Raw genomic sequence first — 72,089 nt, forward strand, 5'->3', positions numbered from 1 at the left:
CAAAATCATTTACCCTCATAATTATATCCTCCTAATATGTGTTTTCATATTTCTGTATATTCCAAATATAGAAATTATATTTCATTTCTAATCAGAGGCAGATGATGCCTTCAGTACCGAGAAGCCAACATAGATCCTGGAAATAATCACAAATGCCAGCACACACGTGGTGTCTCCTTGGTGGTGTCAGATGTGCAGCTCTAGCAAAGAGCATTCATGGAAATAGCTGAAAAATAGAAGGCAGGTAGGTGGGGGACCAGATACCAGCTTCTAAAATCATAATGGAATGAAACCACAAGGGGCAGTTGTCCAATGAATTGAGAAATACAATTCAACTGGATATGGCAGAACAGGGTGACCTGGTACAAATCTTGGCCAACCAGCCAATTGGTAAATAATAGAAAAACATCTTTTATCAATTTCAGGTTAATTTTCCTCCTCACTGTCCTCATCTAAATCCTACCCATTGTTCAAATTCCAGTTTAAGTCTCATTTTATTTAATAGTAATATGGGTGATAACGAAAATAGTATTAACATACATGTTCTTATTTCATCTTTGCAACAACTCTTTAAGGAAGTGGATCCTCAGAAATGTTAAGAAATTTGGCAAGCTATTTGTCCAAAGTAGTATTGATGAGTTTAGGACTTGTGGAGAAAACGGCTCTTATGCAAGATCCATGTGAAACTTTGTAGGAGGTTTTTGGCTAGGTAAGTCTCAAGTTGGAGGGGCAAAGCACGACTATACATAAAAATGTGGAAATCTTTAGCAATTAATATGATAGCTTATAACAAGAGAACAGATGAGATCACACAGAGAGAGTCTCTGGAATAAGGGAGGGTGTCTGAGGTCTGAGGGATCTTAGGACAAAACTCAGGAAGACACCGGTATTTAAAAGGTGAATGAAAGCACAGCAAGCAGCATAAAGAAACTAAGAAGGAGCAGCTAGAGGGGGGAAAAATCAGTAGAGTTTGGTGTCACAGAAGAAAAGAGAGGACTGAATTTCAAAAAGGGATTGGTTAGAAGAGTCAAAGTCTACAGAAAGGTCAAGTTAAAAGAAACTTGTACTACCAGGTGGGGAAAGAAATTTGAACATACTCATACTGTGATGGGAAGGAGCCAGTGAAGAGGAAGAGACTGAAACAGAGAAGAAAATGGGGCGCTATGAATGGATCAAACTCCCTGAGGAGATGGGAGAGGCTGGTATCCAAACCACAGGTAAAGAATTTAGTTTTAAAGTTGAGAAGAGAAAAATCCTTCCTGTTAGAGTGAGTGAGGCAGGAACTATGCGGGAGGCTTCAGGACAGTATGGCTACAGAGAGGTATAAGAGAAGGAACTGAGCAAACAGCAGCCTTCCTTCCCCCACACCATAATAGAAAATTTCTTCATATGGCTTTTGGTATCCTCTTGAAAGCCCTCAGAAACATCTGAGATCCAACATCTTTCCTAGTATTCACTTTTCTCACACATGTTCACACACATTTTCTCATCATTCATCAGAGCATTCCATTTCAGGATGCTGAGGAAACAAAAATATCTTACAGCAGTCTGAGCTAGGTGAAGTACATAGTCCCAGAGAGACATGAGTATGGGACTTTAATCATATCCTCTGTATCCATGTCTGTGGGCAATTATTTAAAGTCATTTTGTTTTTGACAAGTTGTCTTACCCATTATCTTTATGTTTTTAAAATTTGTAACACAAATAATAATGTATAGTCAATTAACAGTTTATGCTATTTTAAGGTAAATTTTGAATAAATAACTCAGGAACTCTCTCTTAAAAAATACTTGTAACTGTCAATTGGAGTATATATATTAGGACAACTTAAATTTATACTCTGACATTACAGTCCTCAAATTTGGCCCAAATAAACTCACTACTTATATTAACTTTGCTTCAGTTTCTTCCTTTTAGGTTGACCAGGCTAAGTTCTGAAATGTCTTCTCCTTTTCACGGAATCAGGTCATGCATCCTAGTAGTGGCCTCCTGTTTTTTGATAGCTCCCTGTCTTCCCAGAACATCTTGGTCTGTCTTCCCTTCCTGCCTTATCCACTCAGCCATGGTAGTGGTGCTTTTTCTAGTGTCCCTGGTTAGCCTTCACCAGTGGTTTGAATCTTGTAATCCCTCTAACAGCTGCCAGCCTCTCACTTCACTCAGGTACAGGGTATACAACTGAGCCTGGTTCCCACTGTTGGCCCAACAAGGGCATCTACTCCACCAGCTTGTACCCTATTCATTTCCCTGAACTGGGAGTCTTGCAACTTTATTCTCTTCCATCTACACCTACATCCCCCTACTCTTCCAGTCCCCCAACACCACCCAGAAGGTCTTTGAGCTCCTTTAACCCACCTTCCCTTTCAGAGCAGAAGAGAGTGTGTGTGTGTGTGTGTGTGTGTGTGTGTGTGTTTGGGGGTCCATTCCACTCCGAGTGTGCAAATAGCCACTCTATCATCTCCAAAAAACCTGCCCTACCCTCTCCTTCTCTGGGGGCACTGCAGTTCCCAGCTCAGCCACATGGCGATTCTCCATTCAGGACGTGCCTTCCCAAAGGAAGCTGGTCCCAGCCGGCCTTGCGGCACGACTCGGCTTTTCTCTGTGATGTGTCGCAGAGTCGCCGGTAGGGTTCGGTGTGGCGAGGCGAGACCTGCTTCTCTCTTTGTGAGAACAAGGGAGTGAGGGGGGAAGGAGGCCGAGGAGGAGGCAAGGACTGAGCAAAGACTAAAGTAAGACTGAAAGGGGAGGTGAGGGGCGGACTGGTTGGTGGCAGCAGCCTGTACCGGAAGCGCCGGCGGCAGCCGAGGCGACACACCGTGAGGCAGCTGCTTTACTAGGCCGCAGCCGCCATGGCGATGAATTTTGGGGACCATGCCAGCGGTTTCCGCCACAATGATGTGATCAGGTTCATCAATAATGAAGTCCTCAGGAACGGCGGCGGCCCAGCCTTTTACGTGGCCTTCCGCTCGCGGCCATGGAACGAGGTAGAGGACCGGCTTCGGGCCATTGTGGCCGACCCGCGGGTGCCGCGCGCCATCAAGAGGGCCTGCACCTGGAGCGCATTGGCTTTGAGCGTGCGAGTGGCCGCGAGGCAGCGGGAGCAGCTGCTGTACCAGGTTCGGCGGCTGCAAGGGCATGTGGAGGAGCGCCAGGCGACCTCCTGGGCTCTAACTTCCCAGCTGCAGCAGCTGCGCCTGGAGCATGAGGAGGCGGCAACACAGCTGCACCTCACGCAGGCTGCCCTGCAGCAGGCGCTGAATGAGCGTGATGGGTTATGCGGGAGGCTGCGCGAAGTTGAGAGATCCATGCAGGTCTATCCGATGCCGCAGGATTTTGTACCTGGTCCAGAAGCCGGCCAGTATGGGCCTGTGGCCGGGCCTTTAAATGCAGAACAGAGTGAGGCGGTGGCCACAGAGGCACTGGGAATGCCACATTCGGAAGCCCAGATAGCAGCCCCAACAGCTATGTTTTACATGCCTGAACCCCAGAGTGGCTGGGTCCAGGGCATGCAACCCCTTCTGCCAATGCAGGTGCCTCATCCAGTCCCATTCCATGTGCCTTCACCAATGGGACTGCCATACTCAACACCTCTACCACCTCCGGTAGTAATGGAATCAGCAGCAGCAGTTGCACCACAGATGCCTCCTGTGGGGATCTATCCACCTGGTCTTTGGGCCACAGTGGGGTCCCAGGAGGAGACTGCCCCTCTGTGGGACCAGAGGTGCCATGGCCAGGATGGATATCCTGAGAATTTCCAGGGGGTATATCACCCAGGGGATAACAGAAGCTGCAGCCAAAAGGAAGGTTCTGAGTGTCCCCAAGGAATGACCTCCCAAGGGGACAGCAGCAGCCACAGCCTGAAGAAAGATCCAGTGATGCAGCAGGGCACAGCTCCTCCAGAGTTCAGCAACAGCCACAGCCTGAAGAAAGATCCAGTTGTGCCCAAGGAGATGATCTCCCTGGGGGACAGCAACAGCCACAGCATGAAGAAAGACCAAGTGATGCCCAAGGAGATTGTCCCCCTAGGGGACAGCAACAGCCACAGCCTGAAGAAAAATCCAGTTGTGCCCAAGGAGATGGTCCCCCTGGGGGATAACAACAGCCACAGCATGAAGAAAGATCCAGTGATGCCCCAGAAGATAGTACCCCTGGGAGATAGCAGCAGCCACCACCTGAAGAAAGATCCAGTGATGCCCCAGAAGATGGTCCCCCTGGAGGACAGCAACAGCCACAGTCTGAAGAAAGATCCAATGATGTGCCAGGAGATGGTCCCCCTGGGGGACAACAGTCATAGCCTGAAGAAAGATCCAGTGGTGCCCCAGGGCACAGCTCCCCTGATGTTTAGCAGGAGGCGCAGCCTGAAGAAAGAGCCAGTGATGCCCAAGGAGATGGTACCCCTGGGAGACAGCAACAGCCATAGCCTGAAGAAAGATCCAGTGGTGCCCCAGGGCACAGCTCCCCTGACGTTTAGCAGGAGACACAGCCTGAAGAAAGAGCCAGTGATGCCCAAGGAGATGGTCCCCCTGGGGGACAGCAACAGTCACAGCATGAAGAAAGATCCAGTGATGCCCCAGAAGATGGTCCCCCTGGGGGACAGCAATAGCCATAGCCTGAAGAAAGATCCAGTGGTGCCCCAGGGCACAGCTCCCCTGATCTTAAGCAGGAGACACAGCCTGAAGAAAGAGCCAGTGATGCTCAAGGAGATGGTCTCCCTGGGGGACAGTAACAACCAAAGCCTGAAGAAAGATCCAGTGGTGCCCCAGGGGACAGCCTCCCTGGGATTTAGCGGGAGCCACAGCCTGAAGAAAGACTTAGTGATGTCCAAGGAGATGGTCCCCCTGGGGGACAGCAACAACCATAGCCTGAAGAAAGATCCAGTGATGCCCAAGGAGATGGTCCCCCTAGGGGACAGCAACAGTCACAGCCTGAAGAAAGATCCAGTGGTGCACCAGGAGATGGTCCCCTTGGGGGACAGCAAGAGTCACAGCCTGAATAACGATATAGTGACACCCAAGGAGATGGTCCCCCTAGGGCACAGCGACAGCCATAGCCTGAAGAAAGATCTAGTGGTGCACGAGGAGATGTTCCCCCTGGGGGACAGCAACAGCCACAGCCTGAAGAAAGATCCAGTGGTGCACCAGGAGATGTTCCCCCTGGGGGACAGCAACAGCCACAGCCTGAAGAAAGATCCACTGATGCCCAAGGAGATGGTCCCCCTAGGGGACAGCAACAGTCACAGCCTGAAGAAAGATCCCGTGGTACACCAGGAGATGGTCCCCCTGGGGGACAGCAACAGCCACAGCCTGAAGAAACATCCAGTGATTCCCCAGGGCACAGCCTTGCTGAGGTTTAGCAAGAGCCACAGCCAGATGGAAGATCAGGAGAGGCCCCAGGCAACGCCTCTGGAGGATAGCAAGAGCCATGGTGTGAAAAGTAGCCCATGGAAACACCAGCCTCAGGGGCAGAAGGTCAAGCAACGAAAAAGGAAAAAGGCCTCAGAATCCCAGCAACAGAAGCCTGCCTCATGCTCCAGCCCAGTGAATTGGGCCTGCCCATGGTGTAATGCCTTGAATTTTCCACGGCACAAGGCCTGCTATAAATGCAAGAGAGTCCGTATGCCAGTTGAGAATGGCAGCACTGACCCAGCATAAACTCATTGATTTCAGGAAGGTAAGTAAGATAGAAGCACTCCAAAGAGAAATCAATTTCCCAGGACCCCATTCTGATAAAAAAAAAAAAGTAACTGATTTACTTAACAGAAAGTTTGAAACCAAAATTGTAGAGAAAATTAGATAAAATAATCCATTATTCTATTACCCAAATTAAGTACTTTTTATCATTGTGAGTATACATACATATAAATATGTATGTATTTATTTTCTTATTTTATTCATTTATTTGAATAAAGAGAGACTACTTCTGAGTATAACATTCAGTCTTTAATTAGGGGATTTCTCCTAATTGCAGTCAACTTTTTCAGGTGGTAGATTCTGGTTGGCTGATACTAATTGGTTGACACCCTGGAGAAGCTGAAGTTATAAAGCCTGTTTTAAATCAACCATTTTCTGGATTTTTTTTGTTTGTTTGTTTTTTGTTTTTTTTTTTTCCTTAACCTCCTTTTCCTGAAAATGCTATGTATTTGGCTGGGAGCAGCCATGTGATTTTAGAGTTACAGGCTATGTTGTATTTTAGAAACACCGCTTTTCCTTGCAAGTGCTATCATTCCTTTTGAAACTCCTGCAGTGTTGATTTTTGCTTCTTTTTGTTGTATTAGTTTTACAGTGAGGTCCTGTTTTTGTGTCTTAGCCCCACCAAAGTTGCTTGTTTCTGAAGAAGCTGAACCTGTGACATTAGAAGATCTGCCAAAGCCGAAAGAAGTAACACCTCAATTCTGATGGACCCACACCTCACTGAGACCCCAACTGGCTGCAGCCAAGAAGGGTGAAAGGAAGTCAGGGAAGAAGAGATAATTTGACACTCGTTAGGGGAAAAGGGAAGAAGAAAATCTTTTTTGTAGAGTTGAATTTTTTCATTGGTATGGGAATTAACTTAGAAAAGTTTGGGGAGTTGTAGTGTTAAATTCTATAGATGACAGCATCTTTGATGAATTCCACTTAATTCATTAAATGAAAGTTTAGGGAAAGAGTTTAGGGGGTTGTAGTGTTAAATTCTGTAGGTGATAGCAACTTTAATTAATTTCATTTAATTCATTAAAGAAATAGTTATTGTCTAATACATTTTGGGAGCTAGACTTATATGTTATTATCTGGTACACACAGCATAATCTTTTATTGTGAGTTTGGTTAGAAGATAGGAAAGAGCATAATTTGGCATACAAATCAGATCAGGGATGTCTTCTTTGCCTTGCATATAGCGTGACCTTGGATAAAACCAATTGAAGTAACATCCAGATCCATTTCTGTGGTTCTGGGGCCAATGCAAAAGAGACTCATGAAAAGTTTTTTGTTTTGTTTTTGTTTTTTATTTTTTTGAGAGATGAGGTCTCATTTTGTCGCCCAGGCTGGAGGGCAGTGGCATGATCATCATAGCTCACTGCAGCCTCAAACTCCTGGGCTCAAGTGATCCTCTGCTTCAGCCTCCCCAGTGGCTGTGAGCCACCATGCCCAGCCCTTACGAAAGGTCTTGAGTAACCAAACTGCTTGTCTCATTGGTCTCAGGTGAGATAAATGAGCAGTGACAAAGTTTGGGAAAGTGTCCTCACAGAAATGCAGGGAGAGCTTTTCTGATTTCCTCTGCTGACTTCTTCCTTTGAGAGGGATAGTTATTTTCCTGGTTGCCTACCAGCCTGCCTGAAAGACCTGGGGTGTCTTGAAGAAAAACAGTGCTTTGGGGAGTGTTCACTGCACATGCTAGCTTTCAGCCTCAGGCTGCCCCCATCCCAAGTCCCTTTTCAGTCAACAGTGGATGAAGAACAAAATGGATTCCAAGGACAAACATTGGGGGTACCAGGTTATGGATGGTGTTTCTCTTGGGAGGATAAATTGAGTTAAAAATAGAGTTAGAATGGGGCAAGCACTCTTGGGAACACCCCAGGACCCCCTCCTCTCCCTCTTTGGTGTGTTCTCTGCAGGCTTGCCCAAGGCAACTGCTGCAAGGCAAGGAAGGAGCCAGGGTGGAACCCAGGGGTGGTTGGTTAGATCTGCCTTCAGTCCAAGCTAAAGATGTCCTTGAGTTTCCCAATGAAATCCCACCCAGCTCACCAAAATCAATGTTTGTCAGGGACTTTCTGGTGCTAACTAGTAATAAAGAATGTTCATTTGACTGTTGTGCCTTCTGTGTAGTGTGTATCTCAGGGCAGGTTTGCTCAGAGGTGGCAGCTTAAATCCGCATCTGCCCTTCATCCCACTGAAGTGAAGAAAAGTTCAATCTCATTCACTATGGGAGGGCCCCTCCTCTTCTAAGGAGTTACCCAAGAATGGGGGCAAGGTGCTGTGTGGACTTAGACAATGAGTTCCCCCTACACTCATTGTCCAAGTCCACATAGTACCTTGAAGGTGGGCATTTCTGCTGCTCTGGGGCCAGTGGGAGATGGAAATGTCTGCTGATGGTGGAAGCCTTGATGCCTAGGGTCCAGCCTCCTTACATGCACCATGTAGCCATTCTCCTGTGGGTCCCTGCCTTCTTCTGGGGTCTTTGCATAGAGTAAGGGGTGCTTAGGTATCATGAGCAGAAATCTCCTTTTCTTTCTGTTTTCTAAGTCACTCTTCTGTCAGCATAATTCTGTCAAGATGTCCAGGATTAAAGAAAACCAAATACAGGCTGGAAGCATAAACCTCCCCTAAGATAAGGCAGGGGAAAGATCTGGACATCTTCTTGGAATGAGTATGGTGAGATAAGGGGTGAACAACAAAAATAATCTTACCATATCAGAAATTTTTCTCAGAGATGTGACAAACAGTAAGGACTTGGTTTACCTGGGACAAGAGTACAAAAAAAGAGGGGGGTTGTTGGGGAGCAAACACCTTAACTTTTGTTGGGGAGAGGGACAGATACTATAATATTTTGTATATCCTAATGGCCCCTGTATGTTTGGAAATATGGGTATGTGCAGGTCTTTTTTTTTTTTTCCTACTGGGTTTAAATTTAGAGCTGGTATGATAGAGGAGGAAGAGTAGAAATTGTAGTGGTGGAGGAAGAGGGGAAGGATTCCAGGTGCTGCCAGTAGTGATGGTCGGAGTGGGCCTGGTGTCGTGGCCTTGCAAGCACTTATGGGGGTGGTGGTGATAGATGAGGAACATGGGTATTGCTCTGAGCAAGGGAATGCAGGGGAAGTGGGAAGAGGCCTATTAGAATCTTTGAAGGCCTCAGAACAAGAGAAGCAATATTTCCTCTTACTGCTCACCCATTCCTTCACTTCTTCATACCCCGCTAGTGGAGCCTAGGCAGGAGCAGCATTGCCTTCACACTCCCATTTCCATTTCTACCCTTTAATATAAAAGCGGAATCAAAAGAAGCAGCTCGAATAAGGGCATGTCCTGTGGGACATCGGTTGGCAGGGTTGAATGTGGAAAATGCTTCTCCGCCCGCCTCGGACTCCCAAAGTGCCGGGATTACAGGTATGAGCCACCGTGGACAGCCTAAAAAGCACTTTTTAAGGGATCTTGGAGTTTTTCCTCAAATGGCTCAACCCTGCAAGCTGGACTGTTCCTGGCACCCCTACCATACAGCTACAGTCAATACTAGGGGTCTAAGTTCCCCTGGCCAGACTCCCCCCACCTTCCCCCTGGAAGAGGGGTGGGGCCAGCAGGGAATTCTGGGGGTGACACTCATGGTCCAGGAGCCTTCTGGTGCCCAGAGGGTAGAGTGGAAGTTCTGGGGGCGCTCAGCCCCGCTGTGTCCTGGACAGGCTGGTCCCCATGGAAGCTCAGAAGGAAAGAGTGCAAGAGCAGGTCAGGAAGGGAAACCAAGTCAGGAATGGGCCCCAGCCAAGGTTAGTGGTCCCCTCACTGCCCAACACCCAGCGGCGCTCTCAGCAGCACCCAGCAGCACTCTGTTTCTTGTGGCACTGCTTGCAGAAGAGACGGTTGTCCAGGGGATAAACAGCCTTTGTCCCTGGACTCCACAGACAGGAGGATCCTACAGTCCTCACACCTGTAGCAATTTTCATGGAAGTTTCTTCCCATGCACTTGATTTTGAAGGCATCTTTCCCATCCCAAGGAATGATGGGATTCTCACAGATGCTGCATACGGGGGAGAATTTCTTGTAGAAGTCGTCCAGGCAGTACACCTCGTTTTGGCTGCCCAGGGCAAAGCTCATCTTCGATGCACCGGGTGCAGGTCACACACATGAAGCGGGAGGGGTGGAAGGCCTGGCCCAGGGCCCTGATGATGTGCTCCCAGACCATCTCACCACACTTGCCGCACTTCTCCAGCGTGTCCTGGTAGCAGAGTTCACAGAGGGGTCGCCCATCCTGGTAGAAGCTCTGCCCAGCCAGCTGGCAGAGGCAGGTGTGCCACGTGAAGCACTGGGCATGGTACGGCCTCTTCATGGCCTCCACAGTCAGCTCCTAGGGGGACATGTTTTGTGGCAGAAGGCACAGATGTCTGTGGACAACTATCTCTCAACAGGCTCTGCTCGGGGAGGCGAAAGCTCTTCCTCCCCAGGCATGAGGGGACGGGGTCCAGGCTGGACTGAAGGTCCTTCTGCCGGGGCCTGTGGTCGGAGTGGGGACAGGGGCAGGTGCAGCTGCTCTAAGTCTGCAATGAGTGAGGCCCCCATTGGAACAGGAGTCTCTTCTTCAGAACGCAGGAGCACCGGAGGGGGCGGTGGTGGGGGTGGGACGAGGTCCAGGTCAGGAGGAGGGAGTGAGCATCCTTCATTGGAGAGCTGCAGAGGTGCAGCTGGCACTGTCGCTGCAGCCCTGCCAGGGGGTGCCCAGGGGCTGGGCTTCCCCTGTAAGCCAGCTCTGGGTGCCTTCATGGGAACAGGAGCCTCCCAGGGGAGGCCACACCAGGCCTCACAAACCATCTGCCTCCCTTCCTCAACCACAGCTACATCAAGGCACGGGAGTGCCATGGTGATAAAGACAGATGATGCCACACTCTTCTCAGGCTTTGAGGCTATGACTTCAGCTCCTGGTGAGGCTGGAATCCAATTCTCCTGGAAGGCCCAAAGGTCCGGAAGTTCAGGCCAGCTCCTCTTGTCAGCCCGCGCCCCGGTGGCTGTGATGCCGTACTCCCATCCATAGGATTCGACCACCTTGACTTGGTAACTGGAGTTTGCTTACTTGAACCACTGCCTCACGTGCTTCGATAAAGTAATGCATGAAACCACCAACTGAAATAAAACTTAAAAATTCACTAGAAAACAGTGTAGGCTCAGCATTTGACAGTCATAGAGTCTTCTCAGAGAAATTTCCTTATTTCTATTACCACCTAGAAGAAAGTGATACTCGTCATATTAGTTTGCTAGGGCTACCTTAACAAAGTACCACAGACTGGATGGCTTACACAACAGAAATTTAGCTTCACAGTTCTGAAGGCTAGAAGCCCGAAAGAAAGATATTGGCAGGGTTGGTTCTTTCTGAGGGCTATGGGGCAATAATCTGTTCTAGGCCTTTCTCCTGGGCATGTGGATAGCTGTCTTGTCCCTGTGTCTCTTCACATTGTATCCCCTCTGTGTGTGTCTGCCTTTGTCCAAATTTCTGCTGTTTATAAGAAGAGCAATCATATTGGATCAGGGGCCTCCCTAGTGAGCTCATTTCAACTAATTAAATAAGGTCACATTCAGAAGTACTGGAGTTTAGATATTCAACATATGAATTTTGGGGGGGGGGACACAATTCATAACACTAATAAATATAGTTTTTCTACTTAGACATCTGAATTTTAGAACAATTAAGACTATTAAAACTCTTGGAACTCTTGTGTAGTATAGGGGATAAACAGAATTTGAATCCTAGCACTGGCAATTGCTAGCTATGTGATATTAAGCAAGTTGCTTAGTCTTTCTCTGCCTCAATTTCCCCATCTATAAAATGGGAATAATTATACCTACTCAATAGGGGTGTTAATTAATATATGAAAACATGCTTAGCACGTACTAGTTTCAATTTATAAAACCATTTATATGATTATTCTTCATTACCCAGAAGTAACAGTGAAACCCAACTGATTGGCATTAAACAGGCAGTCTCTCTGAATAGTTAACACAAAATACATACATATGGACATATACAAATTTATAGCTACTCACTAATGAATGGCAAAGCTTGTTAATATCCATTATTTATTTTAAAAAAACAGTATTCATTTGGCAGAGAGGAACATAGTGCTAAAGAGTCTTGAGTTTCTGTTCTATCTAGGGAAATTAACTTCACTCATTATTTCTATGGTTTAACCAGTTAAGTGAGTCAGTTACAGATAAGTTGGTATACATATCACCCATTGAATATACCAAAAAACACTGCAAGATAAATCAGCTTTTTAGTTTTTATGGTAATTTCATCTCTTGGTGCTCCCTGTTTTATAAAAAAGAGAAAACATCCTTGATTTTGAAGGAAGTGAAAATGTAACTAGCAACACATTAATTTGATTCCAGCAGCTAAAATTTCAGTTGAATGCACTATAATTTCTTTATAATTATAAGAATTGTGGTGTGGCTAGGTTACCATGCCTTTTTTTCTGGCTGATCATCTTCCTATACTGTAATCATATTCTGAGAATCAGTCTGTAGCTAAAATAAGAGTGATTTTTATTGTTGATTTCATATAATTACTATGTGAGGGTAGTACATTGGAGCTTTTCATTATAAACACTATGGTAATTGATCATTCCAACTATTGGTTTGAATAACTTAAATGTAACCTGTAATTTCCACAACCTGAAATCAATAAGGTACATTTATTTTTAATTAAATGGATGCAAAAATAAAACCTAGGTAAAATGTGCAAATAAAAACAATAATTTAGTTTTAAGTACTGTATTGGTTATCTATTGCTGTGTAACAAATTACCAGAATTTAGCAGTTAAAGTAATGCACATTTATTATCTCATAGTTTCTGTGGGTCAGGAATCTGGGTACAGCTCAGCTGGGACCTCTGCTTTAGGGTCTCTCACAAAGCTGCACTAAAGACGTAAGCCAGCGCTGGGAGCTCATCTGAAGTCACCACTGTGAAAGGATCCATTTCCAAGCTCACCCATGTAGTTATTGGCAGGTGTGGTAGACAGAATAATGGTCACTGAAGATGTACGTGTCCTAATCCCTAGAAAACATGAATATATTATTTCACATGGCAAAGAAGAATTAAGATTGCTAATCAACTAACCTTAAAATAGGGAGATTATCCTGGATAATCTGTGTTGGTGCAATGTCATCATAAGGCGTATAAAAGGTGGAAGTGAGAGGCAGGAGAGCAGTCAGTGTGAGAGTGATGCGATATGAGAAAGATATTCATACACTTATGAATGTTCTGTACTCATTTTGATAGGGGCATTGAATTCTTAACTTACTTTGTGTCGACTGCAGGTCATATCCTGTGTTCAGTGAACCACATACCCTAATATTTTTCATTGCAGAATTAAATTGATCACAGATTCCATAGGAAAAGTAACTAAAGGACTTAAAACAAATTATAAAGATTATTACAAAATACAGAAATCTCTCCTAACCTCTTATCAGAGACACAGAAACAGAACTTTAAATTAAATAAGCTGATTCTTGAAAACCATGTACACAAAGGTCTTACATGTGTCTAAGGCCTTCAGCTCTTTTTCGTGGAGTTTATCATCACCCTGAATAGCTCAATATTTAGACATGTAGAAACAAGTCTCAACTGAGAAAAGCCACTTACTTCTCCCCTAATTTGTTATAAGTAAAAGATTGATTTTGAGCACTGAAAGTGAGGATTATGTAATGCGATTTCTCCTCAAAAATGACAACTTGACAATGATTCAAACTGGACATCCTTTTATCTTTATAAGAAAAACAGCATGAATATGTTGATTTAATTTCCTCATCATAATAACGAATTACATGACCAGCTAAAACACTGTTAAAGAATTCACATATTATCATATTCCACCCCTAGGAATACTTGAATGCTTTATAGAGCTACTTTGAGCTAAGATAATATTTAAAGAACCCACAAGCGTATTTTTATTTGGAAAAAAACTCACTCTATGGCCCTTTGTTATATTCCTCACTTTTCAAAGAAAGGTATGACATTCTTTCCTAGATTGAAATGAGTAACTCACCTTTTGTTTTTCCTACAGTTTGCTTTTACAGGTTAAATGCTTTATGTTTGATTAAAATAATTTATGAATGTGTTTATGTGTGCCTGTGTGTGCATAGGGTCTCTCATATGTGTAAAACGGAAGACAGACCAACTTTTCTGTGAAGCTTAAGGCCCTAGCTTCTCCTGGCCAGAGAAAAGGTGACCAAGTAACAAATGAATAGTTGCTGTGGCATTTTACAAATGCACATAACGTTCATTTTCTCTTCATCCTTGTTTGCACTTGTGATATTCTGTGATACATTATATGATCAAAATAGAACTAATACTGTCCACTAATAATGATGAGAAAGTGACTGAAGGAATATTTGAAAATATGATTGTCTTCTATAGCGTAACAGACAACATATGATGTTGCAGGATTTTTTTTTTTTTTTTTTTTTGAGGCAGAGTCTCGCTCCCTCACCCAGGCTGGAGTACAGTGAGGCGATCTCGACTCACTTCAAGCTCCGCCTCCCGGGTTCACACCATTCTCCTGCCTCAGCCTCCCGAGTAGCTGGGACTACAGGCGCCCGCCACCATGCTCGGCTAATTTTTTTTGTATTTTTAGTAGAGACGAGGTTTCACCGTGTTAGCCAGGATGGTCTTGATCTCCTGACCTCGTGATCCACCCGTCTTGGCCTCCTAAAGTGCTGGGATTATAGGAGTGAGCCACCGCACCTGGCCGGATTATCTCTTTTTACCTTAAAAAAATTATTTAAATGCAAATGTGCATGAAATTACCAAAATAAAAGCAATATATTGGGGCATTTGTGTTCACTTATTGCTACCATTTTCTGTTGCCTTTTGATATTTATAGCTGTGACTTTTAAACTGCACCAAACACATAGCTTCTGGAAATCATTAATTCATGTATTTGTATGTACACCGTTGTGGATAAATGTTTTATTTTGACGACCTAATATTTTAAGGATTAATGTTTCATGATGATTGGATGTTACACTAGGGTTTGGTGTGCCAAACTGTGCTATGATACATTAAAGGATCCCTTACTGCCTAGATACTATATAGTCACTTTCCCAGAAGCAGTGATAAAGGTGGTTAGAAATGTAAGAATGAACAATACTGTTGAGGACGTGATTAGTGGAACCAGTCATTTTATTTGGGATGCTTTTTTAGACTCTCTGTTTTGATAAGTGGCCTGCCAAAGCAAACAAATGACAACAAAGAGCCTGTTCACAGGGGAATTTGTAAATAAATGACAAAAATTCAGCAGTACTTTGGTAATTCAACTTTTTGGTGATTTACGTATTGTTTTTGTTGTTTTAATGATGAATAATCTAAAGACTATCATCTTATTAGGAGTGGTCCTAATGGGATTTTTCTTTGTAATCAACAAACTAGTCTGCCAAAGTGGGCAGTATTTGAAGTAAAAGGGCTGTTTGCCAGCCACCAAACAAATAGAACATCTGGATATCTGCAGCCATCTCAAATTTGCTCCCAGTAGATCAGTCTGAAGTTGAGGATTCAGGTTGCATTTAGCCAAAACCAAAATAAAAAGTGAAAAAATAATCTGCTATACCTTTAGTTTTTTATATGTGTGAAAAAAACTATACAGATATTTTGAAAATACTCATACTGAATTTTGTCCCTTTAAATCTCTTAGGGATCAGAGACATATTAGTATTCATGTGAGTACTTGACGTTTATCTTGGGGTTTGTTATACTTATTCCTTTAAAATACACATTTATACTACTATGAGTTTTAAGTTTGCTTGATGCCAAAACAGTGTCAACTAATATATATAATTTAAAATGTTTAATGTAAGGATTTGTAATCCTGTGGAGTTTTTACATTCTCCCTTAAAAAAAAAATTTAAGGACAATCCTAAAGTCACAAAATGATGTATAGTATATACAGTAATTATTTTTAAAATTATTTACTTCGAAGGTTGAAAAGGACCTTGAAGGTCATTGTATAGTAAAACATTCCGACACTTTAATCCAATTTGCGACATTCCTGCAAAGTGATTTTTTGGATTCCAAGTGAATACTTCACTCTTTCTTTTTACCCAGGAACTTACAACTTCCAGAGACAGCAAAACTTTTCCCTATATTTGGTAACCTTCACCAGGGTGAAAGCTGACATGTGGTAACTTTCACCCAACAGCTCCAATTTCTTCTTTGGGAGTTTAACATAAGGAATTTAAGTATTCATCCATTAGCTCTTCTTTTTCAGATTGAACATTTCTAGTTCCTTTACCTGTTCTTCATATAAAATGGTTTCAAATTCTTTCATCAGTTGACTGCTTTCATATAAACAAACTTTTAACGGCTCACAGAACTGAGTACTATACTCAGTTATGGTCTGTGAAAGATTGTCAGCTCCTTTATTTAAAATACTATAGTTGTAATTAACATAAACTATAACCCAGTATTAATTATAACCTAATTATAATTCAAATTTTAAGTGTGGACTCATTTTGAATTCATTTTAAGCTAAAATATTCAAGTCTTTTTCTTTTCTTTTTTTCACTTTTTCTTTTTTCCTTTTTTAAATATATGCATTGTTGCTAAGTCATGTCTTTCACTTGCTATATTTGTATAGTTGGCTTTTTGGATCCAAATACCAGACCTTATACTTATCCCTATTATAATTTATCTTGTTAGATTTCACTTGTCATTTACCAGTCTGTGATAACTCATAGGGATTCTGATTTTATCATTTAAGACATTTTCTCCCAGTATTAGTCTGTTTTCACACTGCTATAAAGATATTACCTGAGACTGAGTAATTTATAAAGAAAGGAAGTTTAATTGACCCATAGTTCCATATGGCTGGGGAGGCATCAGGAAACTTACAACCATGGAGGAAGGTGAAAGGGAAGCAAATCATGTCTTACATGGCAGCAGAAAAGAGAGAGGATACAGGGGAAACTGCTACTTTTAAAACACATCAGATCTCATGAGAACTCCCTTACTGTCACAAGAAGAGCATGGGGGAACTGCCCCCTTTATCCAATGACCTCCCACCAGGACCCTTCCTTGACATGTGGGGATTACAATTCGAGATGACATTTGGGTGGGGACACAAAGCCAAACCATCACCCCCCAACCCAGATTTGTGGTATCTACCAACTTGCTATTTATATCATTCATACTGGCATATCGCTAGAGATCTCCTTTTAAGTTAACATTACTCCATTTCAAGTTGACATTATCCCATTAAATAGCATTTTTTTGTTGTTTTAGTCATTCACATTCTAGTCATTCGAATAGTCATTACATCCTTTGTTTTAGTTATGTATACTATCATCTGGGTCACATTTCTCTATCCTGTTAAAATCTGATATCTAGGCTGCGCATGATGGCTTATGCCTGTAATCCCAACACTTTGGGAGGATGAGGCTGGTGGATCGCATGAGCTCAAGTGTTTGAGACCAGTGTGGGCAACATGATGAAACCCAGTCTCTACAAAAAAATAGAAAAAAATTAGCCAGGTGTGGTGGTGCATGCCTGTGGTCCCAACTATGTGGGAGGCTGAGGTGGGAGGATCACCTGAGCCCAGGGAGGTCAAGGCTGCAGTAAGCCATGATCATGCCACTGTACTCCAGCCTCGGAGACAGAGTGAGAACTTGTTTCAAAAAAATATCTGATACCTACAGGCACTATTTTGGGTTATATCCCTGGTCTACCAATTATTAACCCTTCTAGAAGAGAAAATGAAAATTAAAATGAGGATTGTTTTTTTCAAAATCTGTTAAGCCAGCACATAAGTTTTTCTGCAGGTGGTAGGACATGGTTCTGAAGGCATCAGAGTGGTGTTTCACCTGTTATTATACTACTTCCTGAAATAAAATAAACAGTTATTTATTTATTGATGGTCTACTTTATTTAGAATATTGTCATAGGAAAGTAGAGCACCAAAAATAAATATATGATCCTTTTCACTGAAACACTTACATTTTGTTTTATGCTCACAGACTGCCCTACTCCAATGTTGCCTAGTCACCCTAGAATTTGATGGCAGTGATCACAAAGGGGACTGACTGGGTAAGACATTATGAGTAGCATATTGTGAATACATCCTGTTAGAAATAAAAACCAAATCCTAAAATCCAAATATAATGTAGTGTTTTTCGAAATTTTTCTACCACAAAAGAAGTGAATTTTACATTATGGCTTTACAAACACACACACACACACAATGTATACATATGTAGATACATGTATATGTGTGTATGTATGCATATGTATATACAAGTTGAGTATCCCTTATTTAAAATGCTTGGAACGGAAGTGTTCAAATTTAAGACTGTCCCAGAGTTTGGAATATTTGCATTATACTTAAAGGTTCGGTATACCTGATCCAGAAATCTGAAATCTGAAATGCTCCAAAGAGCATTTCCTTTAAGTGTTACATGAGCACGCAAAAAGTTTTGGATTTGGGATTTTTAGACTCAGAGTGCTCAACCTGTAATTGTATCTGTATATGTGTGTACATAATACAGAAAACAAAATCAGATATTTCACAATAATGTTTTCCCCTTTGCCAAATTTTCTAAACCTGTTTATTCTATTTAAAATTTTTGTTTGTAATCACTACATTGCTTTTCTGATCTTCATTCTGTGACTGTTCTAAGGTGGAATCTCTAATGATTGTCAGTTTACCACATCATCCTTATACTTAATATAGGGAGACATATACTCAAAGGTAGCAGAGATATTTTCCCAGTCTAAGTACAATGAGGATTTGCAGCCCTCTGTATTATCTAGGTCACCATTTCCCCTGTGTGATCTATTATGATTCTTTTTGTAGAGTATGGCACTCTAGAAAAAAATATTTATTTGTCTAGTCTCCCTTGGAACAGGATAGATGTGGGTAGATGTTTGGAGACAAGAACGGAAGTGAACATTTATCAAGTGCCTATCATGTACCAGACATTGATTAAGGTGTTTTTAAAATTTGGTTAGTTTGACCTTCAAAAAATATGAGGATCAGAGACTAGAGTAATCTGCCCAAGGTCACCACACTCCTTTATCCAAGAAATCTGGACTGAGGTCCAAAGTCTTCCTGACTTCAAAACCCATGTATATTTATGACAATCAAAAATATCTCCAGATGTGATGCTTAATATTGAGTGTCAACTAGGTTGAATTGAAGAAGGCAAAGTGTTGTTCCTGGGTGTGTATGTGAGGGTGTTGACAAAGGAGATAAACATTTGAGTCAGTGGACTGGGAATGGCAGACTCACCCTCAATCTACGTGGGCACCATCTAATCAGCTGCCAGCATGGCTACAGTAAAGCAGGCAGGAGAAGATGGAAGAGCAGACTTGCTGAGTGTTCCAGCCTTCATCTTTCTCCCATGCTGGATGCTTCTGCCCTCAAATATCGGAATCCAAGTTCTTCAGCTTTTGGACTCTTAGACCTACACCAGTGGTGTGCCAGAGGCTCTCGGGCCTTAGGTCACAGACTGAAGTGTGCACTGTCGGCTTCCCTACTTTTGAGGTTTTGGGACTCAGACGGACTTCCTTGCTCCTCAGCTTGCAGGTGGCCTATTGTGGGACTTCACCTTGTGAGTGTGTGAGTCAATACTCCTTCATAAACTCGCTTTCATACATACATCTATCCTATTAGTTCTGTCCCTCTAGAGAACCCTGACGAATACACATGATAATGCCAAATATACTCGTAGCCCCACTGAGGAGTCAGGCAAGGTACACAATTACCCCATTAAAAACCACTGCTTCAGGTCATAAGCTTGTAAGTGGGGAGCTAGTATTCAAATTTGAAGGAAATTAAAAAATTTTACCCTCAGATATATTTTTTGACATATTTTGAAATGGCTACCAATTGGCCAGCGAACAGAAGTGGCCTTGGAAAGCTGTTTTCTGGTGGGAAAAATTTGTATTTGTAGAGCGTTTCCATTAATGAAGCCATACCTCTGCTTTCCACATCTTTCCTAGATCCGGGAAAGACTGAGAGTCTCACACCTTAAGAAACCTGAAAAGAAACATTTACTATCTATTCCCTTTGAGAGAGACTTCATCTTCATCTAGCCAAGCCTCTTCCTTTCTTCCTCCTATAACCTGCCTTGCCACTAAAATCTGTTTTTTGACATACTTTTAGTTTACACTCTTTCTGTAATTTCAAGATGGTATACAAGTTTCTGTTACTTATTGGAAAGTTGGATCTTCATTCTGAAGTCTCTCATGTCTACACATTAAATACATTTACATTTCTTTTCTCCTATTAACATGCCTCGTGCAAGTGTGAACCCCGAAAATCTGAGACAGGTCTCAGTTAATTTAGAAAGTTTATTTTACCAAGGTTAAAGACACGTGCCTGTGACACAGCCACAGGAGGTCTTGAGGACATGTGCCCAAGGAGGTCAGAACACAGTTTGTTTTTATGCATTTTAGGGAGACATGAGACATCGATCAACATATGTAAGATGAACATTGGTTCGGTCTGGAAAGGCAGGACAACTCAAAGCAAGGAGGAGGCTTCCAGGTCATAGGCAGATAACAGGTAAATGGTTGCATTCTTGTGAGTTTCTGACTAGCCTCTCCAAAGGAGGCAATCAGATATGCATTTATGGCAGTGAGCAGAGGGGTAACTTTGAATAGAATGGGAGGCAGGGTTGCCCTAAGCAGTTTCCAGCCTGACTTTTCTCTTTAGCTTAGTGATTTTGGAGCCCCAAGATATTTTTCTTTCACACAAGTGACTTTTAGTAAACTTTTGGGGGTCCAAGAGCCTATGGCCTCAAATACTAACTGAAGTATTTGATTCTAAATGCCATGATTTTCAACATTATGTGACACAGTAGAATGTGCCATATATAAGGCACAAAAAAATAAGGTAAGCAGAAAAAAAGGGTACCTGCTATGGGAACTTAGGTCTGGATGCCAAACTTGACCTAATTCACATGTTTTTAAATGGAAAACTCACCATAATTGGCTCCTTGTATTAGAGTTCCATAATACTAAGGGGAATGAATAAGTGTGAGGGCTCCAGGCCCTTTTCTGAAGTTAGTTAAAAGAACTTCCTGGTCAGGGACACACATGTGCAGGTGGTAGTAAGAACTGCAAGACATCAGGCCCTTTAGCATTTTCTCAAAATACTCAAAGCAATAGAAGTAATTCTGCAAAGCTCTGACATGAACCAAGATATGTGGATATATTCAAACTACCTTTTGTTGGCTCACTAAAGTGAAGGTACTAGAGGAGCAGAGTAGACATCTTCAAATTCATTTAAAAATGGTAGGAATCTGAGATTCTCATTACTGTGCTTAGTTCTCAGAGACAGTTATATTCTGAACCCCTTTCAGTTCAAGAGAAATATTAAGGAACAAAATGAAAACCAAAAGAAGGCAAATTTTGGACCCTGGAACTCTGCATCTAGGCACCTTCCACATGATTTACTGCTCATGGTGCAGAATACAAATAATGGCCATGCCAGCATGTGAAAGCTTAAAATACATTCTAATGAAGATCACATTGTGAACATTGCCAAGGCAGAATAAAATGCAATCAGGATTTAAATGTGTCTAAAATAATAGCTCCTTGGATTCAAGCACACTGATTAATGTCAGAGACACTTATGAAATGCTGTTGCCTGGTCATCAGTGTTATTTTTCTTGTGGAACATTTCGTACAAGAAGCAATAAATGAAGAGTAATAAACTAAGAAAAGAATACCTTATTCTATAAAATTAACATGACTCAGTGAAGTGCTTTAGTTACAGGTGATCTATGTTCCAAGATTGACATGTTATCAGCATAACTTACTTTGAAATATGCATACTACAAATATTTCTGAAATATTCACCTTTCACAGCAGATTCTCTTGCTTTCCTCATATCTGCATATAAATGTAAATTTTGTGCTTACAGTATAGTCAGCTTTTTTTTTTTAATTTGAGGAGCTGAAATTAGCTTTAAAGATAACTATCTTAAAGTATCTTAGCTTCAAAATGAATTTTAAAACTTCTTTTTCTTTTTGAAACTCTTTGTTTCCCTCCCTTCCCACTGGACACTCCTTTCACTGTGCTGCTTTATCTAATGTGCTAGCTTAGAAATTCCAGGGGCTAATCTTCAAATGAACCGGGCATAGAGACTCAACTATGGAATCCTCCCCTTCTACAGATTACCTCAAAGCAGTAAATCTATGACTCAGTCATTGTTGAAATGGCACCAGTTCGCACTCCAGCTGGACAATAACTCAAGACAGCCATTGGAATGAGACGTGTAGTCCCTGTATCCCTCACTCCTCAAGTATGTTTGTCATACCAAGTTTCTTTTCTTAAACTCCTTACCAAAGCTAAGATTTGAAATGGTCTTTTGGAGGCATGCACTTAGGCATTTCTCAACAGCTAGTGTTTAGTTAATAAAGCTGCTTTCCTTTCACCACACTTCACCTCTTGTGTGATTGGCTTCTCAGGAAGTGAGCAGCTGGACTTGCATTTGGTTATAATATCATTTGAGGAAGAAAATGTGCTTAAATCCTAAAAAGAACATCAGAGTAACCTGAAAGCATTTCCCACTTCAATTTTATAACTGAGATAGTAGTTAAACACATGTTTACAAAGGCTGACATGTTTAAAAGACTGGGTCATAAGAGTTAGTGATAAAAGTACATGGTAAATGCTCTCTATTATTCTTCTTTGTCTGAAAAACAAAACAACAATGAACATAAAGAAACAGGCTCACAGTGTGCATCTCTCATACCTCATACATGCTCTCTCTTTCTTGTGAGGATAAAGTTGTTACAGAGCACAATACTCATAAAAAAAAACCTAATGAAATTATCACCCATTGCTAAGAATGAATTAAAACTGATAGAATTGTTCACTGTTACTTTTTTCAAATAACACTTTGATTTAGTAAGGAAAAATGCTGGTCATTATAAAATTTCAGCATTGCAACGTAGCATTAACTATATATCTATCAACTATAGCTCTATCCCCACTATCACCATTACGTAGCACAGAGAGGAAGGGTTTGGGAATGGACACCTATATGCTAGTCCTGGTTTTATTTCTGTTTACATTTTTAGTCTCTTTCCATCATCTGTAACACGAGGTTTTGATAAAGACAAAATGAGGAATGTATGAAAAGCAAATGCATCATTGTTGGAGGAAGACAATTGGTAGATTCTATTTATAAAATTATTAGCACAAATGCTAGATTTGGCCTGTTATGGTAGAGTAGGAAAACTGTTTGACAACCAAGAAACCTGGATCCTAGTTGAGTACTGTCACTAGTTAACTATGTTACTGTAAACAAATTGTTTAGGTTATCTGTGACTCAATTTCTTCATTTTTAAAATGAAACATTAAATCAGATGATGTAGCACTGTAATTCTTTCCCCTCCAACAATTTACATTTCAGCGATGTTGCCTCATATGGAAAAAACAGATCTTGGCCGTAGCTACCTGGGAACTGCCTTATTATCATTCATTGTGAAATTATTACTAGAGTTTAAAAGAGTTGCTTAAGAATTAGTGCAACAGACTTAAAGTATAAACAATTCAGTATGATGCTCATTGGTAAAGAGCTAAGCATAGCAGTTCATGCAACATGGCATATTGAACTAATGCATATGCCTTTTTAAAACTTGCTACATAAATGAGCCGAAGATGTCCTCTGTATATTGGCCCCTACGTTGTTTATTTCTTCACAGCAGGCTGAGACTCGTTAGCTCAAATGCTCTCTGGCACCACACTCAAATTTTTACACATCCCATTGTTTTAAACATACCCCAAATAAGCAGATTTTTAGCCATTTAGAGTCTGCCTGCTTTGCATATCCTGTGAAACTGCACATCTGTTAGCCCTAGATAAGATAAATCCTGTGGCTATACAGGCCCCAAGCCACTGCTGCCCTTCAAAATTCTCTGACCCAGTGATTCCCCAAAGTGCTGCTGAGTGACATCACCCCATCACATGAACCCCATCTTTAATTCTCCTCTCCCCTGGGAGTCCTTGTGTCCTATTCCTCTTCTGGATGGTTGTCCTGTACCATAGCCTTGGGCAATATCATGCTGTGAGGGACTTCCCTTGCATGCAAACCTGTCAACCAATGTGTCACCCAAATAAAGCCTATGTGTGCAACTGCTGTATGTGGGAATTAAAAACACCTATAGGAACAAATTTTTAAAAAAATAATGATCTAAATTAGAAACCATAATGGAGATTATTAAATACTTATAACTGAAGAACAGTAAAACCACTATAAACCAAAACCTGTAGAATGAAGAAAAAGTAGTATTTAGAAGGACCTTTATAGCCTAAGATGAATGTATTTGGAAAAAAGAAAGATTGAAAATTACTGAGGCAAGTATTCACTTTGAAAAGTTAGACAAATAACATTAATATAAACTAAAAAAAAAAAAAGAAAAAAATAAATAGAAGAGCAGACACTAATTCAAAGAAAAGACAAAGAAACAATAGAGAGGATTTCAAAACCTGAAATACTAAGATATAGAAATTTCTGGCAATGTTGAATAAATAGAAGGCACAATCAAATATTATTAGTATTAGTGTAAAAAGGGGGTCATAGTATTGCTTTGGTAGGAACTTTTAAATTTATAACAACATATTATGAACAACTTGATGCCACTAAATGGGAAAACCAAAATGAAATGGAAAAGTTTTAAGTTAAATATGGATTAATAAAACTGGATTAGGGCTTACTTAATTGTTCAAAATAGTCTTACAAACATTAAATATATTGGATTAATATAAAACTATTTCTTTCTAAAAGTATGAGGTCGATAAGGTGTCATTAGGCGTGCTTTGCAAAACCTCCAGGAATAGATAATTCCTGTCTTTATTCAAACATTTTCAGAGAGCAGAAAATGAAGGTGTTTCTTCTGCTTATTTTATAAGACAACAATAGGCCAGCCTCAGAAACATAGGTCTAAAAGACTCAATATTTTATTACCTAACATAATCCAGCAATGTATTTTAAAAATGTAACACAAGGATGATTTATCCTAAAAATTAAGGATGGTTTAGTATTAGAAAATTTACTAAAAAATTAAAAGAGGTAAAGAAAATAAAATAATATTCTATGCATCTATTAGATGCAGAAAAATCTTTTAATAAAATTAGCATATATAATTCTAACAACTGTAAACTTCTTTAACTCTATCAATGGTATCTATCAAAATCTTACATGAACACAACACTTAATAGTAAAATACTAGGTGCATTATTTAAAGCCAGCAAGCAGATACAGATAGTCATTCTCATACCTTTTCAACATTGCAATAAAAGTTTCTACCTAGTACAAAAGAAGAAAAGGAATAGGGATCAGAAAGGAACAAAAAATGTCTTTAATCAAAGATGATTTAAGTTTCTAAATATATAACCTAAGCAAATATTCAGACCAAAGTGTGTGTGTAATTAGAAAACAATTAAAATTTAAAATACTCTTTTCTCAGAAAACCCATAAGGTAACTAGTAGTAAGTCTAATTACTGTGTAAGACCTATTTGAAGAAAATTCTATTTATATCTTTATTATCTGCCAAAAGATAGTGTAAAATAAATATGTACATAATGGTGGCATGCAAGGATTCAATATGGTTCAGATGTCAATTCTTACCAAATTTTCTTTTAAATTAAGTGGAATTTCACTTCAAATAACAACTGGATTTTTAGCGGATCCATGGAAATATGATGAAGAACAATCAAAACAATTTTTCAAAGGGTCCATTTTGGCCAGTAGTTTTCAAAACACATTATAAAGATATAAACAAAAACTACATAATATTGGAGGGGAGGGCATGTCTGTGTGTGTGTGTGTGTGAGAGAGAGAGAGAGAGAGAGGAGAGAGAGAAGAAAATAGTGTAACAGAAGAAAACTACACTTAAATGAGAAATTAGTATGTAACAGAAGTGGCATGTATATTGGAAGAAAGGAGGGATTAAACAATAAATTCTTCAAGGAAACAAAGGATTAGAAAATGTTAGTATTTCAACATACCAGAATCTCTGGGACACATTTTAAGCAGTGTGTAGAGGGAAATTTATAGCACTAAATGCCCACAAGAGAAAGCAGGAAAGATCTAAAATTGACACCCTAACATCACAATTAAAAGAACTAGAGAAGCAAGAGTAAACACATTCAAAAGCTAGCAGAAGGCAAGAAATAACTAAGATCAGAGCAGAGCTGAAGGAGATAGAGACACAAAAATCCCTTCAAAAAAATCAATAAATCCAGAAGCTGGTTTTTTGAAAAGATCAACAAAATTGATAGACTGCTAGCAAGACTAATAAAGAAGAAAAGAGAGAAGAATCAAATAGACACAATAAAAATGATAAAGGGGATATCACCACCGATCTCACAGAAATACAAATTACCATCAGAGAACACTATAAACACCTCAACACAAATAAACTAGAAAATCTAGAAGAAATGGATAAATTCCAGGACACATACACCCTCACAAGACTAATCCAGGAAGAAGTGGAATCCCTGAATAGACCAATTACAGGTTCTGAAATTGAGGCAATAATTAATAGCCTACCAACCAAAAAAAAAAAAAGTCCAGGACCAGACAGATTCACAGCCGAATTCTACCAGGGGTACAAAGAGGAGCTGGTACCATTCCTTCTGAAACTATTCCAATCAATAGAAAAAGAGGGAATCCTCCCTAACTCGTTTTATGAGGCCAACATCATCCTGATACCAAAGCCTGGCAGAGACAAAACAACAACAACAACAAAAAAAGAGAATTTTAGACCAATATCCCTGATGAACATCGATGCAAAAATCCTTAATAAAATACTGGCAAACCGAATCCAGCAGCACATCAAAAAGCTTATCCACCATGATCAAGTGGGCTTCATCCCTGGGATGCAAGGCTGGTTCAACATACGCAAATCAATGAATGTAATACATCATATAAACAGAATCAAAGACAAAAACCACATGATTATCTCAATAGATGCAGAAAAGGCCTTTGACAAAATTCAACAGCCCTTCATGCTAAAAACTCTCAATAAATTCGGTATTGATGGGACATATCTCAAAATAATAAGAGCTATTTATGACAAACCCACAGCCAATATCATACTGAATAGGCAAAAACTGGAAGCATTCCCTTTGAAAACTGGCACAAGACAGAGATGTGGCTGGGTGCAGTGACTCACGCCTGTAATCCCAGCACTTTGGGAGGCCGAGGTGGGCGGATCTCCTGAGTTCGGGAGTTCAAGACCAGCCTGACCAACATGGAGAGACCCTGTCTTTACTAAAAACACAAAATTGGCTGGGCGTGGTGGCACATACCTATAATCCCAGCTACTAGGGAGGCTGAGGCAGGAGAATCTCACTTGAACCTGGGAGGCAGAGGTTGCGGTGAGCCGAGATAGTGCTATTGCTCTCCAGCCTACGCAACAAGAGTGAAACTCCATCTCAAAAAAAAAAAAAAAAAAAAAAAACACACACACAAGGATGCCCTCTCTCACCACTCCTATTCAACATAGTGTTGGAAGTTCTGGCCAGGGCAATCAGGCAAGAGAAAGAGTTTTAAATTTTCTCTTAAATTAATAAGATATGACTCCATATCTTGCATCCAGGGCACACCCAAAGCCTCAAGCAGCCCTGTCCCCATCATTTTGCTGGTCATAACCCATATGGCTGCTCTCACAGTTGGAATCTAACGACTGTGGGTTTTCCAGGCTGAGAGAGCACATGTAATCGATCACCTGATGAGTTCATCTTGCCTGCTTCCTAGGAAAGCCAATGCACTGAGAACAGCAGTTTTTTGCAGAAAAGTTTAATAATCATAGTGCTGGTGAAGTGGACGGACAGGAGTAATTACTCAAATAAGCTACCCCAGGAACTCAGGGGTAGGGTTTTATGGATACTTTAACAGGTTGAGTGCTAGGGAATGGGTTCTGCTGATTGACTGGGAATGAAACTATAGGAATGTGAAAACAATCCTTGTGCACTACATCAGCCTCTGTTTTGGGGCCACAGAATGAGTTAAATTATGTGTTAAGGGTCCAGGTGGAGTCAATAAGTTGCCAGAATGCAGAAGTATGAAAATCATCTCAAAAGACCAATCTCATGTGATGTCACCTATTATCTATAGGAGTAACTGAAGAAGTTACAAATCTTGTGACCACTGGCTTTATGACTTTTAAGCAGTAACAGATTATAGAAAGGCAAGCTAGGAAACAATGACTGGTTATCATTTAACTATGCCTACATTTTAGCAGAATTCAAGGCCCTCCTATAATCCTGTGACCTTTCATTAGTCTTATGAAGGCAGTTTAAGCCCCTGAACAAGGAAGGAGTCAGTTTTAGAGAGAGACTGTCATCATCCTTGCTTCAAAGCTAAACTATAAATTCTTCCCATGGCTAGCTTTGTCTATGCCCAGGAATGAGCGAGGGCAATCAGCCTGTGAGGCTAGAAACAAGGAGTCAGCCATACTAGGTTTATCTCACTATTATAATGTTTGCAAAAGCAGTTTCACATGCTGCTGGTGGCTCTACCATTCTGGGGTCTGAAGGGCTGTGGCCCCATTCCCAGTTCCCACAACTCTACTAGACAGTATCCCAGTGGGGACTTTCCATGGGGACTCCAATCCCACATTTCCACTTGGCATTGCTTTAGTAGAATTTTCTGCAAGGGCTCACCCCTGCAACAGGCTTCTTCCTGAGCACCCAGATTTTCCCCTACATCTTCTGAAATCTAGGTAGAAGCTACCAAACCTCCATCACTCTTGCATTCTGCCTATCTGTACCCTTATCACCACATGGAAGCCGCCACTCATACCCTCTGGACTGGAGCTGGAGCTGGAGCAGCCAGGTTGCATTGAACAGCATCCTGGGCTTGGACCCTGAAACCATTCTGTCTTCTTAGGCCCCTGGGCCTATGAAAAGAGTGGTGGCCTTGAAAAAGTTTTCTGAAATGTCTGGGGCCTTTTTGCCATTGTCTTGAGTATTACCAACCATCTCCCTTTTAGTCATGCTTATCTCCCTAGTAATTGATTGATCCATAGCACCCTCAGATTACTGTCTTGGGAATGCTTTTTTCCCTCTCTATCTCATGGCCTGGCTACAAATTTTCCAAAAGTTTGCACTCTGTTCCCCTTTTAATTATAGAGTCCAACTTTAGGTGATTCCTTTGCTCCCATATTTAATTATAGGCCATTAGAAGCACCCGCACCAATTATTGAGCTTTGTGCTGCTTAGAAATTTGTTCTGCCCGATACTCTAGGCCATCACTCTTAAGTTTGGCTTTCCACAAAGCACAGCCACAATGCAGCCAAAGTCTTTGCTCAAGTCATTACAAGGGTGATCTTTGCTCAAGTTCCCAATAACTTCCTTATTTTCATTTGAGACCTCATCAGCGTGGCCTTCACTTTTGTCTTTTTTTTTTAATTTTTTATTTGAGACAGGCTCTCACTTTGTCACACAGGCTGGAGTGCAGTGGCACAACCATGGCTTATTGCAGCCTCAACCTCCCAAATATAAATGAATCTCCTGCCTCAGCCTTCTGAGTAGCTGGGGCTACAGGTGTTTACCATTGCATCCAGCTAATCTTCTTTTTTTTGGGCGGGGGGGACAGGGTCTTACTATGTTGTCCAGGCTGGCCTTGACTTCCTGGGCTCAGGTGATCCTTCCAACTTGGCCTCCCAAAGAGTTAGGATTACGGTTGTGAGCCACCACACCCAGCCTACTGTTCTTATTTGTATAAGCATTTTAGACACAACCACTTAACCAGACTTTAGTAAGTTCTGAACTTTCCCTCATTTTTCTGTCTTCTTTTGAGCCCTCCAAACTCTTCCAACCTATTCTCATTACTCAGTTCCAAAGCTGCTTCCCATATCTTTATAGCAATGCTCCACTTCTCAGTATCAATTTTCTGTCTTAATTCATTTACATGCTATAAAGGAATACCTGAGGCTGGGTAATTTATGGTGAAAAAGTTTATTTGGTTCACACTTCTGCAGGCTGTAAAAGAAGCATGACATCAACATCTGCTTCTGGGTACTTCCACTCATGATGGAAGGTGAAGGGGACCTGGCATCACATGGTGAGAGAGGAAAGAAGAGAGAGAGAGAAGGAGGGTCCAGGGTCCTTGTAACAATCAGTTCTCACAGGAACTAATGGAGTGAGAACTCACTCATTACCCCAAGGATGGCACTAAACCATTCATGAGGGATTCACACCATGACTCAAACACCTGCCTTTAGGCCCCACTTCTACCATTGGGGATCAAATTTCAACATGAGATTTGGAGGAGACAAATACACAATCTATATCAAATGGCTATAATCTTTTTTAAGAAAAGGAAAATAAGAAGTCTTTGTAAAGATGTCGTGAAATTTGAGCCATCATATATTGTGGATGAAGATGCAAAATGGTGCAGGTGCTGTGGAAAAAGTCTGACAGTTACTCATATGGTTGAACATATACTAACACACAATGATCTATAAATTCCACTACCAGGTATATAGCCAAGAGAAATGGAAGCATATGTTCACACAAAAAGTTGTACATAAATATTTTAGCAATATTATTCATAATAGTTAAATGTGGAGCCAATCCAAATGTTCATCAATTGAAGAATGAATAAACACAACTGGGTATAGTCATGTAATGGAATATTAGTTAGCCATAGATAAATGGAGTATTAATACATGTTACAACATGGATAAAGCTTGAAAGCATAATGCAAAGTGAAAGAAGACATATACAAAAGATATATAGTGTGCTATTCCATTTATATAATATTTCAAGAATAGGCAATACATAAATACAAAAAGTATGTTTGTTGCCATGATATTGAAGAAGAGGAGAATTGGAAGTCACTTCTAACAGGTATAAGGTTTAGGATGATGAAAGTGTCTGGAATTTGTGGTCATGGTCATACAACATTGTGAATAAACTAAAAAATCACTGAAGTATATACTTTAAAATGATGAATTTCATGTTATTTGAATTATGTCTCAATAAAAATGCAATTAACAAATAGTCAATGCAATTTCAATGAAATATCAATAGACTGTGTTGTTGGAACTTGATAAGCTAATTCTAAAACTTACGTTGAAACGCAAAAAGCCAAGAATAGTATAAAACAATGTTGAAGATATAGTTCAGAGGACTTGATTTACTGGATATAAAGGTCCATTGTAAAGCTACAACAATAAAGGGAATGTTCTATTGACACTGGATCAGATGAATAAACAAAAGGGACAGAATAGAGTGAAAAAAATAGACTTGCACATATATGGACAAAGGAGACACTGCAGAGCAGTGAGGAAAAGACAATCTCTTCCATAACTGTTGTTGGGTCAGTGGACATTATATGGGAAATAAAGTAAACTTAGATCCCCTCACCATATGCAAACTCAAATTCCACATCTAAAAATCAAAGGCAAATCAATAACGTGTCTACAGGATAACATGGAAAACTATCTGCACGAACTAAGCAAATTCAAATAGAAAAATATTTATTAAAAAGGAATGAAAAGCATGAATTTAAAATAAATGCTTGAAAAATAGACACCATTAAAACCCACTTACACCTAGTGTTCCATTATTGGAACTCTAAGCATGTGGGAGTTATTTACATCCTACTGCTCAAGGTCATCACCAAGGTCTGACTGCAAAAATTCAAAAAAATTCAGTCCCAGGCATAAATAGGTTAATATAGTGAACACCCAAGGCATGGCATGGCAAAAATTATTTGTAACACAAATAACTGACAAAAGGCTTATATATAGAAAATGTAAAAACTTGCACAAATAAACAATAAAGTTAGACAACCTAATAAAAACTGCTGGAGATTTAAATGGACACTTCACTATAAGAGGGCATTCAAATGACCAGTAAGCATATGTAAACTTGCTCTTCCGCCTTAGGAAGTAGGAAAGTGCAAATTAAAACGATAATAAAATTTTACTGCAGAATGACTATGATGAAAAAGATGAAAAATACCAAATATTGGCAAGAATATGGAGCAACTAATACTCTGCTGATTAGACTGTAAATTGGTACACACTCTTTAAAATACAGTTGATACTGAATTTGTACGTACCCATGTGACTTAAGATTTTTACTTTTATATACACACCTTATAGAAATATATACATACCTTATAGAAATTTGCACTGAGACATGTATAAGAATGTTCATAGAAGCATCATTTGAAATATCTCTAAACTCAAAACAATTCAAATATCCATCAAGAATAGAATTGATTTGAAACTGTGCACTATATTTATACAATAGATAGTATATTGTAATTAAAGCAAATGAATTACAGCTACATGCAATCAATCATGGGGTGAATTTTACAAATACATGTATGAATGAAATATGCCAGGCACAAAAAAACTACATTTTGATTGAGTCAATTTATAAAATGTCCCGAAATATGCAAACTTAACTATAACGTTTAGAAATGTAAATAGTGGTTGAATACGGAGAATAGGGAAGGGGTGGTAGTTGGGAAGGAGTAGGAGTTGGAGAGCCTTCTGGATAATAACTTGTTACATGAATATTCAATTTGTAAAATTCATTTGAGTTATTCATTTCTATTTTTGCACTCTTCTGAAGGTATGCTACACTTCACACACACACACAAATGAAAATACAGCAATGCTACTTCTGGGTATATAACCAAGATAACTGAAAACAGAATCTAGAAGAGATACTTGTTGTACACTTATGTTCATAGCAGCATTTTTCACAATAGCCAAAAGGCAGAAGCAACCCAAATGTCCATCAACAGAAAAATGAATAAACGAAATATAATATATACATACAATGGAATGTCATTCAGCTTTAAAAAGGACAGGGAGTGTGAAGCAAGATAGTAGAATAGAAGGTTCCACTGATAGCACCACCCACAAGGATGACAAGTTAACAACTATCTACACAGAAAAAACACCTTTATAAGAACCAAAAATCAGGTGAGCACTCACAGTACCTGGTTTAAACTTCATTTCACTGAAACAGGTACTGAAGAGATAAAAAACAGTCTGAATCACTGATGCCATCCCTCCCATACACCCATCAGCAGCACCGTGGTGCAGAGAGCATCGAGCAGAAAAGAAAACCAGACCAAACTCGGCTAATGCCTGCACAAGGTGGGAGCATTTAATCCAGCCCTAGCTAGAGGAGAAGTGCCAATCCCAGTCATCCAAAGTTGAGTTCCCACAAACCTTGCCACCATGGGCTAAAGTGCTCTGGGTCTCTAAGAAAGTTGAAAGGCAGTCTAGGCCATAAGAACTGCAATTCTTAGGTGAGTCCTTGTGCTGAATTAGGCCCAGAGACAGTGGATTGGGGGCCATGTGACATATTGAGACAGCAGCTGGGGCAGCCAAGGGATTCATCCCTCCCCTAACCCCAGGCTGCACAGCTCACGACTCTAAAGGAGACCCCTTATCTCCACTTGAGGAGAGGAGAGGAGAGGGAAGAGTGGGGAGGGCTTTGTTTTGCCTGTAGGATACCAGCCCAGCGGCAGCAAGATGGGGCACCGATCAGAGTTGTGAGACCCCTGTTCCAGGCCCTGGCTCCCAGATGACACTTCTATACACACCGTGGGCCAGAAGGGAATGTGCTGCCCTGAAGGGAAAAACCCAGTCCTGGTAGCATATAGTACCTGCTAACTGAAGAGCCCCTGGGCCCTGAATAACAAGCAGTGCTACCCAGGTACTACATCGAGGGCCTTTAGCGAACCGCTGAGACTTGCTGGCTTCAGGTACCAGCATGGCCACAGTAGAGTGGAGCACAATGTAGGCTCTTGGGGGTCCCTGATTCCAGGACTTTACTCTTGGATGGTATTTCTGGACCTGCCCTGGGCCAGAGGGGAGCCCGCTGCCCTGAAGGGTGAGTCCCAGACCAGTCAGCATTCACCACAAGCTGACCTAAGAGATCTTGTGCCCTCAGGCAGCATTAGTGGTAGTCTGGCAGTTCTCATGGCCTGGGGTGATGGTGGCTACTGGATGAGGCTCCCCTCCATTTAGAAAGGAGAGGAAGGCATGGAAAGCATTGCATCATGTGGTTCAAGTACCAGCTCAGCCACAATACAATAGAAAACCAGGTATACTTCTAAGGTTTTTTATTTTAGTCTCTGACTACCAGACAGCACTTCTGGACCCACCTGGGTTTTGAGGGACCTCGCTTTCCTGAAGGGAAGGATACAGGCCAGGCTGTCTTTGCCACCTGCTAATTGTAGAGCCCCAGAGCCTTGAGTGAACACAGGCAGTAGCCAGGGATCTGTTACAGCATGCCTTGAGCGAGACGCAGCACTGGGCTGGCTTCAAGTCTAACCCAGCACACTCATAGTGGTGGTGGCCACGAGGGTGCTTCTGCTACTCTACTCATTGCTTTAGAGTACTTAAAACAGAGAGAGAGAGAGAGAAGGAGAGAGAGACAGAGACAGAGAGAGAGAGAGAGAGAGAGAGAGAGAGAGACTCTGTATGTTTGGGAGAAAGCAAGGGAAGAGAACAACTGTCTCTGCTTGGTAACCCAGAGAATTCTCCCAGACCACCAAAGCAGTACTTATATGAGTCTGCAAGAAGCACAGTGTTACTGGGCTTGTGGTGTCCTTAAAGTAAATACAGGTTAGATCACAACATCTAAGTTCTTTCAAATATCTGAAAAGTCTTCCCTAGAAGGACAGCTACAAATAAACCAAGATAGCGAAGACTACAATAGATACCTAAGCCTTTAATGTCCAGACACTGTACAACATCTACTAGCATCAGCACCATACAGGAAACACCAAATGCACTAAATAAGGCGCCAGGGACCAATTCTGCAGAAAAAGAAATATGTGACCTTTCAGACAGATAATTCTGGAGGAATTTTGGAAACTGTACAAATAAATGGAAATTAAATAATATACTCCTGAATGACCAGTAGGTCAATGAATAAATTCAGAGAGATTGAAAAATCTCTTGAAACAAATGATAATAGAAACACAATATACCAAAATCTATGGGATATAGCAAAAGAAATACTCAGAGGGAAGTTTATAAGTGCCTACATGGAAAAAGAGGAAAAACTTGAAAAAGAAAAAAGTCTAATAATATATCTTAAAGAACAAGAAAAGCAAAAGGAAAGCAAGAGGAAACCAAACCTGAAATGAGTAGAAGAAAAGAAATAATAAAAATCAGAGTGAAATAAATGAAATTGAAATGGGAAAAACAGTATGGAATTAATGCAATCAAAGGTTGTGTTTTTTTGTTTGTTTGTTTGTTTTTTGGAAATTAAAAAGAATTGATGAAAAGAACCGACCTTTAGCCAGGCTAAGAAAAAAAGAGAGAAGATCCATATAAATGAAATCAGAGATAAAAAGGAAGACATTACTATTGATTCTGCAGAAATTCAAAGGATTATTAGTGGCTAATATGAGCAACTATATGCCAACAAATTGGAAAATATAGAAGAAACAGATAAATTCCTAGTTACATACAACCTACCAAGGTTGAATCAAGAAGAAATCCAAAATCTGAACAGACTAATAACAAGTAATGAGATTGGACCCGTAATAAAATGTCTCCCAGTAAAGAAAAGCCCACATTTCCTTTGGCCATTTCAATATTTTTGTTCAAAAGTCAACACAAGGCTTCATATTCTATTGTATTCCCATAATAGATTTAATACAGAAATTTGTGTCATTTTTAAGGAAATATTTCTAACGCTGTAATGTGGTGTGCTGGGATAATTCCTCCTGTCAATGTTTCAAGCCTTCCTTCAATGCAAAAAAACACTGTGTTTTCCTTGACATTGATAACGCTTTGTTACCAAGTTGAAAAGCTAAAAAGCTTTTGTTTAAAAAAAAGGCATAATAAGAGGCAGAGATATTCATATCTTCAACTACCTAAAATTATTAATTGGTTCTTAATCTCTTGTCAAATAATAGAATAGCTTTCTGTTTATGAACTTTAAAGGAAATTATATAATATCTACTACAATTATATTAGGCATTTTTCAGCAAGATCAAAAAGCATATGTGTTTATTTTGATATTATGTAATATATATGTGTGTATATATATTTATATTCACATACACACAAACACACGTGTATATAGTGTTTAATTCCCTCTCTTTCCTCCTAAAATGAGAAGAAGTTGCAGTGGATATATAATACTTTAAAAAATAATCTTGTTTATTTATAATATTGTCTTTGTATTTTATTTATACTTTACAAATTATATATATTTAGTTAGTTATGCTAATTATTTATAATATTTCTAATAATAAAATATCAAATTATTCATAATAATTTCATTAAATGTAATTTAATAGTTATAGATGCTTCTCTTTAAAGTCTCTATAGAATTGACTTTGTACAATGATGTGATATTTATCCCTTACATCAATTTTGATTGTTTATTTTAGATTAAAATTGGTTATACTTAACATGGGTAGGCATTTTTACTGCTAGAATTTTAGCTATTTAGTTATTCAAATAAGATAATAGATGAATCTTAAATATGTCTGCAACACATTATCTTTACATAAATCTCAGCTTTGGTTTCTCCTAGTTTTCACCAACCAGAATGCGTATTAAAAGGTAAATGCTTAATAACTGATCATTGAATTATGACCCTGAAATAATGCAAAATAAAAGGGTTTTTTTGAATTGTGAAAGAAAAAGTAGCTATATTGTCTTATATTTAGCATCAAGCATACTTGACTGAAGCCAAAGTCTTTGAAGATTGGGCACCTTGTATGGCATATATGGTAACATTATATTGGTTGAAATAATTAATTTTAATATTCAATTCTCAGTCATTCCAAAAAACAACAGCTAAAATTTATCATAATTGCATACTTCTGTATCTGTTTCCCAGAAAAACCTCAGAATAATGCTATCTATCTTTGGATCCTTGGCACTTAAGAACAGTTTGTGTTATATGGCAATAGTGGTAGTAGTTAGTAATGGCAGCGGCAGTAACAACAGTAACTAACATTTATATTATAGGACAAAATGGTAAAATCTAAAGTCTGTAGTTTAGCTAATAGAATCATACCAAAGTCAATTTCTTAGTTTTGATAGGTACACTATGGCTTTGTCAGATGTTAAAAACTAGGTGAAGGCATTAAAACAAAACTCTGTATTGATTTTGCAACATTTCTATAAGGCTAAAATTATTCCAAAATAAAAAGTAAAAAAAAAAGTTGAAAATATGTAGTTAGGGAACTCCACGCCAAATTGGGGGAAATGTCTGTACTTAGAGAGCTAGATAGAATATCTGAGCACCAAAATCTCTTTTCCATTATGGGTTTTCTCTGTCTATTTTCCTTACACAATGACCAAGTGTTTCAAGATCCCAAAATACCCCAATGTAACAGGCAATCTAAATATCCTATTCCCATGTATGGGAGTGCTTACTATATGCCAGACCCTGTTATAGTGTTATTCATTTGATCCTCACAACCCACATATATATGCACTATTAATATTGCCATTAACTGAGGCACAGAGAAGTTACATAATTGTAATTTGAGGTAACCCAGCTTGTAAGTCACAGAGTCAAGATTCAAAGCCAGGTGATCTGGGTCTAAAGCTTATGCTCCCTCTATTTTACAGTTTCTTTTAAAGAAAATTACATACAGTAATTCTGTAAACTCCATTAATGCATTCCAGTATTACTCAAATGTATCAACTTACTTCAATTTTATTATTTGTCTTTTGAACTTATTTATTATTAATTCAACAATTACTAAAATGTCTACTATGTAACCATTGTGCCAGATATAAGACCTACATAGTCACAGCTCTCATGAAACCTAAGTGCTATTGAAGAAATCAGACATTAAATGTCTGTTTCTGTAATCATTTGGTTATAATTATAATCAAATATGGATCATCCTTAAAGCTACCTATTTCATAAAATGTGTCCGAATCCCTCAGTCAGATGCCCTCTCTTCCTTCTCTGAATCCCTCTAGCACCCTGTACCCCTCAAATGATAGGTAGTATGGTTTACCGTATATTGCAGCTATTTGGAAATTTACTTTCTATCATTTTCTAAAGGTTAAGCTCACTGATATCAGGGATTGCTTTTTACTTATCTATGACCGATGCAATATTTTTACATAGTAGACAGAGTAGTTTCTCAATATTTATTAATTGGTCAAATTAAATTATGGCAAATTAAGTCTGGTTTGATTGTTAGAAGAATGAAGAAGATGAGAGAACCACTTTAAAAATAAGTCAACTTGTGCCTTACACTCATATCAATTACTTAAGCAGCTTCAATAGGCTCAAGTTGGGACTAACTCTTATACTTTCTATCTGAATTAATGAAACAATGAAAACAGAGTAGGCACTAAATTAATGGATTGCTACTGACAGCCTTTGTTCTCACCATGAGAATCATTGCTAAAGCACACAGAATCTTTAACACAGAAACACTTCTTTTTAAAATAAGATTCCAACAGTCAATTGAATCTACTCTGTTAGTTTGCTTGATAAACTTAAGAAAGTGAAGATTGGAAGAATCCAGTCTTATTTAAGCAAAAGGTATCAAATATATGTGATCATGTTATGGCACATAATCTGGAATTTTAAAACTTTAAAAAGAGAACCTTTGTAGTAGCACACATCTAGAGGTGGATTGGTGTGTGAGTAATACATCATCAAAGAAGCTTTTACTCTTAAAACATAAAGTATATGTTTCAAAATTTGCAACATAAAATATGTTGTAAAGTATATGTTTTATACTTCAAGGAAAAAAAAGTATATTTTATAAGTTTATCATTAAAAACTACATGTTCTATGTTCTGGAAATGAGACATCCAGACAAGTATATGTCAAAAGCTGAGATTGTTCATCATGACTATTACTTTTAGATGATGAAATACTTATCTTTGATTTGGAATACTAATTATATTTTTTTCAGTGATGGAGGTGAAGACACTCTATGAGCTAATTGCTCAAAAATCAAAATGAGAAGCTGATTAGCTTTGTTACCAGAAAGTTGAACTTTTTTTTTTGTAAACCTGTAATGATGTGTAATTTCTCAGAAATACTGAATTCAGTTCCCCCTGACCTGTTTCTAACTACAGAACCAGAAAATATATACAGAAACATGTCAAATGATTTCTAACAAAGTAGTTGCTGAACAGCATCTTGTTTGGTTATTGAAATTCTCTCTCCTATTTAAAATACACACATGACTAAATAAAATGTGTTTTATTACTCATAAAGAGCTCTTTATTTAAAATGATGGCATTTTTGAAAATTATAAAAACATAATACAGCTACAGGAAGATTTCTGAAGATTCTGAAGGAAAATAACAAAATAATATAACTATTGGAAACAGAGTTCAGGTGTTGCAGTTATTCTTAAAAAACAATGTATAAACTACACTATATTCTGCATAAACATATTTTAAGTAAAAGCAAAACTGGCACTTACTATAGAACAACCTGTTATATAAAAAATATAAGCTTAAAAAAACAGAGCAAGAAATTAGGAAATAATCATAATTAGGATTTACGTGAACACCAAGTATTCCACCATCTAGAAGTGAATGAAAAAAAAAATAAAAATGAATATGCAAACTACTCATCAAACTAATACTGCAAATATATAAGTAACTCGTACAACTCAACAGCAAAACCATCCAAATAATCCCATTAAAAAGTGGGGAAAGTATCTGAAGACATTAAAATGACTAAAAGGTATATGAAAAATGCTCGAAACCACAATGAGATATCATCTCAGCCCAGTCTATTATTAAAAAGAAAGATGAGGATGCAGAGAAAAAGGTACTCTTATATACTGTTGATGGTGAGGCAGCCATGTGGCAAGGGCTCCCTGGCAGATCCTCTGACCGACCTGCACACTGGGAGGAATGCATGCTGGGGTGGAGTCTTGGGAAGTTCATGCCATTTGCAGTGGGGAAGAGCCTGGCCCCTCCTCTTCCTGGGTGGTAACTGGGATTCAATCTGCAAGGTGGGATGTGCACTCACAGGACTCTGTTTTTGTGGAGGGTCTCTGTTCCCCATTTTTTCCCTTTTTGCCAAATAAATTCCATTTTTTCTCACCCTTCAAAGTGTCTGTGAGCCAAATCTCTCATGGCCATATGACAAGAACCTAGCTCTTAAATGAACTAAGGAAAAAGTCCTGCAACAATGGGAATGTAAATTACTACAGCCATTATGAAAAACAGTATGAAGGTTTCTCTAAAAACTAAAATAGTGCTACCATATGGTCCAGCAATTTCACTACTGAGTATATAACCAAAGGAAAGGAAATCAATATATTGAATAGATATTTGCACCCCCATGTTTACTGTAGCACTATTCACAACAGCCAAGATATGAAATCAACCTAAATGTCCATCAACAGATGAATGAATAAGGCAAATGTGGTATATATACACACTGGAATACTATTCTACTGTAATTAGCCCCACAACTTTGCTGAGCATTACCCTAGTAGGAACTTTCTACAGTGGCCTCACCCCTGTAGCAGTTTTCTACCTGGGCCCCACAGCTCTCTGGGACATCCTTTGAAATCTAGGTGTAGGCAGTCACACTCTCAAAGCTTTGCTGAGTGTAGTGTTTTCTGTAGACACACCTGCTGAGGCTGAGAAGCATGGTGAAAGAGTGCAGGGAGCAGAGCCTGCCTGTGACAGTGCTGGGCAGCAGTGGCCTCTCTTTGAACTTGTGTCTTGTACTCTGGTCCTATGGTTGGAGGGTAGACATGATAATTTCTGAAATTCTTTAGGGTCGTTCTTCCATTGTCTTGGACAATAGGTCCTAGCTTCTGTTTAGAAGATTGACTAATCTTCCCATTGTCTTGATGAATAGCTCCTAGTTTCTGTTGAGATGGCAGATTCATATTAATTTATCAGATGGTCATTTGGACATATACTTGGAATTCTGTCTGAATCATGCTTTCTCATTCTTTATCACATGGATGGAATGAGAATTTTTCAAATCTTTAAGTTCTGCTTCCCTTTTGGTGAGCAATTTTGTCTTTAAATCATTTCTCTCTTTTCTCATTTTCCTATAAGCAGTCAAAGGGAATCAAGCCATACAGTTTACACTTTGCTTAAAAATAGCTTCAGCTAAATATGTAATGATATTGTTTGGCTGTGTCCCCACCCAAATCTCATCTTGAATTGTAACTCCCACAATTCCCATGCATTGTGTGAGGAACCTGGTGGGAGGTGATTCAACTATGGGGGCGGGTCCTTCCTGGACTGTTCTTATGGCAGTGAATGAGTTTCATGAGATCTGATGGTTGTAAAAATGGCAATTTCCCTGCACAAGCTCTCTCTCTCTGCCTGATGCCATCCATGTAAGACATGACTTGCTCTTCCTTGCCTTCCATCATGATTGTGAAGCTTCCACAGCCATGTAGAACTGTAAGTCCATTAAATCTCTTTCCTTTGTAAATTTCCCAGTCTCAGGTATGTTTTTATCAGTAGAATGAAAATGGACTAATACAGTAAATTGGTACCGAGAGTGGGGTGCTGCTGAAAAGACAACCAAAAATGTGAAAGCGTCCTTGGAACTGGGTAACACGCAGAGGTTGGAACAGTTTGGAGGGCTCAGAAGAAGATAGGAAAATGTGGGAAAGTTTGGAACTCTCTAGAGACTTGTTGAATGGCCTTGACCAAAATGCTGATAATAATATGGACAATGAAGTCCAGGTTGAGGTGGTCTCAGATGGATATGAGGAACTTGGTGGGAACTGGAGCAAAGGTGATTCTTGTTATGTTTTAGCAAAGAGATAGGGAATTTTTCCCCTGCCCTAGACATTTGTGGAACTTCAGACTTGAGAGAGATGATTCAGGGTATCGGGAGGAAGAAATTTCTAAGCAGCAAAGCATTCAAGAGGTGACTTGTGTGCTGTTAAAAGCATTCCGTTTTATAAGGGAAAGAGCATAAAAGTTTGGAAAATTTGCAACCTGACTATGCAATAGAAAAGAAAAATCCCATTTTCTAAGGAGAAATTCAAACTGGCTGTAGAAATTTGCATAAGTGAAAAGAAGCCAAATGTTAATCCCCAAGACAATGGGGAAAATATCTCCAGGGCATGTCAGAGGTCTTCATGGCAGCCCCTCCCATCACAGGCCCAGAAGCTTAGGAGGAAAAAGTGGTTTCATGGGCTGGGTCCAGGGTCCCCATGCTGTGTGCAGCCTAGGGACTTATTGCCCTGTGTTCCAGCTGCTCCAGCCATGGCTGAAGTGGGCCAACATAGAGCTTGGGCCATGGCTTCAGAGGATGTAAGCCTCAAGCTTTGGTAGCTTCCATATGGTGTTGAGCCTGCCAGTGCACAGAAGTCAAGAATTGGTGTTTGGGAACCTCCGCCTAGATTTCAGAAGATATATGGAAATGCTTGGATGTCCAGGCAGTAGTTTGCTGTAGGGGCAGGGCCCTCCTGGAGAACCTCTCCTAGGGCAATGTTGAAGGGAAATGTGAGTTCGGAGCCCCCATACAGAAGCCCTACTGAGGCACTGCCTAGTAAAGCTGTGAGAAGAGGGCCATTGTCCTCCAGATCCCAGAATGGTAGATTCACTGACAGCTTGCACCATGCACCTGGAAAAGCTTCAGACACTCAATCCCAGCCTGTGAAAGCAGCTAGGAGGGAAGCTGTATCCACAAAGCCACAGGAGCAGAGCCACCCAAGATCATAGGAACCCACCTCTTGCATCCATCACTAGCATGACCTGGACGTGAGACATAGAGTCAAAGGAGATCAGGTTGGAGCTTCATGATTTGACTGCCTTGCTGAATTTTGGACTTGCATGGGGTCAGTAGCCCCTTTCTTTTGGCCAATTTTTCCCATTTGGAATGTATTTATTAAATGCCTATACCCCCATTGTATCTAGGAAGTAATTAACTTGCTTTTGATTTTACAAGCTCCTAGGTGGAAGGGACATGTCTTGTCTCAGATGAGACTTTGGACTGTGGGCTTTTGAGTTAATGCTAAAATGAGGTAAGGCACACTGGAAAGGCATGATTGGTTTTGAAGTGTGAGAACATGAGATTTGGTAGAGGCCAGGGTTGGAATGATATAGTTTGGCTATGTCCCCACCCAAATCTCATCTTGAATTGTAACTCTTGTAACTCTCACAATTCTTATGTGTCATGGAAGGAACCCAGTAGGAGGTGTTTGAATAATGGGGGTGGGTCCTTCTTGCTCTGTTATCAAGATAGTCTCAGGAGATCTGGTGGTTTTAAAAGTGGGAGTTTCCTGGTACAAGTTATCTCTCTTTGCCTGCTGCCATCCATGTTAAAACGTGACTTGCTCCTCCTTGCCTTCTGCCATGACTGTGAGACTACCCCAGCTGCATGCAACTGTAAGTCCATGAAACCTCTTTCTTTTGTAAATTGCCCAGTCTCAGGTATGTCTTTATCAGCAGTGTGAAAATGGACTAATACACTAATACATGTAATATATATGTCAAAGTGGAATGGTTATACTTACATCAGAAAAAAAAGACTTTAAGTCCAAACTGTCACAAGAGACAAAGAAGGACATTATATTAAATATAACAATAAATGGGTTATGCTATGGTTTGAATGTATCCCCCAAAGTTCATGTTTTGGAAACTTGATCCCTAATATGATTATATTAAGAAGTGGGGCCTTTAAGAATTGAACAGGCCATGAGGCCTCTGCCCTGATGAATAGATTAAAGCCATTATCTTGGGAGTGAGTTTATTACTGTGAGGGTGACTTCCTATAAAATAACAATTTCAGTCCCCTTTCTTTTACCCTCTCTTGCCCTTCTGCCTACTGCCATGGAGTGATGCAGCAAAAAGGTTCTCACCAGGGGTCAGTCCCTTGATCTTGGACTTCCAGCCTCCAGCACTGTGAGCCAATAAATTTCTGTTTGTTATAAATTACTCAGCCTGTGGTATTGTTATAGCAACACAAAACAGACTAACAAGTCAACTCATCAGAAAACTATAGTAATTATAAATATACGTATACCCAACATCAGAACACAAGTGGTGTTGGGGAAACTGGATATCCATATACAGAAAAACAAAATTTGACCCTTACATACAAAAATAAACTCAAAATGGATTAAAAATTTTAATGAAATATCTGAAATTGTAAAATTCATAGAAGAAAACAAATGCATAGAAAGCTTCATGACATTGGTTTTAGCAATGATTTCTGGGATATAACACTAAATACTTCTGGTATTTATTCAAAATAATTGAAATCAGGACTGTGAAGATATATTTGCACTTCCATATTTATTGCAGTTTTATTTACAATAGCTAAGAGTTAGAAAAAACCTAAATGTTCATCAGTAGATGAACAGATAAAGAAAATGTGGCATACACATGCAATGAAATATTATATGACCAAAAAATGAAGGAAATTGTTATATGCTACAACATGTATGAACATTGAGGAAATTACACTAAGTGAAATAAGCCATTCACAGAAAGACAAATACTGCATGCATTTGTATGCGGTATCTACAGTAGTCACATTCATGGGAACACAAAGTAGAATAGTGGTTTCTAGGGCTTAGGAGGAAGAGGCAAAAGTTCAATTAGTATAAAGTTTTGGTTATGCAAGATAAAAATGTTCTAGAGATCTGCTGTACAACAATGTGCATACAGTTGGCAATGCTGTACTGTACACTTAAAACTTTGTTAAGAGGGTAGATCTCATGTCATGTGGGGTTTTTTTGCCACAGTAGAAAAACATTAGGTTTGCATGGATTAATTCCTGAGATGGAGCATTATTTCTTGCTGACTCTTCAAATAGGAGAATAATGTTTTGTCATTTGAATGTTCTTGGAATACCAACAAGCAAGATTTGAAAAGGAACACATTTCCTTAAAACAAAGAAGGCTGAACATTCTACTCTTCATTCTCTTTCTCCCTCTCCTCTCTCTTCTCTCTCTGACTAACTGAACCGTTAATATCCACAGCTGCAGAGAATAGCACATTCATCAGAATTGTCTCTTTGGGAAAGAAATAGAAATCTTTGTAGTGTATACTATTTTAAATATGCTATTTTAAATTTTCATAAATATTTTTTGAATTTTGAAAATCAAACTTGATTATGGTAACGTCACACTTCACCATTCAGTATTGCACACATGACAAGCTTGGCATTTTAAAATCAAATTGTTTTGAATCATTTAGCAGTGAGAAAAGCATATAAATAATTTCTGAGTGACTAGAATATGCATTTTAGATCGAATTCACTACAAAAGAGTGACACAGTTTTCCCAGAACTTTCTAAAATAAAATGGGCAGTTAGGCTAAGAACTACGAAAACTTTTACCTTCAGAAACCTTTCTGTGAGAAATAAAATACTTAAAATTATGTGCTTATAGTCTAATTGCCTTTTTATCCTTAATTATAGCATTCACGGTGACACTTTATTTTCTGACATGACACATATTTAAATGTGTTTTTACAGTAGTTCTCTTATAATCAGACTCTTGAGTTATTTAAGAAGCAACTATGATAAGAAATGTTCTGAAATTAAGGACTGACAGCAAAACTTAAAGTAAGTGAGAATGACAAACAACTGTTTTCACCATTAGATACTGATCTTTACTTATGCAACTTTTTAGCTGTAAGAGTGTATGCTATGACCATTATCTGTATTGTTTGAAAATGATCTTAATGAAAATGTGTGCATGTTATATGTCCCTAAGAGAGATAGTCTCCTCTTGATGTTTGTTCACTCATTCAATAACATGTTACTGTGAACCTGTGAGCCAGGCCTCCCTGTATTAGACACACAGAGGTGAAATATGAAGTTACAACCCTCAAGGCATTCACAGTCTAGAGGCATTATACTTCATGTATAAGCTAGGGAATAACATCCAAATATGAACAGGTAAAATATGAAGAACAATTGTATGATAGTTACTAACTACTGATAGACATTCATGGAACAAACATGAATGATATTTAAAGTACTAGAAAGAATGAGTGAATATATGATATAGTCGCTGTCTTCAGGGAGTCTAATGTAGTGGAGGTCAGGAAGGAGACACATGCATAAAAAACTAAGTATAATGAAAGATGGAATAAAATAAATTGAAATAAGTTTTTTAATAGTGGTACAAAAAGCTGATGTAGAGTAAAGAGGAAGGAATGATTAATACAAAATGAATGAGAAAAGTTTTTTGGGGGAGGTGAAATTTCATTGAGTCATGAAGATTGCCTTTATTTACATCTCTCTCTCTCTCTATATATATGTGTGTGTGTGTGTATATATATATTTATATGTGTGTGTGTGTATATATATATTCTCTATTCTGTTATATTAATCTATGTGTCTGTTCGTGTACCAGTACCATAAGTTTTGATTACTGTAACCTTGTAGTATACTTTGAAGTCGGGTAACCTGATGCCTCCAGCTTTGCTCTTTTTGCTTAGGATTGTCTTGGTTATACAGCCTCTTTTTTGGTTCCACATGAAATTTACAGTAGATTTTTCTAATTATGTGAAGAATGTCAGTTGTAGTTTAATGGGAATAGCATTGAATCTGTAAATTACTTTGGGCAGTGTGGCCATTTTCCCAATATTGATTCTTCCTGTCTATGAACATGGAATGTTTTTCAGTTTGTTTGTGTCCTCTCTCATGTCTTTGAGGAATGGTTTGTGGTTCTCCTTGAAGAGGTCCTTTACTTACCTAGTTAGCTGTATTCCCATATATTTTATTCTGTTTGTAGCAATTGTGAATGAGAATTCATTCATGATTTGGCTCGCTGCTTGCCTATTGGTGTATAGAAATGCTAGCGATTTTTACCCATTGATTTTGTATCCCGAGCCATTGCTGAAGTTGCTTATCAGTTTAAGAGGTTTTTGAGCTGAGACTATGGGGTTTTCTAGATATAGGATCATGTCTGCAAACAAAGATAATTTGACTTCCTCTCTTCCTATTCGAATATGCGTTATTTCTTTCTCTTGTCTGATTGATTGCCCTGGCCAGAACTTCCAATATTATGCTGAATAGGAATGGTAAGAGAGGGCATCCTTGTCTTGTGCCAGTTTTCAAAGGGAATGATTCCATCTTTTGCACATTTGGTATGATATTGGCTGTAGGTTTGTCATAAATGATTTATATTATCTTGAGGTATGTTCCTTCAATACCTAGTTTATTGAGAGTGTTTAATATGAAGGGATGTTGAATTTTATTGAAGGCCTTTTTTTTTGTTTTGTTTTTTGCATCTATTGAGATAATCATGTGGTTTTTGTCTTTAGTTCTGTTCACATGATGAGTCCCCTGTATTGATTTGCATATGTGGAACCAAGTTTGCATCCAAGGGATGAAGCCAACTTGATTGTGGTGAATATGCTTTTTGATGTGCTGCTGGATTCAGTTTGCCAGATATTTTACTGAGAATTTTTGCGTTAATGTTCATCAGGCATATTGGCCCCAAATTCTCTTTTTGTTGTTGTGTCTCTGCCAGATTTGGGTATCAGGATGATGCTGGCCTCATAGAATGACTTAGGAAGGAGTTCCTCCTTTTCAATGTTTCGGAATAGTTTCAGTAGGAATAATACCAGCTCTTCTTTTTACCTCTGGTAGAATTCAGCTGTGAATCTGTCTGGATCTGGGATTTTTCTGGTTGGTAGGCTATTTATTAGTGCCTCAATTTCAGAACTTGCCTAAATACTATTGATAGAAAGTTTGGATTTTATCTTGTAGGGAAAGTGATGATGCATAGGTGACATAGGAGGACAACAGTGAAGGCTTTTGAGTAGTTTCCAAAAATATTTTTTCCACATTTTTATTGGTCATTTAATAGTTATGGTCTTCTATGGACTAAGTTTTCTGAAAGTTCTACAACACTTTTATATACCAAATGCTTCTTTTATCTCTTTTATCCCTTCTTTGCACTATACATCAACTTTTCTTACTTCTATTATCATATTTATTGAATCTTGTCTATTATACTTATTTTTTTCTTATGCATATGTCTTCCCGATGCTAGATTTTAAGTTCCCTGAAAGCAGAGATCATGTTATTTTTAATTTGTCGTTTTTGTGTAATATGCAGTTAATAACAGTACCAACTTCCATGGGTTACTCTGATGATTAAACAAAATAACACACTTGAGACACTGATATAGTGATTAAAAGTTCTAACTCGGGGAATGAAATGCCTCAATTTTAATCCCAGTTCTGTTACTAGCTGTGAAAGCTTGAACAAATTATCTTTTTTAAAAAATGACTTCATTGAAGTATAATTGACACCATACAAGTCACTCATTTAAAGTGTGCAATTCAATTATTTTTAGTATATTCACATATATATGCAAATCTTACCACGGAGCATTTTCATTGCCACAAAAAGTAAGCTCTATACCCTTCAGCTATCTAGCTATTTAGTTATCTACCCTCCCCTACTTCCCCAGCCCTAAGCAACCACTGATTTACTTTCTATCACTGTAAATTTCCCTGTTCGGGACATTTTAGACCAATTGAATTATACAATAAGTATTTTTTTGCGACTGGTTTCTTTCATTTAGCATAATGTTTTCAAGACTCATCCATATTTTAGCATGAATAAAACTTTATTTATATGGCCAAATAATATTCAATTACATGGATATACTACATTTTATTTATCTATTTGTTAGCTAATAAGCATTTGGGTGTCCATCTTTTGACTATTATGAATAATGCTGCTATAAACATCTGTGTACAAGTTTTTGTGTGGCCGTAGGTTTTCATTTCTCTTGGATATATAACCATAAGTGGAATTGCTGGGCTATAGGGTAACTGTATGTTTAATCACTTGAGAAACTAACAGACTGTTTTTCAAAGCAGCTGCAACATTTTACATTCCCACCTGAAGAGCAAGAAAGTTGCAACTTGCCACATCCTTGTCCAATATTTGTTATTATCTGACGTTTTATTAATTCTAGCCACCCTAATGTGTGTGAAGTGATACTTTTTGTTGGTTTTGATTTGTATTTATGTGCTGACTAATGATGTCAAGCATTTCTTCATGTGCTTATTGGCCATTTGTGTATCTTCTTGAGAGAAATGTCTATTCAAGATCTTTTCCCATTTTTAATTGAGTTATCTTTTTATTATTGAATTGTAAGTGTTTTCATATATTTCAGATAAAAGGTCCTTGTCAGATACATGATTTACAAATAATATCTCCCATTTTCTGGGTTATCCTTTCAATTTTTTATGGTGTCCTTTGAAGACCAATTCTGATGAAGTTGAATTAACTGATTTTCTTGTTGCTTATGGTTTTGGTGTCATGTGTGACTTAATCTTGATGTGTCTCAATTTCCTCATCTGTAAAATTATGATGATTTAGAGTGGATTAGGGATATCTCATCAGACTGTCAGAATTAAATTAATACATGTAAAGTAAGTTGTATTTGACATATAGTAAGCACTCAATAAATGTTTTCTGTCACCATTAATATTATTGTTATTATGTAAAACACTTAAAACAACATCTGGCCATTACAGGGACTCAGTAACGTTAGTTTCTTATGCAGCAGTAATTTCCTGTATCTGGTAAATAACAAAATATGGATTAAGGAAAAATAAATGTAAATATTTAGGGAGAAAAGATTTTTAGGGATATGAGGTCTTCAGGTAGGCATTGTAGGTTCATTTTATTTAAAAGAAGATTAAAAGAAGACTACAATCCTAAATACTTCATTTAAAGTTGGTTATATCAAAAAATCAAACTGGGACAATGATGAATGGTTTTAAATTTTCCTTTCATATGGTGTCTTTTGTTTTGTCTTTACTTCTGACTTGGATAATCATCAGTATCAGTGATAATTTGGATTTTATGGTAATGGAGGAAATCGGCAAGTCACTTGTGAAATATTATGGCAATAATGGTTTTGTACTAAAGATAAACCCTTTATCTTCTCCAAAGTAATATGATGTGTCAATAAATGTAAATAAGAATCACATATATATTTGTTTAGCCAGTAACCTTTAAAGAAGCTTGCCATGCATAATAAAGGAGTTCAAATAATTTTCATTTTAGTCAAAGAAGTTGAAAAAGATATCAAAATTAATTTCTGGTTTTTTTTCAGTATTCTAAGCATGTGTGCTATATGCATAAACACTCATTCAAATGAAAATATAATTGTGTCAATATGAAAAAATATTCACAATGAGCAGAAATGTGCAGGTAAATTATATACACCAGAGAGAAAGATGAAAATAGAAGATATATAGCTAAAGAAGAACTTGGGGTTCTCATTAAAGATGGAGCAGTTAACTCATTGGTTGACCATGTTTGTGTTTATTTTCCTTTTGTCCACAACAATTCTTGCTTGCTCACCACAGATATCCTTATTTATTAGAACCATTAATGGCTGCCAGTGACAGACGGTGTTTCTGAAGTTTACAATTATGTGAAAATTACACATTTGGTTGGTACATCTGCAAGCCACATCTGGGCTTTTCTCAAATTAAAGTAATCAGAATGATCTTGAGTCTTCCTGAGCTAAGGAGTGACTGTTTTCTCTCTCTTTAATAATAATGTAAAACAAGGGCTTTGGTATCAAGCATAGCTGAATCAATGGATTCAGTATCTTTGTGAAGAGAGGGGTCTGCTTGTTACAGGTTTGCTATTGCTGAGTAGACTGGGAAATATCTATGATTGTCTTTAACCAGGTGGAAATGTAATATGAAAACATTTGATCAAGGTTCTGATGGAAAGGAGTCTCTGCTCTTGGTTATGTCAAAATGATCTTGTCTGTTCTTCAAGCAAGGAGAACTGAGGTGAAAATGAGATTTTTTCACCTTAGTTGATAGGACACTTGTTAGTGTTTTATTTGCTTTAATTTTTAAAATAAAATCAAAAGGCCTTGCTGATTTCTTCACATCTTTCCTTACCATAGCAGAATTAATGTTATCATATTGGAATTAATGATACCATTTAGTTACTGTATTATTTGCTACATATATTTTCATTTATAGAAGTTTTCCAGCTTTTTAACTCATGGTTTCTTTTTGAATGCAGAGAGGAAGTGTTAGCACAAGGGCAAAGCTCTAAAGGAGGCCTCTTTTCCTATGGTTCTCTCTACACCTGTTCCAAATGGGTGAAATTGACCAAAACAAAGGGGTTATGGGACCCATGCAAGTCCAAAATTCTATAGGGCAGTGATTAAATTTTAAAGTTCCAAAATCATATCTTTTGACTCTATGTTTCATATCCAAGTCACATTGATGCAAGAGGAGGTGGACTCCCAAGGTCTTGGGCAGCTCTACCCCTTTGGCTTTGCAGGGTACAGCCCCTTGCCTGCCTGCTTTCACAGGGTGGTGCTGAGTGTCTTGTTTGTCCAGGCACAAAGTGCAAGCTGTCGGTGGATCTACCATTCTGGGATCTGGAGGATGGTGGCACTCTGCTCACAGCTCCACTAGGCAGTGCCCTAGTGGGGACTCTGTGTGGGGGCTCCAACCCCACATTTCCCTTCCATCCTGTCCTAGCAGAGGTTCTGCATGAGGGTCCCGCACCTGTGGCAAACTTCTGCCTGAATATCCAGGCATTTCCATACATTCTCTGAAATCTAGGCAGACGTTTCCAAACCTCGATTCTTGACTTCTGTGTACCCGCAGGCTCAACACCACGTGGAAGCTGCCAAGGCCTTGGGGTTTGCACCCTCTGAAACCACAGTCCCAGTTGTACCTTGGCCTCTTTTAGCCATGGCTAGACCCCAAGTCCATAGGCTGCACACAGCAGGAGGGCCCTGGACCCAGCCCAGGAAACTAATTTTCTCTCCAAGGCCTCCCTGCTTGTGATGGGAGAGGCTGCCACAAAGGTCTCTGACATGCCCTGGAGACATTTTCCCTTTTGTCTTGGTGATTGGCCTTTGACTCTTCATTACTTATGGAAATTTCTGCAGCCAGCTTGAATTTCTCCCCAGAAAATGGGTTTTTCTTTTCTACTATATCATTAGGCATCACATTCTCCAAACTTTTATACTCGGTCACCTCTTGAATGCTTTGCTGCTTAGAAATTTTTCCTGCCAGACACCCTAAGTCATCTCTCTCAGGTTCAAAGCTCCACAGATCTCTAGGGTGGGGGCAAAATGCCACCAGTCTCTTTACTCCAGTTCTCAACCAGTTCCTGATCTCCATCTGAGACCACCTCATCCTGGATATCATCCATATCACTATCAGCATTTTGGTCAAAGCCATTCACCAAGTCTCTAGGAAGTTCCAGGCTTTCCTACATCGTTCTGTCTTCTTCTGAGCCTTCTAAACTATTTCAACCTCTGCCTGTTACCCAGTTCCAAAGTCACTTTCACATTTTAGGGTATCTTTACAGCAGCACCCCACTACCTAGTACCAATTTACTGTATTAATTTCCATTCTCATGCTGCTAATCAAGACATACTCTAGACTGGGTAATTTATAAAAGAAAGAGGTTTAATTGACTCACAGTTCAGCGTGACTGGGGAGGCTTCAGGAAACATAATCATGGCAGAAAGGAAAGCAAACCCATTTTTCTTCACATGGCAGCAACAAGGAGAAGTGCAAACAAAATGGGGAGAAAGGCCCTTATAAAATCATCAGCTGTCATGAGAACTCACTCGCTATCACAAGAAGAGCAGCATGGGGATAACCGCCCCCATGATCCAATTACTTCCCACTGGGTCTCTCCCATGGCACGTGGGGATTATGGGAACCGCAAATCAAGATGATATTTGTCAAGGGACACAGCCAAACCATATCAAGCCCTTTGCCTAAAATCACATGCCTTGACAACTTTGTGAAGCAGGAGGCTAAAATATTCAAATAAGTGGAACTACCAAATTCAACTCAGAACTGCTAAAATATTATACTATTATTTTCATAAAAATTTATTAAGATCATTTATTCATTCATCAAACATATAGACCAAATAAGTAATTTTATCTACTATTAAAGGTTTTCTTCTCTAATGAGGAGATACAATGGATGATCTAAGTGCTATGTTAGGAATATGTGCAGATATAGTGGGGCACAGAGAAGGAAGTGGGGACTATCATCTAGGTAATGGATGAGGCAGCAGGCAAAAATTTCCACGTAGCATGCTTTCCCCCTCATTATGAAATGCCATCTTGTTATTTATCTATATGGCAAATTTCCATTACTGCTTTTACAGTCAACTGATATTTTTATTTATTTTGTTAGTCTGGCTAGTGGTTTATCTATTTTGTTAATCTTTTCAAAAGCCAGCTCCTGGATTCATTGATTTTTTTGAAGGGTTTTTCGTATCTCTATCTGTTTCAGTTCCGGTCTGATGTTAATTATTCCTTGTCTTCTGGTAGCTTTTGAATTTGTTTACTCTTGCTTCTCTAGTTCTTTTAATTGTGAGGGTAGGGTGTCAGTTTCAGATCTTTCCCACTTTCTGATGTGGACATTTAGGGCTATAAATTCCCCTCTAAACACTACTTTAGCTTTGTCCCAGAGATTCTGGTGCATTGTATCTTTGTTCTCATTGGTTTCAAAGAACTTCTTTCTTTCTGCCTTAGTTTTGTTATTTACCCAGTAGTCATTCAGGAGCAGGTTGTTCAGTTTCCATGTAGTTGTGCAGTTTTGAGTGAGTTTCTTAATTCTGAATTCTAATTTGATTGCACTGTGGTCTGAGAGACTGTTATGATTTTCGTTCTTTTGCAGTTGCTGAGAAGTGTTTTACTTCCAATTATGTAGTCGATTTTAGAATAAGTCCTATGTGGTGGTGAGAACGTATATTCTGTTGATTTGGGGTGGAAACTTCTGTAGATGTCTATTAGGTCTGCTTGGCCCACAGCTGAGTTCAATTCCTGAATATCCCTGTGAATTTTCTGTCTCCTTCATCTGTCTAATATTGACAGTGGAGTGTTAAAGTCTCCCACTATTATTGTGTGGGAGTCTAAGTCTCTTTGTAAGTCTCTAAGAACTTGCTTTATGAATCTGGGTACTCCTGTATTGGGTGCATATATATTTAGGATAGTTAGTTCTTCTTGTTGCATTGATCCCTTTACCATTATGTAATGCTCTTCTTTGTCTTTTTTGATCTTTGTTGGTTTAAAGTCTGTTTTATCAGAGACAAGGATTGCAACCCATGCTCTTTTTTGCTTTCCATTTGCTTGGCAAATATTCCTCCATCCCTTTATTTTGAGCCTATGTACGTCTTTGCATGTGAGATGGGTCTCCTGAATAGAGCACACCGATGGGTCTTGACTCCAATTTGCCAGTCTGTGTCTTTTAATTGGGACACTTAGCCTATTTACATTTCAGGTTAATATTGTTATGTGTGAATTTGAGCCTGTCATCATGATACTAGCTGTTTATTTTGCACATTAGTTGATGCAGTTTCTTCATAGTATCATTGGTCTTTATATTTTGGTATGTTTTTGCAGTGGCTGGACTGGCTTTTCCTTTCCTTGTTTAGTGCTTCCTTCAGCAGCTCCTGTAAGGCAGGCCTGGTGGTGACAAAATCCCTCAGCATTCACTTGACTGTAGAAGATTTTATTTCTTCTTCACTTGTGAAGCTTAGTTTGGTTGATATGAAATTCTGGGTTAAAAATTCTTTTCTTCAAGAATGTTGAATATTGACCTTCACTCTCTTCTGGCTTGTAGGGTTTCTGTGGAGAGATCTGCTGTTAGTCTGATGGGCTCCCTTTGTGGGTAACCCAACATTTCTCTCTGGCTGCCCTTAACATTTTTTTCCTTAATTTCAACCTTGATGAATCTGATGATTATGTGTCTTGGGGTTTCTCTTCTTGAGGAGTATCTTTGTGGTATTCTCTCTATTTCCTGAATTTGAATGTTGGCCTGTCTTGCTAGGTTGTGGAAGTTCTCCTGGATAATATCTTCAAGTGTGTTTCCCAACTTGATTCCATTCTCCCCATCACTTTCAGGTACACCAATCAAACATAGGTTTGCTCTTTTCACATAGTCCCATATTTCTTGGAGGCTTTGTTCATTCCTTTTCATTCTTTTTTCTCTACTCTTGTCTTCACACTTTATTTCATTAAGTTGATCTTCAGTGTCTGATATCTTCTCTTCTGCTTCATTGATTCAGCTATTGATACTTGTGTATGCTTCATGAAGTTCTCATGCTGTGTTTTTCAGCTCCATCAGGTCATTTATCTTCTTCTCTAAACTGGTTATTCTAGGTAGCAATTCCTCTAACCTTTTATCAATGTACTTAGCTTGCTTGCATTGGGTTAGAATATGCTCCTTTAGCTTGGCGTTTGTTATTACCCACCTTCTGAAGCCTACTTCTGTCAATTTGTCAAACTCATTCTCCATCCAATTTTGTTCCCTTGCTGGCAAGGAGTTATGATCTTTTGAAGGAGAAAAGGCATTCTGGTATTTTGAATTTTCAGCCTTTTTATGCTTTTTTTCCCTTATCTTTGTGGATTTATCTACCTTTGGTCTTTGCTGCGGGTGACCTTCAATGAAGTTTTTGTGTAGTCATGCCTTTTGTTGATGTTGATGCTATTGCTTTCTGTTAGTTTTCCTTCAAACAGGCCCCTCTTCTGCAGGTCTTCTGGAGTTTGCTGGGGGCCCACTCCAGACCCTGTTTGCCTAGGTATCATGAGCAGGGTCTGCAGAACAGCAAAGATTGCTGTCTGCTCCTTCCTATCGAAGTTTTGTCCCAGAGGGGCACCCACCAGATGCCAGCTGGAGCTCTCCTGTATGAGGCATCTGTCAACCCCTGCTGGGAGGTGCCTTCCCATCAGGAAGTAGGGGGTGGGGGTGAGGGACCCACTTGAGAAAGCAGTCTTTCCCTTAGCAGAGCTTGAGTATTGTGCTGGGAGATCCACTGCTCTCTTCAGAGCCAGCAGGCAGGAATGTTGAAGTCTGCTGAAGCTGCACCCACAGCTGCCCCTTCTCCCAGGTCCTCTGTCCCAGAGAGATGAGAGTTTTATCTATAAGGCCCTGACTGGGGTGGCTGCCTTTCTTTCAGAGATGCCCTGCCCAGAGAGGAGGAATCTAGAGAGGCAGTCTGGCCACAGCAGCTTTGTGGCACTATGGTTGGCTCTGCCCAGTTCGAATTTCTGGTGGCTTTGTTTACACTGTGAGGGGAAAAACTGCCTACTCAAGCCTCAGTAATGACAGATGCCCCTCCCCTCACCAAGCTCAAGCATCCCAGGTCAACTTCAGACTGCTGTGCTGGCAGTGAGAATTTTAAGCCAGTGGATCTGAGCTTGCTGGGCTCCAAGGGAGTGGGATCTGCTGATCTAGACCACTTGGCTCCCTGGCTTCAGGCCTCTTTCCAGGGCAGTGAATGGTTCTGCCTCACTGGCGTTCCAGGAGCCACTGGGGTATGAAAAACAAATCCCCTGCAGCTAGTTCGGTATCTGCCTAAACAGTCACCAAGTTTTGTACTTGAAACCCAGGGCCCTTGTGGTATAGGCACGAGAGAGAATCTCCTGCTCTGTGGGTTGTGAAGACCATGGGAGAAGTATAGTATCTGGGTGGGATGGCACAGTCCCTCATGGCCTCCCTTGGCTAGGGGAGGGAGTTCTCCAACCCCTCATGCTTCCTGGGTGAGGTGACACCCCACCCTGCTTCTGTTTGCCTGCAGTGGGTGGCACCCACAGTCTAGCCAGTCCCAATGAAATGAACCGGGTATGTCAGTTGGAAAGGCAGAAATCACCTGCCTTCTGTGTTGGTCTAGCTGGGATTTGCAGACCAGAGCTATTCCTACTTGGCCATCTTGCCTGGGAAAAAAACTACTAGAAGTTTTATGGTTTTAATTTTTACTCTGGGGCTATGGCCCAAAGTAAAAATACATTTTTATGTGTGATGAGAAGTAAAGGTTAAAAAAAAATTTCCCCATAAAAATATTTCATTTTTATAGCCTCATTTATTGAGAAAATTCTCTTTTCCCCATTAGTTTGCTTTGGTTCCCTTGTCAAACATCAATAGTTCATGGTCTATTGATCTATTGACCTAATAGAGGTCTATACTAGGATCCCTATTTTGTTCCCTTGACCTATTTGTCTATTTTTAAGCCAGTACCATGTTGTCTTGATTCCTACAGCTTTACAGTAAGCCTTAAAATCAGGTAATATAAATCTTTCAATTTTGTTCTTCTTTTGCAAGGTTGTTTTAGAGATTCCAGGTCATTTGCAATTTCACATACATTTTAGAATCAATTTACTAATGTTCACAAATAGACCTGGGTGTTATCTGTCTATCTATCTTTGGTGGTATTAGCATCTTAAGCATACATTGTCTTTAAAATCCATGAATATGGTATATCTTTCTATATAGGAAACCTTTAATTTCTCTAAGCAATGCTCAGTAGTATGCTGTACAGAGATTTTTCTTACTAGTTTTCTTTGGTTGCTTTCAAGGTTTTCTCTTTATATCTAGTTTTTAGTAAGAGGACATGTTGTGCATATGTGTGGTTTTCCTTATATTAATTTGCTTGGGGTTTGCTGAATTTTTAGTCTCCACATTTTTGTTTTACACCAAATATGAGAACATTTCACTAATTTTTCTCTTAGAATATTTTGCTTTTTCTGACCCATTTTCTCTTCTCTTCTTTTTCTGGAATTTCATTAACATGCATTTTATTTTATTTTAACTTTTAAGTTCAGGGATACATGTGCAGGTTTGTTACATAGGAACACTTGTGTCATGGGGGTTTGTTATACAGATTATTTTATCACCTAGGTATTATGCCTAGTGTCCATTAGTTATTTTTCCCGATCCTCTCCCTCCTCCCAATCTCCATCCTACAGTAGGCCCCAGTGTGTGTTGTTACCCTCTATGTGTCCATGTGTTCCCATCATTTAGCTCCCACACTTAAGTGAGAACATGCAGTATTTGGTTTTCTTTTCCTGTGATAGTTTGCTAAGGATAATCGCCTCCAGATCCATTCATGTCCCTGCAAAGGATAATATATTGTCCTTTTTTATGGCAGTGTAGTATTCCATGGTATATATATACCACATTTTCTATATCCAATCTATCATTAATGGGCATTTAGGTTGATTCCATGTATTTGCTATTGTGAATAGTGCTGCAATGAGCATACATATGTGCATGTATCTTTATAATAGAAAGATTTATATTCCTTTGGGTATATACAGAGTAATGGGATTGCTGGATCAAATGGTATTTCCATCTTTAGGTTTGGAGGAATATCCACACTGTCTTCCACAGTGGTTGAACTAATTTACACTCCCACCAACAGTGTACAAGCATTCTTTTTCTCCACAACCTTGCCAGCATCTGTTATTTTTTGACCTCTTAATAGTAGCCATTTTGACTAGTGTGAGATGGTAGCTCATTGTGATTTTGATTTGCATTTATTTAATAATCAGTGATGTTGGACTTTTTTCATATGCTTGTTGGCTGCATATATGTTTTCTCTTGGGAAGTGTCTCTTCATGTCCTTCACCCACTTACTAATGGGGTTGTTTCTTTTCCTCTTGCAAATTTGTTTAACTTCCTTATAGATGCTGGATATTAAGCCTTTGTCAGATGGATAGATTGCAAAAATTTTCTCTCATTCCATAGGTTGTCTGTTTACTCTGTTGATAGTTTATTTTGTTGTGCAGAAACTCTTTAGTTTAATTAGATGCCTTGTGTCAATTTTTGCTTTGATTGCAATTACTTTTGATGTCTTTGTCATGAAATATTTGTCTGTGCCTATGTCCTGAATGGTATTGCCTAGGTTGTCTTCCAGGGTTTTTATAATTTTGGGTTTTACATTTAAGTCTTTAATCCACCTTGAGTTAATTTTTGTATATTGTGTAAAGAAGGAGTCCAGCTTCAATTTTCTGCATATAGCTAGCCAGTTATCCCAGCACCGTTTTTTGAATAGGGAATCCTTTACCCATTTCTTGTTTGTGTCAGCTTTGTCAAAGATCAGCTAGTTGTAAGTGTGTGGTCTTATTTCCAGGTTCTCTAATTCCATTGGTTTATGTGTCTGTTTTTGCACCAGTACCATGCTGTTTTGGTTACAGTAGCCCTGTGGTAGGGTTTGAAGTCAGGTAGCATGATGCCTCTGGCTTTGTTGTTTTTGCTTAGGATTGCCATGACTATTCAGGCTCCTTTTGGTTCCATATGAGTTTTAAAACAGTTTCTTCTAGTTCTGTGAAGAATGTCAATGGTAGTTTAATAGGAGTAGCATTGAATTTATAAATCACTTTGTGCAGTATGGCCATTTTTACAATATTGATTCTTCCAGTATTATTAGTATGTATTTTAACATTTTGATATTATTCTTCAGGTTGCTAAGACTGGACATTTATTTCTCATAATGTTTTTCTCTCTTCTTCAGATTGGATAATTTCTATTGTTAACCAAGTTTAGCCTAAAGATGCCTCCTTACATATTTAAATTCAGCCTAAAAGTGTTTCTGCACATCTTGAACTATAACAAGTGGAAGTGTAAACTGACCATAGCCTACACTTGTGCCAATCACTGAGTTTTGGCCAATCACATGTAGCCAACTGTTTGAACCATCTTCAAATAAGGCAAATGCCAACCTGTAACCAATTCAGCTGTTTCTGTACCTCACTTCTGATTTCTGTACGTCTTTTCCTTTTTTTTTTTTTTTTGTCTGTAAAATATATTCCACTATGTGGCTGCACTGGAGTCTCTCTGAATCTGCTGTGATTCTAGAGGGTGCCTGATTTGCAAATTGTTCATTGCTCAATTAAGCTCCTTTAACCTTAATTCAGCTGAAGTTTGTCTTTTAACACTATTTATCTACCTTTATGATCACTGATGTTTTCCTGTGTCATCTCCCATCTAATATTAAGTTTATTCAGCAAATTTCTTTCTCAGAAGTGTATTTACTTTTCTCAAATTTTCATCTGGGGCCAGGAACAGTGGCTCGAATCTGTAATCCCAGCATTTTGGAAGGCTGAAACATGAGGATAACTTGAGCCCAGGAATTCAATTGCCTAGCCTGCGCAATGCAGTGAGACTCTGTCTCTGCAAAAAATACAAAACTTAGCCAGGCATGGTGGCATGCACCTAAAGTCCCAGCTACTTGGCAGGCTGAGGTGAGAGGATCACTTGGGCCCAGGAGGTTGAGTCTGCAATGAGCTATGATCACAGTACTGTACTCTAGCCTGAGCAACAGAGTGAGACCCTGTCTCCAAACAGACAGACAAACAAACAAACAAACAAACAAAATCCATTTGGCTCTTTTTTATAGTTTCTGTTTCTTTGCTGATATTTTCTATTATGCAATTTTACAAGCATATTTTTATTTATGTTTTTGAGCATAGTTATAATAGCTGTCTTAAAGTTCTCTTCTGTTAATTGCCACATCTCAGTGATCTTGATATAGTATCAATATATTGCTTTTTAATTTGAATATCCATTGCATTACCCTGTTTTTTTATGTATCGACGTGTTTTGAAGTTAATCCTGGACATTATAAAAAATATAATACAAAAATTCTGAATTCTGTGTACTGATTTTTGTTGTTATTTTTATTATGGCAGTTAGTTAACTGGGCTGGACTCATGCTCCTGTGTCTCCCCTGTAGTGGTGAGGAGTTGAAATTTGTTTAGTTCTTTTAGCTTTAACTCGGATACTTACAGCCTGTCTCACACATGTGTAATTCAGGGGTCAGGTACATATATAGGAAGATATTACCCACTGATCTTAGGGGGCCCCTCCATAGTTCTCTTTTTTTTTAAATGGGATACTGCCTTTACTTTCTAGCTGCTGCCTTTGCCCCTCAGTCCGTTATCCATTTCTTCAAATCGTTATAGTTTTGGGTTTTCTATTCAATTTTATCTACTTCAGGTAGCACTGATTAGGGCCTACTTTTAGGCAAAAGCACTAACATATGGAAACCCAACAAGTGCCCTTTACTCTTTTGCTTCTTCCAAGTACAGTTACTCTGAAGTATCTTCCTGCTTCTGCTTGCCCTCTCATGCCTTCATACGTTTTCCCCAGAGTTGTCATCTGTGGGGTTGCTAGTCTGCTAAGAGTTAATGCTTCATTTTCAGGCAGGGGACATTTAAACTATGTGATTTTATGATATATAAATTAGATAAGATCATGAATGGTACATATTTTGTTGGCTGTTGTACAAATATAACCTTGTATCAGACAGTATAGTGCAAATTACATATATATGCAAATTCCATATATATACACACACGTAACGTTAACAACTTCTAATTTCTTGTATTTGTTCCTTTTTTGTTGTGAATTTTGCAGAAAGAGCAATTAAGTATGGTATTTTAACTTGCCTCATTTTCTTTTGGTGACTTTGGCATTTTAAAATTTGCTTGTTTTTTTTTATTAGAGAATTTTCCTACTAACACAAGGATAAATTTAGATTCATAAATAACTGTAATTTTAAGTGCGAAAATGCATATGACCAAAAGTGATATGTCTGCTATTAATGAAAGATTTAAGTCAAAATGAATAAAACCCATCTCTCTTAATAAAGTAAAATAGCAAATTTATACAATTTGACTTTTCACATTATATGTATTGTCAAATAGGTTTTAAAAAACAGATTATATACTTAGTATGACATTTTGCTACAGTTCATATTTCAAGTGTAAGTTTGTGGAATGGAGAGTATGATTCTTAAAATCATCTCAAATGCACTGTAAATTATAAATTTCTAGTACACGATAAACAGGATGCGTTGTTTACAACTGTTTAGATCCACTAAATATTTGTAGATTTGCTTCCTCAGCTAGAGCAGGAACATACTGGCTATAACTCCCTGCCTTGTTCGATAACTTCCAGTAATTATCAGGAATAAAAAGCAATAAATTTATGTAATAGACTGCCCCTTTGCTATAATATACAATCAGAGGCGATCAATGCTTCTTACAATAAGGAGAAGAATTACAACTGTGTTTTATTTTATAGCTTTGGTAATACAGCTTTGAAAACCACCAGAGGGAGTAGAGTTAAACTTCAGTGGTCAAATTCCATTGCCATAAAACATAGCCGCAGGCTGACATTTTACAAAGTAGCAACACAATAAAGGGCTGTGTACTTCTTAACAGACTATTTTATTTGTTCACTCATCTATGTAGTCAGACTTCCACGTTTTGCTGCTCTTTTAGTTCATATGCCTGGAATGATGATAATCTCTCTGAATATAATAAATATAATCAAATCTAAACTTTGACCACATCACTGGAAGAGGGGAGGGTTAGAGCTAGTTGATAATGAGACCTGCGGTGTTGCAGTAACCCACACTGACTTGTTCATTACAAAGTTATATTTGTCACAGTTTTAAAAATACATTTTCATTGTGGTTTAAATCAAAGGGCATTTTTGAGCCCTGCCTAGTTATGCTTAAAGTATAATTACACGCTACATATCTTGGTAAGTAAATGAAAGACTTTTCTTGGTTATTTGTTATAAATTTCTATTTTGCCTGTAGCTAAGTGAAGGCCAGGCCTCTAAAGTGTTTCAAGTATAATGCACAGTGAATATAAAACAGTCCATTAATTGGGATAATAGGTCCCAGCATGTAATTGCATTTCTTAGGTACTATGGATGGCAACTGAGTGAAGTGGTATTTATTCAAGGTTGTTAGTCACCCGTGGATAACTTTATTTGTCCACTGATGCTTAAATAAATGCATCATCCATCAGTAAGAATATTTATGAAGAAATTTATAACAAAAATCATTATTGCGTCTCAAATTATGAAAGGAAACAGTATATAAAAGTTACTGAAGAATACCACAATAAAATCTTGCCAGTGCCTCAGGTTACTTGCTTTTATGTTGGTGGACAGTAAAATATTGTGGAAACTCAAGAATAAGTGTGAACCAAACACCTTTACTGTACTTTTCTTTATGTGCTACCCAACAAAATATCTGTAAGACATGAGGCAAATCCCATCAGCATTTTTCAGCCCCATGAATGTGCGGTTTTAAGAAAAAAAGAGTTTGCCAACAGACAACCCGTCAATGTACCACAAACCTTTACAATCTCAAATAATGTATGCGTGAGACTTTGTTTACCATTGTAAAAACATTTGCTTTGGTTTTCATTTAATAGGCTATTGGCTCTTTCTAAGATGCTAAAAAACACATGTTCTATTTTATCATGTGGAAGCCTCCACAACTCATTCAAAAATAATCAAGGAGTCCCAGAGCTCTGTGAGCTCAAACTGGTTACCCTCTTTCCTAGAAATTATCGGCAAGGCTGAAGGGAAGAACTCAGAATTTTGATCCATCACCCTTCCCGACTCCTCAATATTCCAACTTCACCTTCATTATGTGCTTTGAGGCCATCTCAATAAATCTTATAAATGTCATTTGTCCTGTTTACATCAGTCCCTGAAAGAAGTCCAGTATTCCTAGTATCCTAGATCATCCTGTTCCTGACTGCAATCCCCATGAAGCTCTATGGACTGTGAGGCAATACCTCCACCTTATCCTCCAAATGACTTCCTATTTCTTTGCTTTATCCTTCCTGCTTATTTGCTTTGTTTCTTTACTATCCACCAACTTTTTATTTTTAAAATAATTTATTTATTTATTTTCTGTCATAGTAGATGCACTCAAAGTTTTTTTTTAATGGCTGACTGAATGACTAAATGAGTTTTTTCCCTTTCTTTGGTGTAAAATAAACATTTCTAGAATTAAAATGGAGAGAATATCTATTGAAATAGCACTTTGTGAAGCTTCAAAGGAGAATGTATAACATCTTGTTGGGCTATTGAGCAACCCTTGGGAAACAGAAATGTTTCTCCTACCTGTACTAGAAATTTTTTGTACTTGTTGTGTTATTGATCACATCATGCCCATAATTATGAGAACCATCTTGTTTATTGATGTGAGAAGTCTTTGCTTCTTCTGGTGTTTCTGTTAGACTATAATAGTTCACACTGTCTAGGTTTTCCTCATCCTGTGTTTATGTGTAATCTTTCACATAGGTTAGGATGTGAATAATATATCACAAGTAAGGATTACTTGGCCCACGAAATTTTAAAATTTAAATTGATATAGCTACTTGATTCAGATCAAAATTTAAGTTATCCCCCTTTTCTCAATTGTATTAAGAATATAGAGTATTGATAAGAGATCATAAAGATATTGGGTAAAGAAATGAAAATTGAGGAAACAATCTGTTAAGGGTTATGCCAATTTCATTGGCTAATTTACTCTTAGATACAAATGAACCAATGTTCTAAGAGTCATGGCATTTTCCTTTCAACTATAAAATAAATATTAGACACAGATTAGTTACTTTATCCTTAAAAGATTGCAGATGCATTTCATTTTAGAAAAAGAGAGATGGACTTATTCTCCAGGTTTTGCTTTTTCTAAAGAAAAAGAGTACACAAATGTTCTATTATAACACTGGATAGCAAGACAAATAGAAGATTTAAAAACTTAGAGGACAGAAATTTCTAATTTTAAAATTACATTTCATTTCTAATCTAGCATAATATCACCCTTAATTAAGGTTGATAGGTGTTTAATAGGTTTCATGTTTCTGTATCTTTCCACCACAAGTGAGGAGGAAGAGGCATTATGTTTATGATATGATATTCTTAAACCTCTTGGTGAACTGTCACATTTCTGGAAAATATAATAAGATACACTGTCTCTTGGACTCTTATTTGGCATAATCATTAAAATTAGAATTACTGTGACCGGATGCGGTGGCTCATGCTTGTAATCCCAGCACTTTGGGAGCCTGAGGGGTCGGATCACGAGGTCAGGAGATCGAGACCATCCTGGCTAACACAGTGAAACCCCGTCTCTACTAAAAATACAAAAATTAGCCAGCGTGGTGGCGCGCATCTGTAGTCCCAGCTACTCGGGAGGCTGAGGGAGAATTGCTTGAACCCCGGAGGCGGAGCTTGCAGTGAGCTGAGATCACATCACTGCACTCCAGCCTGGGCAACAGAGACAGACTGTGTCTCAAAAAAAAAAAAAAAAGAAAAAAAAATTAGAATAACTGTGTTTTTCAGGGATTCAAATGCATTATGTGTTCTTAATACTATCTTAAAACTATGGAGGGTTACACTGATGTATAGTTTAATTGTTGTTTTATTTATGAATTAAACAATAAAAGTAAGATACCATTAAGTCTTCTAATGTGGCATACCTAAAGAAGTTTTCAGTGAAAAAACTCCATCTGTTCTGTCCCCAGAACATCCTTGAGAGAAAACAGGCAGTCAAAGCTGTCATTACATAATACACTGATATCACTGTCTTCGGACAGCTCTTTCTCTGCAGAGCTTCCTTCCATTATCAAGTTTCTTTATTTTCATTTGAAACATAAGTTGAATTAAAACCTAATTTCTTAAGAAGTACCAGTGAAGGATTTTGAAATTACGTTGTCTTTTATAATGTATATTCCTTTTAATGTCTGTGCATCAACTTAAAGTTTGTATTATACATCTCTCTTCAGAATGCTATTTGCACGTGGAACAGTGCCAGCCATATTAACATGTACATAATGCAGACTACAAATTTTACTTATGGTAGACTCAAAGATGTGTCATTCAAGGCCTTCAAAGAAGAATATTGTATTAATCTGTTTTGTGTTGTTATAAATAAATACCTGAGCCTTGGTAATTTACAAGGAAAAGAGGTTTAACTGGTTCACCGATCTGTAGGCAATACAAGAAGCATGATGTTGGCATCTCCTTCTGGTTAGGGCCTCAAGGAGCTTACAATCATGGCAGAAGGCAAACGGGGAGGCAGCATATCACATGGCAAGAGGGAGCAAGAAAGAGAGGAGGAGGGATTGCTACTCTGAAACAACCAGACATCCTGTGAGCTGAGTGAGAACTCACTCATCACAAAGGGGATGGCACTAAGCCATCGATGAGAGATCCACCCCCATGATCCAATCATTCCCACCAGACCCCACCTTAAACATTGGGGATCACATTTCAACATGAGATTTGGAAGGGACACACATCCAAACTATGTCACCCTTGTTGCCCTAGCTGTCAACTCCTCTACGTGGTGCCTCAACCACAGGGAATCATCCTGTCTGAGGTCATGTGCTTCCAGGGGAATATGCAGTGACTGAAGTCGGGTGTAAAGTTCCAATCATTCTGATCCATGCTGGGACAAACATGAGGGGCTATATATGCTACATAACTCCTGGTGGGATTGAACAAAAATTTGTGGTGTCTGCATCACAGTTTGAATTCACCCTATGTGAATTCTCCATCTTTTTCGTCCCTTCCAAATCTTAGCACCTGGTTGCAGAGACCCTCAATCGAAAGCAATACTTTTTGTATCTCTAGATTCTCATTCAAATCTAACTAGACTTTTGATCTTTTTCTATGTATAGATTCACTAGCAAAAATTACACTTTCCTCTTAAGCCTTCATTGTTAATGTAAAAAAAAGATGACTTTACCTTCAAAAATATGAACTATCATGAGAGTCACATGTGGCAAACTTCTTTATGTATTCACCATATGAAAATGCTCCATAAGTGCTAAAATGGTGTACAAGAAAAAGTAAGTCATATCATCTCTGAACATTCCTTGTGCTCTCTCTCCAGATCATATCTTGTCATCCATCGGCTACTTGCACAAAAAGATCAGAGAGTTAAAGTGGTGGAGGAGAGAGCTCCAAGGACTCATATCCTCAATGAAACTCAGAAAAAATTGAGCAAGAACTGTAAAAATCAACATTTTTGGAACTCTTAAAAATTGGCAAAGGTTTACAGCAACCAAGTAACTACTGAGTTAAGAGAAAGACCTCATACAAAAATGAGATCATACAATATTTGTCTGGGTCTGGCTTGTTTCACTTAGTATAATGTCCTCCAGGTTCATCCCCACATTGTCACTAGCGGAAAGATTTCCTTCTATTTTATGGCTGAATAATATTTCATTCTGTATATCTATCTATTTATCACATTTATACATATTATATATATTATGCATACATACATATTATTGCGTGTACAAACACATACCATATTTTCATCTGTTGATTGACACTTATTTGGATCTTATTTATTGTGAAGAATGCTACAATGAATATAAGAGCACAGATATACAGATTTCATGTCCTTTAGATACACACCCAATGGTGGAATTGCTGAATTATATGGTAGTTCTACTTTTAGTTTTATGAGGAACCAGTATACTATTTTTTAATAATGGCTATATCAGTTTCTATTTCCACCAAGAGTTTACAAGAGTTTGCTTTCCTTCAAATACTTGTGAATACTTGTTATCTCTTGTCTTTTTGCTCATACAAAAACTTATACAACTTGTCCTGGCCTGTGCTTTTTCTGCTTCCCTGTGCTTAGTTCTGACAGGGTAAACACAAAGAAAAAAAAGAAAGAAAAAATAAAAAAATCCAACAACTTGTACAAAGGTATTTATAAGAGCAGTATTCACAATAGTCAAAAAGTGAATGTCCATTAACTTATAAATGGATAGACAAAAATAAGTTTTACCTATTTTATAAAATATCATTTGGTCTTAAAAAGAAATGAAGTGGGTCAGGCACAGTGGCTCACGTCTGTAATCCCAGCACTTTGGGAGGCCGAGGTGGGTGGATCACCTGAGGTTAAGAGTTCAAGACCAGGCTGATCAACATGGTGAAACTCCACCTCTACTAAAACTACAAAATTAACTGAGCATGGAGGCGAATGCTTGTAATCCCAGCTACTTGGGGGGCTGAGGCAGGAGAATCGTTTGACCCCGGGAGGCGGAGGTTGCAGTGAACCGAGATTGCACCACTGCACTCCAGCCTGGGCAACAAGAGCAAAACTCTGTCAAAAAAAGAAAAATATGTGCTGAAATGTGGATGAACTTCAAAAACATGCTAAGTGAAAAAAGCTAGACAAAAAAGGTTGCATTTTGTTTGATTTCCTTTGCGTGATATTTTCTGAATAGTGGGGCAAATGGTATTTTGGGAGTTCTTTTGGAGGGCGATGGAAATATTTTGAATCTAGATGGGGGTGATGATTACACAACACTGTAAATGTACTAAATGTCACTGAATTATATACTTTAAAATGGTTAAAATGGTGAGTTTAGGTTATGTAAACTTTTTACGTAAATTTTCATAAATTTTACGTAAATTTACGCACATTTTCCTACAATCAAAAAAGGCAGAAGAGGCCGGGGACAGTATCTCATGCTTGTAATCCCAGCACTTTGGGAGCTTGAGGTGGGAGAGTCACAAGGTCAGGAGTTCAAGACCAGCCTGGTCAACATGGTGAAACACTGTCTCTATTAAAAATATAAAAATTAGCTGGGTGCCGTGGTGGGCTCCTGTAATCCTAGCTACTTGGGAGGCTGAGGGAGGAGAATTGCTTGAATCCGGGAGGCGGAGGTTGCAGTGAGCCAAGATCGTGCCACTACACTCCAGCCTGGGTGACAGAGCAAGACTCCGTCTCAGAAAAAAAAAAAAAAAAGGCAGAAGAAAGGTTTTAAGGAATAACATAATAGAATTCAGTATTATAAAATCTTTCACATAGTAGTGTTTAATTAAGTTTAGCCAAAAACCACCTCTTTACATATTTTAAAGGTTTCTCCATACATAGTGAACTATAACCTAACTGATGTGTAAACAGACTGTGACTTACTCTTGTGCCAGTTCCTGAGTTTTAGCCAATCAAAAGCAGCCAACGGTTCAAACCATGTTCAAATAAGACAAACACCAAGCTGCAGCCAATCTGGCTGTTTCTGTACCTCACTTCCATTTCTGTACTTCACTTTCCCTTTTCTGTCCACAAATCTTCTTCCACCATAAGGCAGGCTGGATCCTCTCTGAACCTATTTTGGTTCAGAGACTTCCCAATTCAAGAATCATTCTTTGCTCAATTAAACTCTGCTAAATTTAATTTGTCTAAGGTTTTTCTTTTAACAGTAGGTTCAATAAATTTTGCTTAATACAGTGAGTTGCTCTCTTCATGGTAAAGTCCTGGTTATTCACAAGCTTGCATTTCTTCTCCTAAGTACTCTAAAAAAAATGAAGAGAATGGAATATTTACTACTACTGTAAATAATGGTAACATTTGTGTGGCACTTTATAATATACAAAGCTTTTTAAAATCAATTATTTTATCTAATTTGTTAAATGCCCCAAGTATGCAGGCAAAGGACAATTATTATCATTATACTAATATTATTATTACTTTATAAATACTAATATTACAGATACTGTATTTTATATTTTTCATATTTTTATTAAAATATCAGGTTCACATAAATTACACATCTCCCAATTTTAAACAAATTATAGGTGCTGCCATTGTCAATCAATCTGCAGTATTCTGTCTCAAATCCTTGGCTCTTAAAACAAGGGCAAGCAAAAGATGGGAGTCAAAAAGTTGAAATACAGTCCAAGAAACTGTTACTTGGAAATATTACCTGACCTTGGGTTGCTTCATATGAACTGTATTTCTTTGTAGTTTCTGTATCTGGATAAGTTATGATGGAACATGTGGAATGCCTCAACTCCACTGAAAAGGGTTGAAATTAAAATTAATCTTATCTTGTTAACTTGCAGTTTTACACATAACTAAAAAAAAAAATATTTTCATGTCAGTTCCTGATCTCTCTACTAGGTATATAATCTTTCAACATAGTCACTTAATATATTTTGTTAGTTTGCACAGTGTACTTCCTACAGGATTCTTACACAAAAAATGCAGGGCATTTTGATGAAAGGTTTTTCCAAGTGTTGTTTGCTAAGACAACAGTTCCATTTCACCAACAAACAAGTAAATCGTTTAAACTTGGGAAGAATATAGATACAATATCCAAATGCAAAAACTCAGGGCAGTTAAATTATGTGCACTGTTGACAAAAAGAGTCAAATTCTGTACAATATTTGAGGAGAATTATTCTGAGCCAAATATGAGTGACCAATGGCCCATGACACAGCCCTCAGGAGAGCCTGAGAAGCTGTGTCCAAAGTGGTCGGGCTACATTTTAGGGAGACATAATACATCAATCAATATATGTAAGATGTACATTGGTTTTATCAGAGGCATTTGAACCAGAGTGATTCCATCTTGAATAGAAGCTGGGTAGAATGAAGTTGAGACCCACTGGGCCACAGTCCCAGGAGGTTAGGCATTCTTAGTCACAGTAAGGAAGGAGACCACCCCTCATATCATCTTATGCCCAATTTCTACCTCCAAAGAAAGAAGAAGTAAAAACTAAAAGGCAGAAATGAAATCCACAGGCAGACAGCCCGGCGCCGCACCCTGGGCTTGGTAGTTAAAGATCGACTCCTGACCTAATCAGTTATGTTATCTATAGATTACAGACATTGTATAGAAGTGCACTGTGAAAATCCCTATCCTGTTTTGTTCCAATCTAATTACCAGTGCATGCAGCCCCCAGTCACGTATCCCCTGCTTGCTCAATCAATCAGGACCCCCTCACATGCACCCCCTTAGAGCTGTGAGCCCTTAAAAGGTAAAGGAATTGCTCACTCGGGGAGCTCTGCTCTTGAGACGGGAGTCTTGCCAATGCCCCCAGCCAAATGAACCCCTTCCTTCTTTAATTCAGTGTCTGAGGAGTTTTGTCTGTGGCTCGTCCTGCTACATTTCTTGGTTCCCTGACCGGGAAGCGAGGTGATTGGCAGATGGTTGAGGCAGCTCCTTAGGCGGCTTAAGCCTGCCCTATGGAACATCCCTGCGGGGGATTCTGACCAGCCTGAGTGACGTGGATCCTGAGAGTGCTCCTGGGCAGGCATTTGCCCTGGTGGGATGCCTCGCCAGAGCAGTGTGTGGCAGGCCCCTGTGGAGGATCAATGCAGTGACTGAACACTGACTGGTACTTGGAGTCTGGACATCGGAAACTTGGTAAGACTAGTCTTGAGAACTTGCCCACTCCATTTGAGTGGAAGCGTGGCCTGATCACCCACGGTGTGCCTTTATCGGCACTTTGGTTTGGTTTTGGTTTTGGTTTTGACTTGGTTTGAAATGCTTGACTGGATTGGTCTTGGAAGCTTGCCCACTCCATTTGAGTGGAAGCCTGGCCTGATCCCCTACGGCCTGCCGTTATCGGCACTTTAGTTTTGGTTTTGAGTTGGTTTAAATTGTTTGACAGGACTGGTCTTAGGAACTTGCCTACTCCATTTGAGTGGAAACGTGGCCTGATCACCCACAGTGTGCCTGTACTGGCTCTTTGGTTTTTATTTTTGACTTGACTTGGATTGCTTGATACTTTAGTTTTGGTTTTGACCTGGCTTAGATTTCTTGATACTCTGATTTTAGTTTTGATTCTGATTTGGCGTAAACTGTAAAAGTGTGTGTGTGCCCTTTTTACCCATTCTTTGTTTTGTGGTGTGCGTGTGGCATGAGCATGGTGTTTTGTCTCGGGGAAACATGGGTCAGGCACAAAGTAAGCCCACCCCACTAGGAACTATGTTGAAAATTTTCAAAAAAGGATTTAAGGGAGACTATGGAGTCACCACAACACCAGGAAAACTTAGAACTTTGTGTGCAATAGACTGGTCCGCATTAGAGGTAGGTTGGCCATCAGAAGAAAGCCTGGACAAGTCCCTTGTCTTAAAGGTATGGCAGAAGGTAACCTGTAAGTCAGGGTACCCAGATCAGTTCCCATATATAGATTCTTGGTTACAGCTAGCTTTGGACCCCCCACAGTGGTTAAGAGGACAGGCAGCAGCAGTACTAGTAGCAAAAGGACAGTTAGTTAAGGAAGGTCCTCGCTCCACCTGCTGAGGGAAGTCGGCACCAAAAGTCCTATCCGACCCAACACCAGAAGAATCATGGCAGGAACTGGTACCAGCAATATCCCCTCCTTATTGGGAGGAAGGACTCCTCACCACTGAGCCCACGGCACCTACACCTCCACCAGATGACCACACCCCTAGACTACCCAGAGTAGACAAGAGAGGAAGTGGAGCTGCAGGAGAAACTCCTCCCTTGGCAGCTCACTTACAGCCCAAGACTGGAATCCAAATGCCCCTGAGAGAACAGCGATATACTGAGGTAGATGAGGATGGACACATAGTGGAAAGGCATGTCTATGTGTATCAACCTTTTACCTCTGCTGACCTCCTCAATTAGAAAAATAATACTCCATCTTACACTGAAAAGCCTCAAGCTTAATTGACTTGCTCCAAACTATTATACAGACTCATAATCCTACTTGGGCTGATTGCCACCAGCTGCTCATGTACCTCTTTAATACAGATGAAAGGCGAAAAGTGCTCCAGGCGGCAACTAAGTGGCTAGAGGAGCATGTCCCAGCCGATTACCAAAACCACCAAGAATATATAAGAATTCAACTGCCAGGAACAGATCCCCAATGGGACCCGAACAAGGGACCAGACATGGAGAGGCTAAGATGGTACCGTGAGGCATTAATAGAAGGTCTAAAGAAAAGGGCTCAAAAGGCTATAAATGTAAAGTCTCTGAGGTCATCCAAGGAAAAGAGGAGAGTCCAGCTCAATTCTATGAAAGACTGTGTGAGGCTTACCGTATGTACACTCCTTTTGATCCAGACAGCCCTGAAAATCGGCGCATGATTAACATGGCCTCAGTTAGT

At 39.0% G+C, this 72,089-nt stretch overlaps 1 protein-coding gene and 1 pseudogene across 1 annotated transcript; one reads left to right on the top strand and one right to left on the bottom strand.

The window, feature by feature from the left end:
• The first annotated feature begins 2,846 nt into the window (after positions 1-2,846).
• TEX13C (TEX13 family member C) lies at positions 2,847-5,661 on the top strand. Its single transcript, XM_050776612.1, has one exon. It carries the CDS (start codon positions 2,847-2,849, stop codon positions 5,646-5,648), a length of 2,802 nt encoding a protein of 933 aa, XP_050632569.1. The 3' UTR covers positions 5,649-5,661.
• A 3,826-nt stretch (positions 5,662-9,487) lies between these two features.
• LOC126945893 (filamin-binding LIM protein 1-like) lies at positions 9,488-33,429 on the bottom strand (annotated as a pseudogene).
• Positions 33,430-72,089: the final 38,660 nt, after the last annotated feature.

Source organism: Macaca thibetana, chromosome X (genome assembly GCF_024542745.1).
Source record: "Macaca thibetana thibetana isolate TM-01 chromosome X, ASM2454274v1, whole genome shotgun sequence".
In the NCBI taxonomy this organism is placed as follows: Eukaryota; Metazoa; Chordata; class Mammalia; order Primates; family Cercopithecidae; genus Macaca; species Macaca thibetana.

Coding starts and splice junctions, on each gene's coding strand:
- TEX13C (XM_050776612.1), top strand. CDS start 2,847: ATGGCGATGAATTTTGGGGACCATGCCAGCGGTTTCCGCCACAATGAT.